The 65702-nt window shown below is 41.1% G+C and overlaps 8 protein-coding genes across 13 annotated transcripts in view; 2 read left to right on the top strand and 6 right to left on the bottom strand.

Moving 5' to 3' along the window:
• LOC139653757 (uncharacterized) overlaps positions 1–3515 on the bottom strand; it is a 4702-nt gene extending 1187 nt beyond the window's left edge. The window contains exons 1-12 of one of the 2 annotated variants that reach the window (XM_071530718.1): positions 3377–3515; positions 2624–2677; positions 2482–2511; positions 2067–2099; positions 1873–1902; positions 1737–1757; positions 1604–1636; positions 1461–1499; positions 1269–1307; positions 1150–1167; positions 713–751; positions 580–612 (exon numbers count right to left, since the gene is read on the bottom strand). In XM_071530718.1, the coding sequence (XP_071386819.1) occupies positions 580–612; positions 713–751; positions 1150–1167; positions 1269–1307; positions 1461–1499; positions 1604–1636; positions 1737–1757; positions 1873–1902; positions 2067–2099; positions 2482–2511; positions 2624–2677; positions 3377–3431 (424 nt within the window). In that variant the 5' untranslated portion in view covers positions 3432–3515. The remainder of the gene's footprint in view (positions 1–579; positions 613–712; positions 752–1149; positions 1168–1268; positions 1308–1460; positions 1500–1603; positions 1637–1736; positions 1758–1872; positions 1903–2066; positions 2100–2481; positions 2512–2623; positions 2678–3376) is intronic. The other variant, XM_071530719.1, reaches the window with a different exon arrangement.
• Positions 3516–5597: 2082 nt separating this feature from the next.
• pcyox1 (prenylcysteine oxidase 1) lies at positions 5598–11369 on the bottom strand. The gene is made up of 7 exons (XM_071530739.1): positions 11091–11369; positions 10704–10848; positions 8772–8978; positions 8460–8634; positions 8083–8294; positions 7825–7977; positions 5598–7711 (listed from the first exon to the last, which is right to left on the bottom strand). Exons 2-7 carry the CDS (start codon positions 10813–10815, stop codon positions 7041–7043), a joined length of 1530 nt encoding a protein of 509 aa, XP_071386840.1. The 5' UTR covers positions 10816–10848; positions 11091–11369; the 3' UTR covers positions 5598–7040.
• A 342-nt stretch (positions 11370–11711) lies between these two features.
• fam136a (family with sequence similarity 136 member A) lies at positions 11712–13908 on the top strand. Its single transcript, XM_071530742.1, has 3 exons — positions 11712–12013; positions 12154–12294; positions 12930–13908. The coding sequence occupies exons 1-3, from the start codon at positions 11927–11929 to the stop codon at positions 13116–13118; spliced, it is 417 nt and encodes a 138-aa protein (XP_071386843.1). The 5' UTR covers positions 11712–11926; the 3' UTR covers positions 13119–13908.
• A 2803-nt stretch (positions 13909–16711) lies between these two features.
• gmcl1 (germ cell-less, spermatogenesis associated) lies at positions 16712–25433 on the bottom strand. Its single transcript, XM_071530734.1, has 15 exons — positions 25113–25433; positions 24187–24369; positions 23931–24054; positions 23603–23699; positions 23394–23491; positions 22648–22760; positions 22468–22533; positions 22162–22246; positions 21964–22054; positions 21711–21851; positions 20889–20958; positions 20652–20727; positions 20392–20537; positions 18941–19028; positions 16712–18823 (listed from the first exon to the last, which is right to left on the bottom strand). The coding sequence occupies exons 2-15, from the start codon at positions 24360–24362 to the stop codon at positions 18683–18685; spliced, it is 1512 nt and encodes a 503-aa protein (XP_071386835.1). The 5' UTR covers positions 24363–24369; positions 25113–25433; the 3' UTR covers positions 16712–18682.
• Positions 25434–29329: 3896 nt separating this feature from the next.
• On the top strand, positions 29330–38726 carry ggcx (gamma-glutamyl carboxylase). 2 transcript variants are annotated; one of them, XM_071530721.1, is made up of 15 exons: positions 29330–29481; positions 29735–29930; positions 30068–30226; positions 31707–31872; positions 31992–32070; positions 32156–32262; positions 32369–32532; positions 32696–32997; positions 33798–33929; positions 34036–34187; positions 34322–34491; positions 34683–34813; positions 34899–35046; positions 35420–35624; positions 35822–38726. In XM_071530721.1, the coding sequence occupies exons 1-15, from the start codon at positions 29464–29466 to the stop codon at positions 35979–35981; spliced, it is 2289 nt and encodes a 762-aa protein (XP_071386822.1). In that variant the 5' UTR covers positions 29330–29463; the 3' UTR covers positions 35982–38726. The 2 variants fall into 2 exon arrangements, with proteins under 2 accessions (XP_071386822.1, XP_071386821.1); XM_071530720.1 differs by having other exon boundaries at positions 29330–29488; positions 29715–29930.
• A 1920-nt stretch (positions 38727–40646) lies between these two features.
• On the bottom strand, positions 40647–45454 carry snx24 (sorting nexin 24). Its single transcript, XM_071530748.1, has 7 exons — positions 45307–45454; positions 42792–42875; positions 42237–42341; positions 41726–41820; positions 41551–41580; positions 40978–41042; positions 40647–40776 (listed from the first exon to the last, which is right to left on the bottom strand). Exons 1-7 carry the CDS (start codon positions 45373–45375, stop codon positions 40706–40708), a joined length of 519 nt encoding a protein of 172 aa, XP_071386849.1. The 5' UTR covers positions 45376–45454; the 3' UTR covers positions 40647–40705.
• A 912-nt stretch (positions 45455–46366) lies between these two features.
• On the bottom strand, positions 46367–53191 carry loxa (lysyl oxidase a). Of its 3 annotated transcripts, none has more exons than XM_071530731.1 (7): positions 52387–53191; positions 51968–52076; positions 51400–51537; positions 48553–48709; positions 47303–47398; positions 46982–47097; positions 46367–46898 (listed from the first exon to the last, which is right to left on the bottom strand). In XM_071530731.1, the coding sequence occupies exons 1-7, from the start codon at positions 53045–53047 to the stop codon at positions 46892–46894; spliced, it is 1284 nt and encodes a 427-aa protein (XP_071386832.1). In that variant the 5' UTR covers positions 53048–53191; the 3' UTR covers positions 46367–46891. The 3 variants fall into 3 exon arrangements, with proteins under 3 accessions (XP_071386832.1, XP_071386834.1, XP_071386833.1); XM_071530733.1 differs by lacking the exon at positions 46367–46898 and having other exon boundaries at positions 46978–47097; positions 52387–52688; positions 52728–53191; XM_071530732.1 differs by lacking the exon at positions 46367–46898 and having other exon boundaries at positions 46978–47097.
• A 6040-nt stretch (positions 53192–59231) lies between these two features.
• The window catches only part of mpx (myeloid-specific peroxidase), an 8048-nt gene continuing 1577 nt past the window's right edge, over positions 59232–65702 (bottom strand). The window contains exons 6-16 of one of the 2 annotated variants that reach the window (XM_071530726.1): positions 64524–64653; positions 64236–64442; positions 63759–64122; positions 63398–63558; positions 63027–63285; positions 62769–62939; positions 62417–62654; positions 61677–61894; positions 61504–61541; positions 61134–61196; positions 60076–60229 (exon numbers count right to left, since the gene is read on the bottom strand). In XM_071530726.1, the coding sequence (XP_071386827.1) occupies positions 60215–60229; positions 61134–61196; positions 61504–61541; positions 61677–61894; positions 62417–62654; positions 62769–62939; positions 63027–63285; positions 63398–63558; positions 63759–64122; positions 64236–64442; positions 64524–64653 (1864 nt within the window). In that variant the 3' untranslated portion in view covers positions 60076–60214. Of the gene's footprint in view, positions 60230–61133; positions 61197–61503; positions 61542–61676; positions 61895–62416; positions 62655–62768; positions 62940–63026; positions 63286–63397; positions 63559–63758; positions 64123–64235; positions 64443–64523; positions 64654–65702 lie in introns of both variants that reach the window. The other variant, XM_071530725.1, reaches the window with a different exon arrangement.

Here is a 65702-nt window from a genome sequence, read left to right as displayed (position 1 = left end):
TAGATTCGCTCAAATTCAAGGAGGACCGTATTCAAATAAACAATCATAGTGCCTTATTTTTGAGGCCACGCTGTAAACTCAGACCTTGTTGTGTCTGCGGTGACTCCAATAGAAATTGCTCCAGAAAAACATTTTCTTTACTGTGAGCATAACAGAATCTGGAAAAATAATATCAGGAGCTCCTAGAATTTATTTTCACATGGTGCTAGATTGCCTTTGCCTATGATTGCCTCATTTCTTGCTCTTGAGGTTTTCATTTTTCCTCAATTTACCCTGAACTCAACCTGTAAAACCTGTTTGGCAACATTTACTTCTATATACAGAGACTGGCTATGACCAAAATGATGGTTTTCACAATGCGGTGCTTTATGCAACTAATTGTTCAACATTCACCGAGTCATTAAAACAGTTTACAAACCACTTGACTGTGAGTATGCCTTAAAAATGTTACTCATTCACTGAATTCGGCTCATCAACTATGTTTGTATACTACTGGAACTGAAGATGATCTATTCAACCTTAGGTGCGGCTCTTGATGGTAAATCATTACAACTGCTGATAGCATTTACAAGTTATCACCTTGTTGCTTGGTTGCATCCACGCTGACTTCCTCTGTGGTGGGAAAATGAAAAACAAAACAGGGGTTATGGCAGGCCAGATTAGTGTAGGATTCATAAATACAGTTATTAGTGGCCATTTTACACAATCTTACCAAAAATGCTCACGTTCTCTGTCACTGCTTCATGTTGCTCTGGAAAGACAGTAAAATTTATACTGGGTTTGTGCAGCAAGCAGTTTGTAGGCCTAGATTTTATGACCTTGGCATCACAAGTTTCTATCTGGGTGGATCACGGCTCTGAGATATTGAGCATAAAACTCTTAATAAACTGTTGTGCACTTTCTTTCTTTTTTAGGTATTTCACTCCAAAAGGTTCTTTAAAAAAACAAAGCAAAAAAACACCATACAAGCGTTATGTAACATTCAAAGATCATGAGTATGTGGATTACTCAATTTTGAGTAAAAGTCAGATAGAATCCAAGCTCACAATTTGGTAGGCCTATTTTATACAGTATTTTACTAATAATTGTCAGACTGCTTGTGGTTGTATTTCAGTGTAGGGTTACAACACTTCAGACGGTCACACTCACCCCGCTTGTGTCTCACGCCTGTCAGAAATGAGAATGGCAGAAGTCAGAATGAGCCGCACTGTAGAAGCTGAAATATCATGGAATAAACTGTCTGGATAAGAGCAGAGTAATGGACTCACCATCTGTGTCCTCAGTGGACGCAGACTCTGACTCTGACTCTGTGGAAGAATAAATCACACGATTGTGTAATTTTAATTGGCAGGGTCTTTTGAACAGCCTTATGCACAGACTACAGGCCTTTTTCTAGACAGAGCTTTGTTGCCATCTACAGGTCTGTGTTTTGAAACATTAAACAGTAACCTTTCTCTTACCATCATGGGCCGTGACAGCAGAGATCCCATCTCCCTCTGCTGGAGGGGAACATTAACAGAGTAATGTAATGTTGAATCTCATGTAAAGATCACGTGGTCTGTTTTAACAAGCCAACAGGATGTTTTTAGTTAGGTATACACACCTATGTTGTCATCTTCAGTTCCGATTTGCTCCTCTGTTGAAAACATTTTAATGGGTGATGCTGCTATTTAACTCAAAATCAAAATGTACTCAATTATTACAATTCAGTTATTATCAGACTAAATTTAACTCACCAGTTTCATCTTGAACAGCCTCTGTATTTGAAAGATTTGAAAGATTGCTGTAATAACTGAACCTATCAATCATTAACATTCAGGATCAACCATTCTTAATTTTGTGTGAACTAAGATGTTATTTGGGTTCCCTCACCTAGGTAACGGGTGTCCTCAGTCTGTTCCTCTGTAAATTAATGGAAAACGGTGAAAAAGTGTCATTGATAAAACAGAAAATAATTTTACAAAGTTAACACATAGAGGGTGAGGGCCATGTTTGCTCTTGAGGTCACTTCACTTCGGGCTCAGGCCGTTGCCCTGGACTTTCATCACTGCTGTATTTTAACTCACCGTTCTTCTGAGTGGCCTCAAACTCGATTTGATCTGAGGAGACAGTGTTACAATTATGCAAAACAAGAGCCAAACAATACAATGGACAGTTTGTGTAATATTGGAAGTGGAAAAACAAACAAACACAGGCCTAGTGATGTGAGATTAGTCAAATTAGTTTCAGCAGAATCAATGACGTTGTATTCTAAAACAACTAAAGGTGTCTGTGGGACAGAAGTGGTTTTGAGACACACAAGTGAGTCAATTTGGATTTTCTTTTATATATTGTATATTTTTCACTATTTTCATTAAGATTATTTGTATCATTATGCAACAATTAACAATACTATCACTCTAAATACATAAAGCTTAATTTCAGTTTGAAAGCCAGTTGGTTCTTGATTGGCGATCAATCAGTTAGACCAAAGCACTGTACCTCTTTTCTGCAGTTCACTTAGCTCAGCTCCTGGAAAGGAAACCAGGTATTTGAGTTGAATTGCATGGGGTTTTCGGGAATGCAACCATTATCATCCTTATCATAATCATCATTATTATTACTGATTAATGGCCTCCCTCACCTTCCTGAACAACTGTTTCATTTTTCTCTGCAGATTCCAGAGATGCGGTGAGACCTAGGAGAGTCAGGACATCAAGGACATCAGTCAGGCTTCAAATAGACAGATAACTAAAAATCAACTTCAATTGTTTTGTATGGTATTTTCTCTGGATACATTTAGCCATAGACATTTTTTATTTTTTTTATTTAACCTTTATTTAACCAGAAAAAGCCTCATTGAGATTAAAGAGTGTCCTGGCCAAGACAAGTAGCAGTACAATTAACATATTACAGACAACACGTAACAGATTACAGACAATAAAAGTTACAAATTGCATGAATGAATATAAGAAATCAGACTCTGAGACAATAACAATAGCTAATGATACGCAAGTCCGCATTGAGTCCAGGAGCACACAGGGGGAAACAGATTAGCTAATTAAAACATAGACAACCTGATGTTCTTGCCTCCAGGATTTGCAAGCAAACAAATGTCAAATTCATTGTAAAAATTCAATACAGAGATGCCGAAGACATCCCCGCAGCCGTTTTAGTAGGAACATTGGCACTCATGAAAAATACTTTGAAAGTTGTATATTTCCAATTTAAATACAGTCCTGCTGTCTGTCATTTCCCCCAAAATATTTTCCCTTCTCAGCCTCCATCACCAGGACACAACTTATTATTCCAAAGTCATACATGTCTGTATACTCAGGTTATATTTGTATTTCCAATTCCCTTGAAAATCATGAGCACAGTCATTTGTTTGCCTTACCAGTGTGGAATCCTGCCACAGCAAGGAAAAGAAACACAGGCGCTACAAATCTCATCTTGGCTCCGTGTGTGGTTATGGAGGGTGCTAGGTGTCAGTCCAAACTTGGTGTTGTTTTTGTCAATGCGCGGCCTCTTATATCTGCGCTCACATCACATGTTTTGCATGGACAGGCGGCTGTGGTACCATTGTCCCTCCCTACCTGGGAGGGCAGCTGGGTGGCACATCCCGGGTGCTCACCACACAGACGCATCATTATCCAGCCTGTCAATGGCACCCATTGTCGGCTCCTCGGTCACATGCCCCTTTATTTGGGATGTTACTGTGTGTCTGAAAAAATGGAAAAATAGGCAGTCCATGTAAACAATGTGCATTTCCTTTTAGGAACGAAAATGGTGATTTTAGTGCACATCCTTGGCACATGAATGGAGGGTCAGAGGAGCTCGGTTTGACAATTCCTCCATTGTGCAAACAGATCAAAAAGGTCCTGATGTCATTTTTGAATGCAAAGTGTTCAGGTCTAGAGCAATTATCAAATCTCACCCTCACTTGTTGAAGGAAAACATAAATTTGAGATTGTGTGAAATTAAGAGGAATTTATTACCGCCTAAGAACTGTGTACCAAGTAACTGTGTAATAAGCTGGAGGAGGTTCTTCCATATGAGCCTAGTAATATTATTAATAATAATAATAATAATAATATACCTTATTTATATTGCACTTTTCTAAAAAATTGTTTACAAAGTGCTTTACAGAGTGAGAGAAACAAAACACAGAACAAACAATAAAGGCAACAACACAAGATTAAAAACAAGAGAAACAATTACTTAAAAGCAAGTCTATAAAAGTGTCTTGAGAAGTGATTTAAAAGAAGACACTGACTTTGCCAGCTTCATTTCCTCAGGCAGGCCGTTCCACAGTGTAATGGGCTCTAATGGCAAACACCTGATCACCTTTAACTTAGTAATTTCTGTAATTTTACAGAAGCATTGAAGATGGCAAGTCAGAAAACAAGGTAATCAATTGACATGGCAATGCTGAATACAGCAGCCTTTTTTTTTTGTTTTTACTGTGCATCCTGTACAAGGCGACATAAATGCCGGACTGCCGGGATGAAATTCTACACTTGGATGCACGGATGCATAAGAACACAAGAGCATTTGATCAGTCACACATTAAACATAGTCACCTGATTCACTTGGAAATTCATATCTGGGGGTGATGTCACCAGGCCAGGTAATTACAACAGAGACACCTCAGCACTGGGAAAGGGGAGATTATTTTTTACACCCCTGCACACAAGGTGTTCAGATATCAAGTGTAACAGATGAAGAGGCTCAACAGAGACAAACTGAGCGTCGAGTTGACTGCTGATTATCATCCAGTCATCCCATCATGTGTGTGTTGGCATCTGATCCACAGAGTAGAGGATCATCCTGATATTTGATTGACACTTCACCCAGTTCCACCTCCATGCCGCTTACACTGTGCAGCTACATAAAACCTGCGTAATGACCACTGTAATTGTAGTAGTGGAAAGGTAGCAAAGACTGCCATTAAAGGATAAGGCTGGTGTTTTTTAATGCATTGCTTACCATCAACAAATCCTATGCAAATAACAAAATCAACAATGCGTCTGCTCTACTCCTGTTACTTTCTGACTTCCCACGTACCGTTTTTAGCCGTCAACCCAGAAGTCATTGGCTCCAATTGTAAGCTAAAAACCTTGAAATACAGCTCACAAAGACATAATTTTAAAAAGCACTAACTGTTACCACGAAAAGTCAGGCTGTTGTAGTTATTACCAAATCAAATTCAAATGGGAACAAATTCTTCATTATGCTGGGGACTATTTTCGGTGCTACGGAACTACTTTCCTGAGATCGCAAACATCTTTACAGCTGGCTTACTAAGTTGTTTGAGGAAAAAGTCGGCTGGCCCATTGCATCGCGATGATGAAATATGCTGCCAGAGCAGCAGCATGGCTCTTTGACGTGTTTTTAATAGTTAGTTTTTTAATACAATGGAGTTCTATGGCTGCATTGGGCACCGGCTACATGGATGAGATTTGTTGGCAAAACAAAATCATTGCTGATTTAGTTATTTTCATAGGATTTGTTGACGGTCAGCAATGCATTAAAAAACACCAGCCTTATCCTTTAAATGACAACTGATGGCTGTGGAGTAAAAAGTAAAATGACAAAACAATGCAGACAACCTCTCATCACTTTATTGTGATTGTAAACATTTTCAAAACAGACAGTACAGTTTGGGAGGCTTCAATATTGTTGGGAATCAAATAAAATCATCAAATCAAGTAGAGCTAAAGACAGTAAGCCTTTAGATTATTAATACCATTTTAACAAAAGGTCTCGTTTTATTTGTGCTGAAGCAGTTGGTCTCAAAATACCACTTCCTTTTCTTTTATTGATTTTCGGTATCTACAAGGGACTAAAACAACCCTATTCTATGGATTAAAGTGCACTATTGATTAGTTTTTGCTACAGTAGGTTTAGAAACATACTCACCCTGAAAACCCCTTAGAAAATCTAAAAAAAAAACAACAACTCTAAAAGTGCTTCAGAAAGAAGGAGTAAAGTAGTTAAAGAATATCAAAGTGGTCTAGGTAGGCATTTTTTAACAGACATCTGACAATCTCCAGAATGGTAACTGATAAATACAGAATATTTTAAAACAATGTCTCCCCTTTATGTTACAACAATATACAGAGATACATCATACTAAAACAAGTTTGGTCCTGGTGGTCTGACTCTGATGGCACAATTTTTATTTCATTGATAATTGAAAGATTCAATGGTCAAAGGATTTTATAAATTACAGGGAGACTTGACAGTTAGTTAGTTTGATTTAGTTTGATATCTTTAAGGCACCACAATAGTTTTGAAAAAGCTTAAGAATAACACCAAGGACATTAACTGGTCAGTGTGATTAGGTTCTCTCCAACGACTGTCTTTATATTATTAGTACATTTAAATAGTGAGAAAAGACATGGGTTTGTTAATTCTGTGTATTCAAATTTGCCAAGAAAACATCTTTTGGTGGCCCAACTTTCTTGATGACAGCTGCCTGTTGTCATGAACAAGATTTACAGTAGTCTGCTGAAGAGGTAGAGACTGAGAAATGATCGGAAGACACCTGAATCTATCAGCATGGGGACATAATTATTATTACTACATTATTATTATTTAGAGTTTAGCCACAGGGAGACGCCGGTTGGTTTGTGTGACGCCAACAAACTGATTTCTTAGACGTTAGCTGCACCACGTTCATAACAGCAGCAATGCACATAAAGCTCTATCTAAAAATAAACTTTGTACAAGACAAGGGGAACATTTTTAAGTCGACCCTGCAGTGCAGCATGGTTCACTATGCATAGTTCACAGTGATAACAAAAGGTGATGCCTTCGGTTTTAAATGTCAAGAAGGACGAACTGTGAATAAAGTTATGTTGGTTAAGTTTTACGAGGGCTGAGCACCCCACATACCTGATAAGAGTGTTGGGATTGCCGCGATAGGAGTTTTATTACAGTGTGGTGGGGTAGGTGTGTGTGTGTGAGCCTGTGTGTGTTTGTGTGATATATGCCTGATTGATATTATTGCGTTTTTGCTTCGCATCATAAGTAGTCACGTCCCTGCTTCTCGATCTTCAGAGCTCCCCTCGCAGACGGGTGTGCAGGTCCTCCTGGTCTATCTTGGCGCCCAGGCCGTGCCAGCGGTGGTGAGCCAGCAGCGCCAGGTTCCTGGCGGAGATGGCGCTCATCTCCATGGCGCTGGCTGCCCACTCCACAGCGCTGAGGTAGTACAGCCGGTCATGCAGGATGAAGGGAGGGGTCCTACGGTGGGGCGGGCGGTAGGTGGGGTAAGCCAGCCACTGCGTCTCTGACACCGAATCCCAGGAGAGGAACATGTGCCGCAGCTGCTCCTGGGTCAGCGGCTGGGGAGAGAACACCTTCCAGACTTTGGTCTGGCTGGCGGGCGGCCGTGCGTAACCCGGAGGGATGTGCACGGGGTCGATGGAGCTCAGGCTGTTGATGACAGAGTCCTTTGAGTCTGTGGTGAGGACGTCGGACACCGTGAACTTCGAGGCCCGCTCTGAGGTCCCGAGGTACGACACGTTGAGCAGGCCGTGCACCAGGGTGGAGACCGTCTGGTGGTAGCGCCCGGGGTAGTGAGAGGGGATGGGTGGGGAGAAGCCCGAGAAGCTGATGTCAGACTTACCCAGGTGAAGCGGCGTGGCTATAATCACTATGTCGTACAGGGAGTGCGCTGAGCCAGATTCCCCGACATAATTGAGCTCATAGAAACTGGCTGTGGTGCCTGAGAACGGGAGGCAGAAAGCAGTTAGGTTGAGAAGATCAAAAACTGAAAAACGTGCACAGGAGAAATCCATCATAAGACAAAATGACCAGATGAAGGAATTTAAACCATACCCGACTTGGACGGCCGAACCTTGACTGAAATGGAAGTCACTCTGGCTGGGATGAGCTCGGCTTTGCAGTTGTACAGCAGTCCTAAGCAAACTCTTTTATTACCTCCGTCCACTGCCCACAGGCCTGGATCTGCCCCCGCTAATGACACCGCTCCTACAGACAAGAAGAAACATTTAACACTCTTTTACACCCCCAAAACTTTGGGCTTTCAGCAAAAAAAACGAATCCAAATTCTGGTGTTTATACTGTGAAACGTACCCACAAAGCCATTGATGCGGATACTTTGGCCGTAGTTGACACGAGTGATGGGTGCCACGATGTCGTTGAGGAAGATCTGTGAGAATCCCTCGCCCAGCATCGCCTCCTCCAGGGTCTGATTGGCCAGGGTGAGAAAACCATCACCGCCCATCGCATGCAACAGCTTCTCCACATTGGAGAAGCTGTAACCAAACTGCTGGTACTGGTAGATCCTGTGAAGACAAGATCATTAAGATAACTAACAGAATAGTCCTTCAGTGAAAACATTCCTGAATTTCATGCTAAAAGGGTAAGATTTGGGTGCCATGACAACTGCGTTCAGAGTCAGACTGAGTTTTTATATTTATAGTACATCAGTAAATGAAGGCCGTTCTCACCTCATAAATTTGTCCAAAACACTCTCCACCCACATGTGCATTCGAAGGAAGTTGAACCCGTATCTCCAGAGCAAGCGCAGGATATTCACAATAAACCAGTCGCTCTCTTCAAAGGTGAGCTCCTTTCCATCAAAAATAGCCATTTTGGACGGGACATCCTTCCTCTGGGAAATACCTGGCCAACACAGGAGACACAGATACAGTGAGTTCTCCAACTAAAAGATAACGGTGGGACTCGTATCAAACTTATGTATTAGACTATATACAAATGATGGTTTTGATTATTCATGTATTAAGAGAGGTTGACGTTACCTAATCTATCAATAAAGTGCTTCATGTGTAGGTTCAGGGGGTGGATGACAGAGCCTCCCGTCTCAAACTCATAATCCCCGATCTTCACAGTCGCTAGTCGCCCGCCAACAGTGCCTGGTTCAAATACATCGATCTTCACTCCTGGTCCGAACTCCTGCCGCAGGAAGAATGCTGTCGCTGTGCCGCCGATGCCCGCTCCGACCACCGCTACGAAGACGCACACGAAGAAAAACAACTGTAAGACTGGCTCAGCTGAAATCATCCTCTTGAGGTCCGTTTCACGCACTTACATGCATTCACACATGCATCCTATCTAGAGCTGCAACGATTAATCGATTAGTTGTCAACTATTCAATTAATCGCCAACTATTCTGATAATCGATTAATCGGTTTGAGTAATTTTTTAAGAAAAATAAGTCAAAATTCTCTGGTTCCAGCTTCTTAAATGTGAATATTTTCTGGTTTCTTTACTCCTCTATGACAGTAAACTGAATATCTTTGGGTTGTGGACAAAACAAGACATTTGAGGATGTCATCTTGGGCTTTGGGAAACACTGATCCACATTTTTCACCATTTTCTGACATTTTATAGACCAAACAACTAATCGATTAATCGAGAAAATAATCGACAATGACAATAATCGTTAGTTGCAACCCTAATCCTATCCACGCCAGGCTCACACTGGGGGTGCGTGCCAAAGCTTTTTCACTCCTCCTTTCCTTCCCTTCCTAACTACCACTCCTTTTCTACCAGGAAAGAGCTTGGAGGAGACGAGGGGAAGGAATGGAGTGGAGGAGAGGAGGGAGCGAGGGGAAGTGGAGAGTGTATTCGCTACTCCATCATCAAAAATGGACGTCTGCTATTGATGAAGTGGCCAATCAAAGTTTTTATACACACTTAGCAGAATGTGCTGCCATCCTGCCGGTGTGCATTTGATAGCTAACAGACTATACAGTTGGTCTGTGTAGAGTTAACACACATTCAGGGATGAACCTTTTTCCTCAGGCTACATTGCTGATTTTCTTAGTGGGCCTAATTCCAATAAATTTGACTCTTGCAACTTTGCTCTTCTGAGATGTGGAAGCCATAACAGTTATTAAAACAAGCCCATCCTACATTTCATAATCCCTTACACTCTTATGTTTACCTTTTATTTTTTTTTTCAAGTTTTGTAAATGATGTCATATTCTGGGCATGGTCACAATGAAGTCATCCCCCTCCCCCACTAAATTTGAAAAGACTTCCCGGGGAGGATACGCTTGTTCATCCTACGCCAAAGCGGCTTCTCTCGTTTCCTCCACAGTTGGGCCAGCGAGCAACATGGCGGCACCAACATCAATTACAAACAGCACTTACTCTTGTTGTTCTCTCCTATCTAGAAACTTGCTTGTGTTGTATGCAAATCTCATGTGTAAGTCGCTTTGGATAAAAGCGTCTGCCAAATGTGAAATTGTAATTGTAAATTGTAATTACCAGGTCACAGAGGACAGGAGGAGGTAGGGCTGGGCGATATGGTTGAAATCAATATCATGATAATCATAAGGATTTTTCTTGATATCAATATATATATCACAATATGGTTCATGTATGCAAAATCACGTTAAATAATCAAATGAATGTTCATCTCATTGAACCGAATGGTAATGTTAGGTGTGGTGTCAAACAAAACTGAAATTTTCAAATAATATTCCTACCATACCTCATTTTATCAGTTTTTAAGTAAAATTTGCTTGTCATCATTAATTTAGACAGCAGAAATGTGTGTCACAATATCAAAATATCTCCATATCATCACGATATGATTCCACTGAAAGACGATAATCGATAATATTGAATTATCGCCCAGGCCTAGCAGGAGGTAGTGGAGGAAAGTAGGAAGTAGTGGAGGAGAGGAGGAGTGATTTGTGGAGGTTTGGGACTTTGGGACCCACCTATCCTCTTGGGCTGGTCTCGCAGCTCTGGAGCCGAGGCTAGACTTCTCCTCCCGGTCTGACAAAGCCCCAGGAACAGCAGCGCTCTCAGTGACAGGGTTTTTACACTCATCGTGGGCTTCTAGTACTTTGAAATAATGGGCATCTGCACAAGTGGAAAACAAAAAGCATTATTATCAGTTAAGTCAAGTTGTAGTCTCTATGAATACTGGTCAAAGGTCACATTCACAAGATTACAGACCAGCTCAAAGGACAGCAGGTGGATTTGTAAACAACTGACTGCATTGCCTAAGTCAGTACTGTCATAACTGTCTGTTAGCATCGTATTCAAAACTCTTTCTGAGGGGAAGTGTTAGAAGTAGAAGTGATAAACTGCAGTGTGCTCACCGCTTCAGAGTCACGGGAGGAGCGGCTTCAAACTGTCGTCTTCACCATCAAGCTTCAGGCTAACTGTCAAGCTAGCTACACCTGCCCGTATGTCTAGTTATACAGCAAACTGGTGGGTTAATACAAGTTACTATGAGACTAGTGTGGGGGAAAAAACTAACTTGTGTTAAAGCTGGAGTCACGTCGGAGCACCGCGAGCGTAGCCTAAAAAAATGAAGCACACTTCCTGTCACATTTTGAATTCGGACTTCACAATAAAAGTCTTTGAAAACGCGCCTATTTTTTAATTTTTGTCTTGATACCCAAACCACGGTATAGCTCCATATATGTTCTTTTTCGTGACAGTAAAATATATTATATCTATATATTTACTGGCTATATCATAAACCCACGTCACATTTAGCGAACATTTTCAAATTTGGTTTATGACCTTTTTATTTTAAGGGAAAATTAATCTCGGCGGCAAAACGAGGATTATAATCGCAGGAAAGAAGAAACATCAAGAGTGTCGATATTAATTTAGAAGCACTCGGGGGTTTTGTAGATATCTCGCTTGCCGTCATCTTGGATTGCGACCGAACAAAACGGAACAAGATATTTTTTTGCGGAAGAAAGGCGGAGGTGACGTAACTGCCGTTTACGAACCATGCTTGCACGGAGGTGACCTTAGTTATTTTCAAATTGTAATGTAAAGAAACTTGATTTGCCGAACCACAACTTGGCCGCGGACGTCGCCGATACACCGCCGAGACCTCGCGCAGTTAACGTTAGATGTTTGAGTTGGTCTCGAGTTTGAACCTGAGCACGAGACGGACCGAGGAGGACGGAGGAGCGAGATGGCAGAGGCGCATCAGGCACGCATGCAGACGGTGGTCGAAGACATGGTCCAGAGCCTAGAAAGGGACCATATCCGCAAAATGCAAGTAGGTGGCTGGGGAAATACATGGTGTACTGCACAACACTGTCTTTTGCACAAACATCCTCTGCATTACATAACGCCAGTCTCCTCAATAGCATTATGCTTTATTTATATCGGAATTAATGAAGTGAACTCTTGTCCTAGGGTCTTATGTTCAGGTGCAGCGCAGACTGCTGTGACCGGCCCACGGACTCAATGTCACAGGTGCACCAGTGTATCGAGCGGTGCCACACTCCTCTGGCCAAGGCTCAGGGACTGGTGACTTCAGAGCTGGAGAAATTTCAGGTGAGGGAACACAACCTATCTGCCAGTTTCATCTTTTAAATCCCCTCTACAGTACAGGAGAAAAACAAAACTGTCCCAACCTCGTCCTTAGACCAAGATGCATGAACAGGAAATAACTAGAAAAAATATAGACAGGCTTTTATATTTGAACTGTTCCTTTATAGCTGTATCGTTTTATTACTTGTTTACTTTTAATTAATTAGTTATTTATTGCAGTCTCTTTAGGGGACACCTTGTATTGTCTGGACATTCATGTGGTTTAGGCAAACCTTTTTGTAAAATTGTCTTTGTTTTTAGTTGTATCTCTGTTTTCTAGTTGTATTTTTGTATCTCTTGTATTACCTTTTATTCCTATTTTTTATGTATTTATTATTTTTATTCCACATTATTTACTTGTGGTACTTTAACATCACTGTCTCTTTGTGTTTCATGTAAAGCACTTTGTTAACATTGTGTTTAGAAAAGTGTTATACAAATAAAGCTACTATTATTATTATTTGGGGAAGAAAAAAAAACGTTAAATATGCACTGCCATCAACCAGTTCACACGATCACCCTGCTCACTGCATCTCCCTGAGGTCTGTGGTCCCTGTCATCAGTGGGTCTGACCTGTATCTGTCCTCCTGCTCCTACAGGACCGTCTGACCAGGTGCACCATGCACTGCAACGACAAGGCCAAGGACCTGTTTGACTCCGGGGCCAAGGAGCCGGCGGTGCGGGCGCTGATGGACCGCTGCGTGGGCAGCTGCGTGGACGACCACGTCAACCTGATCCCCAGCATGACCCGCAGGCTCAAAGAGAACTTGGACTCTATACCGCAGTGAGGAGCGGGAGCGGGACGGCTGCAGCAGTCCGCTCTGCAGGCCAGACGGCCGGGGCTCGCTCCGCTCCACACCGCAGCAGGCGGGGGTTAGTGAACTCGGTCAGTTTGACCTGTAACAACTGAGCGACACACGGCAAGAGGGGGGGGAAGTGGAAAGGGAACACGTGGCGTTTAGCTTAGAGTTTACTGAGGCTGAGGTTGAGGTTCCTCTGAATGCTGTTTCTGTTGGGGAGACTGGACTCGGCATGCACTTCACAGATCCCCTCAGACTGAATGAGCTTCTCACTGTGAGACCCGTTAACCGTACTTTGTGTGATCGATGTGACCGCCACCCTGACACTGGGAGCTGAAACCTCTTGGCATGCGTTCTCAGTGTATTTGTGCCATTGCAACAAGAAAGAAATGTAATGCGATGCATCTGGTGTCATGTGATTATCTGCTGAATCTGGCTAGGAAGAGACCTGTATACTAGAATGCGTTTTTAATGGTAAATTCAATCTGTGCAAATATGAGTTTTACATTTCAATTATTGGAAGTGTACATCATGTAAACATCTCATAAACTTGCATCTATTCATGGATAAAATCTTGAATGACATAGGCTATGGTTGTTTTTAGGATTTTATAAATGACTCGTCTCAGCTGGATTTAAACTCTGAAGCTCTTTGCCGTTATCAGTTCTCTCCTCCCTCGACTCTCTCATCCATCTTTGTTGTTCTGTTCTTTGATGTTCAGTGTGTGCTGTGCTCATCTTCCCCATTGGTGAAATTTGTTTATATTGAAATTAAACTACTGTAGATGTAACTGTTTGTGGATTGCTTTACTACTAAAATATCAAGGACATTAGAGTTCTGCTTAAAGAGTATTATTAGTAGGCAAAGACAAACATATCAATATACTGTAGCTGTTATTACATTAGTTTTAATGACTGAGGAGAAACATTCTCTATCATATACAAATAATGGGAGAAGAAAGACGATGTTGTAAAGTTGCTGCCTGAATGAGTGTGAAAATTGTACAAAAACAAATACTACAAGATCCAGGTAAACCCCACAACCTATTTAATTGGTCCAAAACAATATTCTATTCAAAATGTTTTGAATCTCGAACTTTGGTGAAACCAATTTAATTATGTAGGTCAGGGAATTAAGAACAAATCCATATTTGCAATAACAAAAGGCCCTTTGCAGGAAATGGGTTAGGCAGGGGGAGTCAATTAATAAAAACACAAGATATGAATTACGTAGACCAACAATAGACCATATTGCAGCAAGCTGGAGAATGATAGGATTCAGCAGACAAAGCCAAAATAATATAGCTTAATGACAAACATCAATAAGCAAACAAAGAATCATAGAGAAATATTTTCAATGATACCAGCAGTCAAAAAGAAAGGTCAAGTCATGAATGAAGTTGTTAAAAGGGATTACTGGGATGTAATACAACAAACATACAAATGCCTCAAATACGAGTTGTTGAATGCAGATATGGAGACTAAAACCTCATTTTAGGTCCTTTGCAACAGATACCAGTCATTGGATAAAAAGGACTGGACTGGACCTGATTTTGGGGACTTGGACGGAAATGTGGGGTAGTCAAACCAAGAAGGGTTTCTCCTGGCACCTTAACTTGCTGCAGTGTATATTACATGACCATAATCTAACACGGGTCAGATAGTCAACTGGACCAGAATTAGTTTAGAGAGCTGAGTAACAGATGCGTTAGAGAAAGCTTAAGACGAGGTGTGACTTGTGCCTGACATTTCTGAATGTGCTGGTTGAAGGATCAGGTACAGTCTCACCAAATACCCAGCTGGGTATTTGGTTAGGGTTAGCAACCTTAGTGGGGTTAGGGTTAGTAAGGGTTAGTAACCTTGAAGAAGTGACCGCCTCAAGCTGTGAACACAATTAGACAGAAAGCTCCGGGGGTCCAGACTGTTTTTCCAACCAAACCACATGGCCTTTGTCTTTGTATTCATCACCAAGTTTAGCAAGGAAACTTTGGACTGCTGAATCATATTAAAAATGCATTGAAGAGAGACCAAAACACACTCTGGAGAGAGGCCAGCTGAATAGAAAACTGTCACCTGCACACAAATGAACATAGGAAATACCTCCAACTCTGAGGCTGGCGTTCATTTATATTGGGGGGAAAAAGGCTAGGGCCCAGAACTGACCTTTGAGGCACTTTCTTAGTGACAGCAAATGTTCTGACTTGACACTGATACTGTCAGAAAGAAAACCAGACAAAAGGACGTGCAGTGACACCAATACTTCATAATCTATCAGTAAGAATGTGGTTTACTGTATTAAAGAGTACGTAAACACATTTTTCAGCCAGTCTCTCAAGTCACACAATTCTGAAAGATATGAAAAAGTGTTGGTGGGGAGCGAGAGTGAATTCAGGTGTGTGTCTGTGAAATGGATCACCCAGCTCTTCTCATTTTCATTTCCATGAAGGCATATTGAGCAAACAAAAATGATGAAACAAGGATCAGGTGTCGTCAACAGAGGAGATCAAGCTGAATCTATTTTGCAGAGGCTGTGTTGTGTAGGAATGCTTGTCTGCTGAAGTTTTTCAGTAATCGTTTATGATAAATAAAACCAGTTATTACAGCTACATGTATGCAATAAAGGAGTGATCACTTCAGTCATTACACCAAACTGATACTTATGAGTATTTGAAAGAACAGTATCAATCAGAGTCTTATCTGAGTGCTTGGGGTGATTTCTTGTGGGATTATGCATGATCGGTGACATTAATGGAGTCAAACTGCTGGACTACTTTGTTAACGCTTTAACAGTCACCCCTGAAAATAGCTACAGAAAAAAATATTTTCCTTTAAATTCCCATCACTAGCAACCCAAATACCAACCTCCCAACAATTTTTATTTTCATTTTGAGGTTTCTATATAAGTCTACTGTTGAGATGTCGGTTTTTATATAATTTCTTTAAACATTTTGCCTACAATCTTTTCAAAACCTTACATATTGTTTCATAACCTCTACTTTACATAATCATTATCTTCATCTTTACCCCCCTCTTCCTCTCAAACACCGTCCCATCATGCTAAGTCTGTCCTGGGTTCTGTCTTTTGCAGACAAATCACCCGCACAGTCATGCATGTTTTTGAGGCTCTGGCACTGAGAATTTGACTATTTTCATACGTTTTGTAATATTCTTATTATTTAAGGTATGTTCTACTGGGGAAACATCATAGTTTGTCCTTTGATTTCAAAATTCCTGTTTTATGCCCTAATCTCTGAGGGGTAATATTGGGATTTCTCCCCATCATGAAAGTGGCTGGATTGTGAGTCCTGCTCCTCTTCACAGGTGAAGGGAGATCTGACATCTCATGTTCAGAGCGACCACAAACCAATCAAGTTGATACTCTCAAAGTCCGCTCTACCAGCATTTGTCTTCTGTTCCAATTCAAAAAAAAAAACTTTGTCAGAAGACATGTTCAATATCAATCAGGAGTAACTCATGTTGCCTGTCATAACTACAGAGGCATCAAGAAAGCAATAACTGTACAGTGTAGTAAAGACGTATTTTGGAGAAGGAGATAGCACCACAGCCCACTTGGGTGGGCAGTTTTATTGGCAGTCGAAGGTTTTATACATATTTTCTTTTGCAAAAATAAATCATACAAATGAAGTACAAATAAATAATAGAAACCCCAAATGAAAAACAACTCACAATTACAATGGCAGCTACACAAGTGAGTCATATTATTAAGCAGAATGCGAGTTAGCAGTATGTGGCTGACAATCAGCACTTTTATGAGTTTTCAAAGCAACATGAGGTAACTAACTTCCAAAGACGCCAAAGTCGGTGCCCAAATTGCAGGTAAAAAAAAAACAAAATAAAAAGTAATTAATGTGGTAAGGGGAACAGTCTCAAAATCCTGACAACATACAGTATGCCAAACAGATAAACTGCATCGCAAAAGAGGAACAGAGGTCGCAAGTCGATAGACAGCGATAGACATTTATCAGTATAGCTGCTAAACACCACAAAACTAAAAACTAAAATTCAACACATGAGCAGGTTATGTGTAAAGTTTAAATTTTAGTGTTTTGTTTTTGTTAAGTTATTAAAATGTTAAACTTTTATTGCAAAAAAATCCATTTATAAAACCAGATATGAACAAAAACGAAAACACAGCATTCTGAGACATGTAATAGAAAGAACTGCACAGCGGGGATAGTATTGAATTAACAGAGCAAGAAGGCTGTTTGCAGGGCAACAGTGTTTGGAGTGTTTGAAACCCCTTTGCTTTTAACTGTAATCAAATAATGTAGCCTAAGCTACCAACTATTTGATAGAAGCCCTCTTTAAGGCAGCGTGGGCGAATGAAATACTACAAACATTATTATATCTCTGATGTAATAAATGAAAGTGGTTCTGCTGGTCTCTAAACACTGTTGCCCCGCAAACAGCCCTTCTGATTATCTGTTAATTCCCCTGCAGTTCTTTCTATTACGTGTTTCATTCATTTGAATGCAATGCTTTTGCTCATATCTGGTTTTATAATTGGAATTTCTCTAATTTGTTATTTTGATAAAGTCCATGAGATCCTCTGGAAGTGGTGATGACATTTTTCATAGAGTTGATTAGTAAGGAGGTAACATAACCTGCTCCGGAGCAGGTTAGGTGTACAGCCTCAGTTACTATGGTGATCAACCCCGCTGAAAAGTGAGCCATCGTCATAAAACTGAAAAGGGTTAAGCCCAAATTTAGAAGGGCCTGGAGCCCTGAGCAGTCTGATGGTGGACAATGGCAGACAAGATGGTCTGATGAGTCGTCTTTCTGCCTCTTTCCTACATCTGGACGGGTTTACAGTTTGGAGAAACACAAAGACTGCCTTCACCCCACAAGGTCTGTTGTCAACTGTGTCAACACCGTGGACCTGTAACGGTGTGGGCAGTCAATCTCATTGGGTCCGATGATGTTCCCTCACAATGTTCCCATATTTCAAGATGATAATGCCCCCATACGCACTACTAAACAAATTCAAGAGTGGTTTCATAAACACCAGGATGAAGTCCACACATGAAGTTCCTTCCACAGCCCAGTTGCCAGATCTAAACATCACTGGGCCTTTATGGAAAGCTCTGCAGTGCAGAGTCCAAAGTAAATTTCCACCTTCTTCTTCTTCCCTCAAAGAGCTGGAGTCTCTCCTTCTTGAAGAATGGTCCGATATCCCGGTACAAACAGTTCAGGACTTGTAGGACAGAAATCCAAGGAGGACTGAAGCTGCTCTGAAGGCAAAAGGTAGCCGGACTCCTCATTAGATGTGTGATGTGTGATTTCCATGATGTGTTTCCGTTATTTTGTATACCCCGTGTATAGCTGTGCCCAAACACTAAATATTTAGATACAAAACATTTCCCCTAAACACTACACTGAGCTACAAAGCATGCAGATGTCATGTCCGATGTCCAAGAGGTGTTTGATGTGCCGTGGGCCAGTTGGACTGAAGGTCAAGTTTGTGTCAGTAATGAGCGTATGAGTGAAGCATTACCCAGGGAATGGTAGCAGTTAATTGTGGTCCAACGGGTATCAAGACACACTGTGGGTGCTGCTCTCCTGCTCTGAGGCGTCTGGCCGGTGGTCCAGCTGGGGCGACGTATACAGGAAGTTGCAGCACACGTAGAGGGGGAATGACAACAAGCGGCTGTCCAGGTTCATCACAACATACTCCTGAGTGAGTGAAGGAGGAGGAATGTTAGTTAACTCTACAACAGCATTTCATGTGCACAACAACAGCAGGACAGTTGAGTCAGTGGAGTGTAGGTGTGGTTAGTATTCCTCACTGACCTGGTCTTTCTCGAGGGTGAGGAGCTGGTAACCCGTCGAGCGACTGCAAACCAGTTTTCCTCGGCTATCAAACGAAGCGAGACGTAACCTGGGCAAAGAGAGATGGACAAAGGAGTTGGATAAACACAATGTTTTATTAAACAAACACCTGTGGTTCACTTCATATTAATGATTTATGCCAACCAACTCAGCTCAGTTGCACTTACTGTGGTCTACAAGGAAGAATGAGGTTCCTATTACACTTTCAGTAGATAATGTTTCTGTAACTTTCAACACAAACTAAAACTCACCGAACTTGGGGGGTCCCAAAAATTGCATACTACCACTAACTTGAAAGTATATGCAAAACTTCCATGGCTCACTTCTTACTAGACCCATTCCTGACCACCTAGCCATTAGAGATAGCAATTGTTTTTTTCAAATCTTGCCTCACTTGGGTAGCCATTCAGTAATCACAGGTGGGCCCTCCTCTACCCAGTGCCTTAGTATTACTCCTTTACTAATAAATGAGAGGAATCTTATCAAAAGGGTAATTCTCAATATTTGAGGGTAAATTAGGCCCCAGAATTATGAATACAGGATTTCTAAGTTTCCAAGTTAACTGTTTCTTCACCAAAGTGTCTAAATGCATTTTCCAAAAACGTCAGATTTAAAACCGACTCATTCTTCCAGTTCAGCGTTGCCTGCTTGCAAGATTTGGCTGTCTTAAATGAAAAAGCTCAAGATGTTTTTATTTCTACGATGTCTCAACTTTCCTCAAGAAACATCAAATGTATTTTAATTTGAAATTTGAGTGTAGAATCAGACTGATGTTTGAGACAAGGGCTGGAGGTGGAGGCAAGAAAAGTAGACAGACATGGGTGTGACTGATGGACAAATAGTGAGAAGTTCTTGAGAAAAGTAAACATGCCTACAGAAACATTTCAGCCCTTACATTTTTTTCCCCTTAGCCTTGTCATTTTTCCCCACACACAACAGGCAATGCAAAATAAATTAACTTGTTTGTTCGTTACTTATCACCATTATTTATTTCTAGATGAAAACTGTACATAGGAATATAGGATCTAGAGCTGTAAAAACTCACTACTGGATTATAAAGGTCTCGATAGGTGCCTGAACATGAAGAAAAACAAGTCTTACATCTAAACCACAGATTCATAAAGACTTATTGAGGACAAAAATGGTTCAAAAGTACTTATCACTACTAACTGTGCTGCACACTGCAGCATGCAGTGTGGGAAAAAAACGAAATGCTTCAGCATAACAATATTCGATATAATATTCTACCTGTTGTACGTATTTCTTTACTATACTATACAGTTAGAATTTTTCTGATGCCAACTCATTCAACCTGGAAAACAGTATGACATCCTGGAATACTCAATATACCAACTTGGAGCTAAACACAGTTTGTAGATACAGTGAATGATCTGTCCGGGTAGAGGACTGACCTGTATGCCAGATGCCTCCGCGGCTGCAGACTCACAGCGCCCCCACATGGCTGACTCAATGTATTCCTTTTGAAGACTATGAAGCGGTTTGTGTAGGTCACCAGCAGGTCAAAACCAAAATTAAAGCCCGTCCACCGCCAGCAGTACTGAGGAGAGGAAGATATCACTCATTACTTTCTATAGAAAATATGATATTACACACAGTGCTTTTAATTACGAATGACAACAATGTTTATTAACAGGGAGACTGTCCAACTCACATCCCCATCTTTAGTCAGTTTCCTGCCACACCTCATGCTGCTCAGCTCAAACTCCTCCTTGTTAGCTTCCTGGGGACTGAAGACACACAGCTACCTTTACCATCAACACAGCGTTAAAATTGTATTTATTATATAGGATTTACACAGCTGCATCAAGATGACACAGCAGCTGACAGACACTGGTGAAATTAAATAGGTCATAGAATAATTTCAGTGGTTTGGGTCTCAGTGTCTTACCCATTGTCATTGTCAAATTCTGTGCGGAGCATGGCGAACCACTGGTTTTTGTACACCGACGTTAGCCAATCTGAAATATGGGGTATGAACAGAAAAACACACACAAGGTACATACACACGGGAAAGACCAGTTAGAACAATATAATGGAATTGCTTACTGCATTATGTGTTCAGGTTTCATTAAATCAAATTGAAGACTATGCCTACTTTTTAATACCAGTTGGAATTAAATATAAGACAACTTTAACAAGTGAACTAAACGTGAAAATGAAAACAATAAGAACGTCTCACCAGAACTTTGCACCAAGAAACCACAACATGTTTAAGACCTTGAAAACTGAATTTACTTAAATTGCCTAATTTTTTCACTGTATTCAAGATAGGGCTGGGCGATATGGTTGAAGTCAATATCACAATATTGATATGTATATCACAATATGTTAAACAATCAAATAAATATTCATCCTTTTGAACTGAATGGTAATGTTCGGTGTGATGTCAAACAAAACTGAAATTTTCAAATAATATTCCTTAAAATGTTTAACTTTTTAAATAAAATTTGCTTATCATGAATTTAGACAGCAGAATTGTGTGTCACAATATCCCAAAATCAGCATATCATGATGATATGATTTCACTGAAACACGAAAGACACGATAATATTGAATTATCGCCAAGCCTTAATTCAAGACCCCTTAAGGCCTTGAGTTTAGATAATGTAATTTAAGGATTTTTTTCCAGGACCTACAGACACCCAGATTATCTGCTATCGCCTTTTAGATGCACGTTCATGAAATTACTTCAGGTAGAACCACATCTTACCTGGGGGCAAAATATTGTCTCTCTCCAGGATGCGTGCAGACGCCAGGTCGTTAATGATATACTGGAGGCGGACATATTTGAAAATGGAAAGAAAAGGTACACCTTCCTCTGTGTTCAAGAAGGGCTCCTTCTCACACAGGTCTGTAGAAAAAGGTCAGATGGAGAGAAAGTCAAACGTCTATGCATCAAGCAACAAAACAGACTGGGTATAAAGATACGATTTCACAACACAAGAAGTGTCTTCACTCCTTACCTGTCCTGCGCTTGCAAAGCCAGGCATCAGCGTCAGCCAGAAGCTGCTTGATTGGGCCGTCCCAGGATGGATTGAGCTGCAGAAACATCCACTACAGACAGAGGGAATTATGAAGAGAGTTATTACAAACAGAGATAGATTTGATAATACAGTGAGTGTATCTGAGAGGGATAAAAGATATGACTGTTCTCCTTGTACCTTTTTCAGAGCCGTGTATACATCCATCTCCACCTGCATGACAAACAGGTCGGACGAGTGGATGAGCTGCTCCATCACCTCTACCCTGTAAATGAAGCACGGAGACATTCAGTGCACAGACTTTACACTGTGGTTTGAAACCTGGTTATTCTGCTAAACCATAATCAAGAGCTTTATAACAGTATACACTCTGATTTGATGCCTTCATTAAACAAGGAAATCACACTTTTAACACAAGTCTCATTTACAAGTGAGGGCAAAAGGTTAAAGAAGATGTAGAAGATGAAGAATGCTGAGGATGCATACCCAAGCTCTTTCATGAGGTCGACATTCTGGTGAGTCATGAGGTTGTTCAGAAGCCACTCAAGACACCTGCAACAACAGATGCACAAACATACATTATCTATGCAAGTATACACCATAAATGTCATATTTACATGTTAGTTATTGTGATTTGAAATAACTCAAAATTAATTAAAATCTGACTTTTTCATGACTGAATCCAAGCCGTAGATACTAGCACAAGAATAGTAACCGCACACCGTCTTCACACTGATGTTTTCCTTCATGGTCTCTCCGCACTGCTGGATCAGGCCATCCTGTCAACATCAACAAACCACGGGACCTCATGAGGTTTTAGATCATCTGATCACATTTATACAAAACAAATCCATCTGCCCAGAAATATCATTTTTAAGGTTATTGCCAGCAGCAGAACTGCAGTCTGAATTATTCACTAAGGTGTTGTGGCAGCTTACAACCAACAGCTAATTTACTCTGTTAGTTGTGAACCACATAACCATTTGGTAATGGCTGTTAATACTTAAACAGGCTGTATGTGTTACACTCCACTGTAGCTTATAGACTCCATCTGGCAGTCAACTTCAGCTGGTTTGCCAACTAAAACTGTGTAGGAGCTAAGATGATAGGGTGACACTCTCAATGTGTCAGTGATGTAAAATGATGCGGTATCATTTGAATTCAGCTAATCATTTTTCAGCTGTGAAAGTAGGTAAATTAAATCTCTTTTATGACTTCTTTGTGTGAACATGAAAGTGAGCGGTGAATGTTCCCACTCAGGGGCTCAGTGTAGGAAACAAATAAAAAATGCTTTGAAATAAATACTCTTTGAACGGTGCTAAAATGCATGTGTTGGTAACACCTGTCCATGTACAATATCTCATTTCAGTCCATATGGAAACTTCACAGATTCTGACAGTTGATCTACTGACCAGCTGTAGCATACAAGCAGCGGCGAGGATACTGACGACCCTGCTGGGCTTGATCAGAACATCGTCCCGGTATAAGGATCCAAATACCACCTGTAGAGCTTTACACACACACACACAAAACAGTTCAGTGCAATCACCAAAAGGACTCAACCAACTCAAAAAAATCAACCCATCAATCCATTGCAATTTTCTGTGACTGAGGTGCTCACCTTCTGTGTCAATGTTCTGGTCTGGGATCTCCAACTTGATTACCATCATGTTGGACTCCTTCCAAGAGCCACTGAACATGCTGGAGAAATATCCCGACTGCAAAATGAGAAAGAGGGAGGGAGGGAGGGGGAGAGAGAGAGAGAGAGAGAGAGAGAGAGAGAGAGAGAGAGAGAGAGAGAGAGAGAGAGAGAGAGAGAGAGAGAGAGAGAGAGAGAGAGAGATTATATTAAATGACAGACAGCAGGCTTAACCTACATGAAAGAGTGTATGACTGGTTGTCTTCGTTGTGTGTGTGTGTGTGTGTGTGTATGTCTCTTCGTGTTTTACCTGGCACAAGTACACTTTATGGAGATTCCACTCCTGTCCCAGGGCACAGATGCGAATGTCACTGTTTTCCCCATTCAGGAACAAAGTCTGATAGATGTATCTCGATGTGCTTTTCAATTTCTTCCTGTTCCATGTTTGAAAACATGCCAGCAGAGGAGAGGCAAAGGCAAGGGTAAGACAAAAGACTACCAACTAAATGAGATCTGACACTGAACGGGCTGTTATATAGGACCATTCGGTGGGATTCATCTCTTGCCTGCGAGGTGTATCTAGTACAGCGTCCTCCTCCTCCTGTTCACTGTCACAGTCACAGTGGGCACTGCGTTTCCTCTTCTTACACTCACAGCCATGTTTGCGGCTGGTGCATGCACCCTCCGCAACCTCCTCTGGTCCCTGAGAGGACGACTGGAACCTGCTGCCCAGGTTGCCCATCTTAACCCTTTCAACAGACACAAACAAAAACACAAAAACAATGGATCAGCTCAATCTTGACATTGTATTAACATGACAAGACATGCCAATCGTATGTGTGCAGGTCTCTGTCAAAAAGGGTATCAGCTTAAATACCCAAGAAAAAAGCAGATGAAATGGGATCGCAGGTGTTATTTGATAAGGGACTCTTGTCTGGAGGCATGTCAGCTGCAGCTACACATACTTCTGGCTGAATGTCTATCTACAAAAGGTAGCAGGAACGGCCTCAAGATGGCGCTGCGAATTATTTGCATTTAATTGCATCTTGAGTCTGAGCGCGACGCATGCAAAACCATGCAGATTCCGGAGCGATGGCTTCCTCCTTCAGTACATGCAACACCGATATATGTGGGAAAAATAGACAGTTAAAGCTCGATCTCGGTGTTAATATCCACTTTGAATGTCTCAGAAACGAATTGAAGGCGTCCTCTGTGGGCGTTGTAGCTAGCCAGGCAGATGGCATGCCTCCAGGTAACAGTCCCTTGTCAACAAACGGTCACATCCCGGTTTAAGCCAGCCGCTTCTTGCCCAGGCGATATGTGGTCGAGGTGTAACAAGTTTTACATGGGCTGCACTCGGACTCACGGTGCAAGTTGTTCACGCAAATTAACGTTACTCGCAGCGACATCTTGAGGCCGTCCGGGCTACTCCAGAGGTAACTAAACCAATATCAACTAAACGGTACATCTTACTGAAATGATAGCGGGTTACCTGGTGATCAGCACCGGACAATCTGAGGGAGAAGTGTGTTTTAGAGGGCGGACGGCTGTTTATCTCAGGTCACACAGTTCATCAGACGTTGACAAGCCAGTCTTCCCTGTCTGGTTCGCTAGACAAGCCGTGGAGCTAACGCTAGCTTAGCTGCTACATTCAAAACAAAAAGAAGTCAGAAAAAAATAGCAGCGTTGCTTCTGACACTCGGTTCTTCCATACAAGACGAATCATGTGTTATCACGAAAAGCGCTATTCAGATCCAGTTACATTTTTCAAAAAACAGAAGAATGTAAATCCCGGAGGCAGGAGATGATGTGAACTAACCTACAAATTTGTGGTTGCTTTTTGTCTTCTTCGCTTGGTTGCTAGTAGCAATTCTACGTCACAAGATGCTACTTTGCGCAACGGCGCCATCTACCGTGCGACAGGCTGAGTGAAGTCTGGAAAACATGGCAGCAAACAAGCCGTGCTGTCTTTCTTTTTTATTTAATGGACATGGAGGGATGATATTCCTATTTACATAGCGTTTGTTAATGCAGTTGTCTGCCAGATGATTGTCTGACGATGGATTCAGTTTATGTGACACGTCGTCTGTTTTTGTCACTGTGATACACATTGTTTGTGTTTTGATCTTGTTGTCTTGTGTGGTCTTTACTGTTTTTCTTTTTCTTCATTACCACCCTCTCATTGTACCTTTGGGGCCTAGTTGAGATGTGCAATAAAAAAAGATAGATGCAGATCACCAAAAAATATCAAAACAAAAGCCATAAAACTCGACAATGACAAATTATATACAGCATTGATGTAAAGTTATTAATTATACAGTTGTGGATCCCAATGGGGCTAGGCCTTCCATGCGGACTAGTAAGACTGCAAACCCTTAATACACTAATAATAAACTAACTAATGAACTCCTTGCTGCAAACAAGGCAAGGGGGAATTGCCCATAATTCATAGCGTCAGTGACGCCAATAAAAACGCGCCCGAAAAAAATGCTGGCAAAACATGTATCTGTAAATGTAAACATAATCGCTATCTTAGTGGTTTATTGCGCTTGTATATACGGTTGTTTTTGTCTTCAGACTTAACATGGGGTTTCCAGCCACCTTGGGATGGTCACGTTGGCTACGTGGGTTTTCCGCACGGGACAGCTGCGTCTGTATCCAAGGCAACGGGTGCTTTCTTGTTTCTATTAGGCTAGGTTTCTCTGTTTTGGACAATTTGAAACCTCGCACACCAACCTCTCCCCCAGATAGATAACCGACACATGTGAGGCTGATGTAACGCCGAAGAGTGCGATAAAGCCTCACAGTGTTTATCTACAGGTCTACAGTGGTCCTCTTCTTCTTCACACCCTTCAAGAAACCGTGTTAGATGGAAAAGGGTTGGTTCTTTGTTTAAAAAATTGATATCATCACCATGGAACAATGGTCAGGTTAATGTCCCACAGTCCAGACTGATGCATCCACAGTTTATTTGAATGTATGATTGTATGTATGGTTCTGTAATACAAACTAAGAAAAGGGAATACAATAAATAATAAACCTCAATCAAATTCAATACTCAAGTAAAATATTCACAAATATTTTCCAAGTTTACATTACTACAGGTACCTGAGAAATTAATATAGAAGTAAGTTAAACTGTCACTTGCCTCACTGAGCCCCAGACTAATAGACTACAGAGTTTAGACCGATAGACTATGAACAAAAATAATACCAACTATAAGTATTAACTGCCAAAGCTGAATGATTAAGCTGATTGACAGGTCTAATCACCGGTAAAGAGCATCCAACAGAAATCAGATTCATGTTAAAGAAATCTACATGAAAATCAAATATCTTTCACTATTAACAATGAACAGAATTTCAAACAGTAAATAATCACTTTTGTCATAAACTTACGGTCTTAGAGGCAGCAGGTAAGTTGGAGGAAGACAGCTGGAAAACAGTTCTTCAGACAAAGGGAGAAACTGAGTACATCAGTCCTAATCATACACAGTTGGGGCAGTGAGGTGAAGTGACAAGTTCAAGTGGGAGGGAGAAGAGGATTATGGCAAAGTCAGTTCTGGACTACAAATAGCCTCAAACATACACTTCCTACTACTATGAAATAGTAAATATCGATGAATACAAATATGGATAATTATTCTTATACCTAAACCTGAAAAGGACCCTAAACTATTATGTAATTGGCATAACTCTCGTCAATAACAACTACAAACTTACCATTTTATATAGGCCTACCACCCAAGGTAAGACAGGAATTACCCAAATCATACAGATGTACACAATCTGGTCTCATCAAAGGCCGACCCATACACAACAATATAGCTTACAACTGATTCTATATTTTACTTGATTATAGAGATTTTATGAAGGATGATGGATTTATCCTATTCACAGACTCCTATTAGGCATTCAACATGGTGGAGCATGGCCTCCCATGCTCTCTTGAGTCAGGCTATATGGTTTTGGAGAGAAGTTTAGGAAAATAGTTGAATCAAGATGAGTCAAGATAGCAGCAGGTCAGTTGCTTTACAAGATGGTACCTCAAATATAGGTTTAACATCAAACAACACATAACCAAGGTTGCTCCATATCTCCCTTCCCCTTTTTAATAGCTGCAGATCAGCATGTTACATGAAGTAGCCAGTTAGTTATCATATGTATCATCAGTTATCATATAGTTAGTCATCTTCCTAAAACCCAGAGAGGATACCCGCCCCCCCCCCAAAAGTACTAGGCTGCAACATATTAATCACCTTTCCAAAGCATCTGGGTTGAACGTCAATCTGAACAAATGTGAATTAATGGAAATACATGACTGCCCTCTGGTGGCCTCCAACGGTATCCCAATAAAGACAGCTGTGAAGTGGCTTTGTTGGGATTGGAACACACACAGAGGATGAAAAAGAAAGACCAAGATGGAAAGTCTTGACACATCACATGCATTCACCCTGTGTCTGTTTTCAAAAAAGCCATCAAACTGATTAACTAAATTAGCTTTGGCTACATCTGGGAAAAGAAAGTAGATAAAGAAAGACACCTTGATCACCCACTTCCTTGGAATAGCCAATATGAAGCAACTGCAAAGAGACTTTTACAATTAGCCAAGCTTATGGACTCTGGCATACACAATCTACATCCTTTATTCTCTCTCTCTCTCTCTGTCTCTGTCTCTCTCTCTCTCTCTGTTTCTCTCTCTGTTTTCTGTCAAACAAGGTGAAAGTAAATATTTTACACATTCATTCATAGAGTTTAAAGTGGCCATTGAAGATAAATGTTCTTTTTGTGTCTGTTACCTTCAGACTACTCATTTGTTGGGGGAAAGAATTCTCTCGTGCATTGGAGGACTTCGGAATTAAACTATTAAGAAAAAGAAAAAAAGGCATAGCCTATTCTTTTAGGCTATTCAAAACCAATCAACATGGACAATAACTATTTCTTTGTTGTTATTTAGGCTACTTATTTTACTTGGAAGATATTTTATTCCTAAAATGAAATGGAATAGAATTTGTTTAAAATCGATGGAAAATACCTACTGTAAAAACCAACAAACAAAAAAACTGTGGTCTACACACTGTTAATATGTTTGATAAATATGGCTTTTCTTTTGACAGGTAAGAAATACATCTAGTATACGTATGTTTATGTGCTCTTTATCTTGTATGTCTGCTGTTTCTTTAGGTTGTGTGTTCGGCTATAGCTATATTTAAAAAAACAAAAACAAAAAAACAACCACTCCCTTTTTTCAACTTTATTAAAGTTGACAGTTCTCAAACAGCCTACGGTCGCCTACACGCCAGGGGCGTGCTTCGCCTTCGTAATAAATTGTAAATCCAAGAATATCATGTTCAAATTTCAAGAGAAATTCGAGTGTATAAGGGATAAGTAGCCTATAATTACAATGCCAATCAAATGAAAAACATATTCTGTGTATTAAAAGATTAAAAAGTAGTAACTCAAATATCATTCTTGAATCTGCCGAGAAACTAGGCTATTTGGTGGGGTAACACCTGTGAATACATTTGAATGCATCGGCAAGTTTCATTGATGGAAGTGTATTATTATTTCACTCCACCGGCGGCAGGAGATGACGTCTCTTTTAGGGGGCGTGACCACCGGAGGGAACAACCAACCAGCGGCGAGCACTTCTTTTCCAACATTCCAATCCCTCCCAGTCCCATCCTCCCCTCGCCTAGCCCGAGTGGACTGTGACACGTAGTGTCGTCTGTTTACGTGACCGGACACCTCTACCTGGGGCAGGGGAAGCGGAGAGGACTTTTCTGATTCCCTGTCCCTAAAAAATCGCCATACTATCCCGATCAAGCTGAAAGATCTGGCAGCATGGAGGCGAGTGACGCCGCTGCAGGTAGGCTAAAGCTAGGAATGACAGCCAGTGTGGCGTTGTTGTGTAACCAGTCAGACCAGCAGTTGGTCCCGCGATAAGCGCTTTCTGAACCAAATCGCGTTGGTTTTCTGTATAAATACAAACTAAATGTGTTGCCATCACGCAGGGTTCCTCATATATGTGCTACCTACATAAAGTTTGTCCACGTCTTGTTTACATAACGTCCTGCTCTAACCTTTCATTACAGGAGCTCCTTTCATTGAGCAGTCCTCTGGAGCTGTGAGCAGCGATGGGGGTGAACAAGCTACCAAGGAAGATACCACTCCTATTAAAGCAGAGAAAAGCAGGATGGAGCGCCTCTTTGGGTTTAAGAGGGAGGACCTCTCCTCCTGGCATCGCCTGGTGTCCCTCCTGAACCGTCCCACTGACCCTGCATCCCTGGGCATCTTCCGCTTCTTGTTTGGTGAGCTGCTCTTTGTTCAGTCTACTGGGTCTGGTTGAATGTGACAGTTTTGGGTTTGGGCTCAGGAACTGATCAAAGGGTAAGTGAGTTAACTGTGTTAACTGTTAGTTAACTGAGTCCATGTCTCTTCACCACAGGCATGCTGATGGCTATTGACATCACCCAGGAGCGTGGCCTCAGTCACCTGGACTACAAGTACCTGGATGGGGCCCCAGTGTGCCGCTTTCCCCTCTTCAATTTCTTACAGCCACTGCCAATGGATTGGATGTACCTGGTCTATGTGGTCATGTTCTTTGGTGGGTCGCACTCTGTGCTGTCTTGTATTTCTGCATGTTTGAAGCTCACTTCCAGAGGGTGATCAGTTGAAAGGTTGGGGTCACTAGTCAAATCTAGGTGTGTTTACTGAGACTTGGTGAAGAAAGGGGCGTCCCCACTGATGCAATCAGTTTCTGGGAGATAGAGCCTCAGAGGGGCGGCTGTCTAAAGTTGAAGGCATATCTACCAGTCCTCTCAATATTCCATTATGGTTTTCCACATTTTTTCATCAAGCCAACTGCACAAAGACTTTAACAATAATCGTAATCAATCATCGTAACTAAAGTAACTAAGTGAACAGACAGCAGAACATAATTGATTTAGTTTTTACCCTTTGCCTAAAAGTAAATGCTTTGTGCATTTAGGAAATCTTGTATCTGATCACAGGCGTATTGTTTTTTATGTTTCTTTTAAAGTTGATATTTTACAGCATAGACATATGGAGTTATTTTAGTGCCAGCACAAATTGAATCTGAATTTAATAGTTTTGAATTTGAAATGTTCAAACTGAATATTGTATGCTAAAATTGAAATTGTATTTCACAGATTGAAATTGAATCTAATGGTTTGAAATTGAATTTAACTTGTATTGCTTTCAACTTGTGAGTATTATTTCAATTTCGGTGGAGTTCCAAATTCAGTTTGGAATTCAGTTTCAACTCAGAGGCACTCATCCAGGGACTCTAGACTAGAATAGAAGAGCTCCGATTCAATCCACTGCAAGCAGGTCTTTTGTCAGCCATGACAAAATGGGAGAGACTACACAGCTACCCTCATGGCCTACATACCCAGAAAGCCTTGCGGTCCAAAGAAGTCCTTTGAAAGGAGTTGGATTGAATCAGAGCTCTTCTATTCTAGAGTCCCCGGATGAGTGCCTCTGAGTTGAAACTGAATTTGAAAACTGAATTTGAAAACTGAATTTGAAAACTGAATTTGAAAACTGAATTCCGAACTGAATTTGGAACTCCATCGAAATTGATACAATACTCACAAGTTGAAAGCAATACGAGTTAAATTCAATTTCAAACCATTAGATTCAATTTCAATCTGTGAAATACAATTTCAAATTTATCATACAATATTCAATTTGAACATTTCAAATTCAAAACTATTAAATTCAGATTCAATTTGTGCTGGCACTAAAATAACTCCATGTAGACAGACCATCTGCTCCCGCATCCTTACTGGTCAGCTATTACATCAGTCTTTGCCGAACTGAGTAAAAGCAAACCTATGGCTCATTCTACATACACAAATGACCATGTTAGCTGCTTTCATCAGCCTTGCTACTGGGCCCCTAAAAACCAGATCAGTTCACATAGTTGAGGCAACACATGTCCCTTAATAAAACAGTGCAGAAAAGCCGAATGCAATCGGAATCAAGCTACAAAGCTACAAATATTATGAAAGAACAAATGTTCAGATCTAACCATTAAATTGCGTGTGTGTTTTTCATTGAAGGCGCGGTGGGCATCATGCTTGGGTGTTTCTACCGCCTCTCCTGCCTCATGTTCATATCAACATACTGGTACATCTTCTTTCTGGACAAAACGGCGTGGAACAATCACTCTTACCTCTACGGCCTCATTGGGTTTCAGCTCACACTCATGGATGGCAACAGATACTGGTGAGATGATACTTGGAAATCTGTGTGCCTGTGTGTGTGTGTGTGTGTATCCCTGTCCATTCCTGTCTAGATGTGTTAGCTCAGCAGATGGATACATTTATGCACATGTCTATTTGTAGGTCAATTGATGGATTGCGGAAACCTGCTAAAAGAAACGCCCATGTGCCACTATGGAATTACACCATCCTGAGGACACAGGTTTGTAGCCGCACCAAGAGTTTGTTTATCTATTTATCTATTGGATAGTTATTCTAACGATGTCTGTATTCACTGTTCCCTAAAGATATTCATTGTATACTTCATCGCTGGAATCAAGAAACTGGATGCCGACTGGGTGGAGGGATACTCAATGTCATATTTGGCACATCATTGGCTTTTTGATCCTTTCAAGTGAGTACAAGCTCAGTTTTAAGAGATTTAAGTTGCTTTCTAGCATCGATTTATGTCATATCAAAATATTCTCCATCTGATCTTGCTGTACCCCACATTGTTTCAGAGCGATTCTGCCCGTGGAGTTAGTGAGTCTGCTGGTGGTGCACGGAGGCGGTCTTTTTCTTGATCTGACTGCCGGCTACCTGCTGTTTTTTGACGCCACACGACCTTTTGGGATTTTCTTTGTTTCCTACTTCCACTGTATGAACTCCCAGCTCTTCAGCATTGGTGAGAGCCTGTTGCCTTGCTTCATAAAAGTTGTTTCATTGTGTTTTTTTTGTTGAACTGCAGTATCTTTTAAGAGTATTTTTGTTCATGATGCATTTTATTTGTAGCATCTTACTTTCTGTTAATCTCAGTGGGAATGCTGCCTTGTCCAAATGCTCCACAGGGATGTTTTCCTACACCATGTTGGCCACCAGTCCTATCTTCTGCTACCCCGACTGGCCAAGGAGATTCTTTGCCCGCTTCCCAGCGTCCCTCAGGGTCGTCCTGCCGCTCACCGCTCCAGACCCTCAGCCCAGCACTTCCTGTGTTTACCCAGAGACCCAGAGCACAAGCACAGAGCAACAGGAGACCCCGTCTGTCGCCAAGGCCTCCAAACCGAGGTTTAAACACAAGCTGCGAGCAGTTTTCACCATTCTGTACTTGATGGAACAGTTCTTCCTGCCGTACTCCCACTTCATCACACAGGTAGATCTTCTTATTCTGTTCTGTTCACCATTTCATTGGTTTATATGACTTTGAAAATGCCACTGTTGTGTTTTGTAAGGGCTGTATAACTCTTTTTCTTTACTTTTGCTTGTTAAGCGCTTCGGGATTTGCCCCTGCAAATGAGAGGCACTATAAAAATGTAATTTATTATCATTATTATTATTATTATTATTAGAACTGACTTGATTTGAACATTGTAACATAAATTTCTTCCGGTACTTTTCCACACGTGGATGTTTTGTTCAGAAAGTATGCACACTGCTGTCAGCAAAAGCCTTTTAAACCGCGTGAGTCACCAGATGGATAATTGCTCAATCAGTGTCAACATAGTCATCGGCCCACAGCAAACAGTAGCTCAGATTGGCTTTGTCAGCAGCAGGGTGAGGGCCGCAGTATGGTGGCGAACGTGCCTTTACAGAAGTAGATACTCTTCATTCTGTTTCTGATATGAATGGTTGGCATTGTCCTGTAAATTGTGAAGTGTTGTTTAATACACAAATTAAATGACTGTTAAATTTGTAAAATTTACCTAAAAACCTTTAACAATATGATTTAAGCGTGGGTTGCAGGAAAAAAAAATCAGTATTTCAATTAAAACTGAAAAAATAAAGTATTCTGGTGCTGTGCAGAATTCCCCGCCTGCATATTAAGTTGTATGTCATAAGTAGCTTTGTATTGCCATACTTATTGCACAGGTATTCTGAAAAAATGTAATATGATGTTTGTTAGTTTTTTGGTCCGTGTTATGCAATCCTGATTGAGGGTGTGTTTTTATCCAGGGTTACAACAACTGGACCAATGGCTTGTATGGGTATTCCTGGGACATGATGGTTCACTCCCGCAGCCATCAGCACGTCAAGATCACCTACAAAGATGGAAGAACTGGAGAAATTGGATATCTGAACCCAGGGGTGAGTTACAGAGTTACAGAGGAAATGCTGGCAGCCACAGTTGATATCAGTGTCAGCTATATTCAGCTCTTGAACTACTATGAACTGCTGTATGTTGTCTGTGTAGGTGTTCACGCACAGCCGTCGCTGGAAAGACCATGGAGACATGCTGAAGCAGTACGCCACCTGCCTCAGTCACTACCTGCCTCGCTATAATATCTCTGAACCTGAGATTTACTTCGACATCTGGGTGTCCATCAATGAACGCTTCCAGCAAAGGTACTTGTATAAGCCTTTTCACTTGACAAGAAATATTTAAAAACTGATACCAGTATATTAGATGTATCAAATAATAATAACTGAAATAATCGTCACATTGTGGTTTTGATATTGTCTCTGGACTCCTCTGTAAGGATCTTTGATCCGCGTGTGGACATTGTGAAGGCTGATTGGTCACCTTTCCGTCCAAACCCCTGGCTGATGCCCCTACTGGTCGACCTCTCGCCTTGGAGGACCAAGTTCCAGGAGATTGAGGGAAGTCTGGACAATCAGACCGAGATCGTCTTTATCGCTGACTTCCCAGGTTACAAATCTCTCCTTGTCCTTTCTTTCATTTAGGGGGAACACAGTCATTATGTGTTTAGCTTGATATTCTGTCTGTCAACATTTGAACCTTTACTTTTGTTCCTGACAAACAGGACAGATACTGTTAATTTGTTGGTGCTACTGCTTATTAGCTTCATTTGTGCTAACTGAAAGCATGTTACTGTTTAGGTCTCCACTTGGAAAACTTTGTGAGTGAAGACCTTGGCAACACCAGCGTTCAGGTGCTGCAGGGCCAGGTGAACATTGAGATAGTGGAGGAGAAGAAGAACTTCACTCTGCAGCCTGGTGAGCAGATGAAGGTACGGCAGCACAATATTATCATCGATAATAATCTATGGCTTAACTTGGAATCACAGGCATTCACCATAGTGTGTGTGTGTCTAGCTACCTGCTGGGGCCTACCATAAGGTGTACACAGTATCTGAAGGACCCTCTTGCTACATGTACATCTATGTGAACACCACAGAGGCAGCGCTACAGGAGAACTTCACCAAGCTGTTTGAGCTGCAAGAGCGTGTTCGCAATGGAACAGGTGAAGCTTGATCATGTCAAAATACAATAACACACACCATGAGGGTAGTAGATTAGAGTAGAAAACAGAATCAATAAAAAAAAATCAATAAGGCCCAAGGCCAACAAAGTAAAGTCTGCACTGAAAGGGGCTCGCATCAAGGCAACTGATGTGAATTGAGCATTCTTTGTTAAAACAGTGGATTTTTTTGTTAAACAATACCTCATTAAAGAGCACCTTGTTAAAAAGCTTTTATAGCTCAATAACAGTAATAGGATTAGTGTATCAGCTTCCTCCTTTTTTTCCAAGTGCAACTAAAGTATTGTTCAAGGGCTAGAAACAAATGCATCAAAGCAAAGTGTTTGAGGACCCTGACTGGAGTCTCACCCCGCAGAGACGGAGCCCCTCCCACCTGAGCTGCAGCCTCTTATGGCTGCAGACGATGACGAAGGGTCAGAGATCAACGCCACCGACCCGATCGTCCGGCTGTTCCTGAAGAGGCAGCGCCGCATTAAGGAGGTGAAGAAACGCAGGGAGGCCAACGTGTTGGAGCGGCTGAATCGCTTCGCTGTGAAGAAGTACTACATGTTGCGGAGAGCGTGAGTGTTGCCATTTCTTCTAATTAAACAAAAATGATGGAATATAATGATATAATAATTATATATTGATAACATGCAAGATTTCATATTGTATATACTACCTAAAAACAGAAAAAGCACGATCAAGTCTAAATGTGAAGAATGACATTTATCCATGACTACTGTTATTCAGACTGCTTTCTCCTCTCATCTTTAAGGTTCTTGATGACAGCCATTGCTATGCGAAACCTGGCAGTGGGTCTTCCTCCGCTTGAACAGCTGACCAGGGAAGTTGCCTTCGCCAATATGAAAGAGGCTCAGGCAGAAGGCAACCAAGATGAACCCCTCAAAGATGAAGCCGGTCACGGAGAACTTTAATGCTATTTTTGGGAACAAAGATGCTCCATGGAAGTGCCTGTGAGTGTTGGATCGCACATCTAAAACAAACGTGCGGGTAATTACTACTGGACTGTTACTACACCGGGTACTCAGCTGCCCAGAGATTTTTTAATTTCTATGCTTCTGAAACATTTTGAATTTCAGATAAATGTCTTAAGTCAGTATTTTGTTACATTGTTTGTTTATGAATTTCAAGTCATGCAGAGGAGATTTTTGTTTGTTATGGCTGTAGCAAAACCAGAATATATTAATTGATGTACATTGCTTTATTGTGAAAGATCACATTCCTTGTTTGTTCATTGGTGTTTTATATTTTCAGTAATTCTAGCCAAATCATACAAGCACATTTCTGAATATATTTGCAATTCCTGAGAGGCGATGTCAGTTTTCAAAGAGTTTACTCCTCTGGTGAGGTTCATGTGAACTTGTATGTTAAATCCTATAATGTGAGAGCAATTGACTGATACAAAATCATGAAATATTATTTGGTAGCCTGTCAATTGACTGCCTTTTCTAGTCCCATTTTATAATAAAGAGCTTATGTGGTGATAAACTAGATGTGTCTTCAATGAAAAATCAACCTTATACATAGAGTCTGATGATAATAGGTGATCTACATATTCATTTCAGTTTGACAGAGGAGCTTAACACATTTGTGTAAATAATGAACTTTATTGGTGTCTTAGTATTTTACATATTGCCCATCCTAAAGTGCTACAGGAGAACTCCAGTGTTGTTCATCGTAGGCTGACATTATGGCACATAATTGACAGTTTTCATACAGTCGGAGCACAAACAGTACAAGGTTACACAGTATAAATAAATATAAATCTACAAGATGGATCTCTATGAAATGACGTAATATGTTAAAACACAAAAATCATTATCTGTTTTTACTGAGGTGAACTGCTCAGGATTCATTTTACCCGGTACATACTATTCAAATAGGTAATCTTCACTGTGCTGTAGTGACAAGAAAGTCAAGTGATCGTGAGTCAATAGGCGGGTCAGAAAAACTGTTAAGTCCTCTGGAGTTTCTACAGAAGTCAGCAACTACTGTCCAAATGGTAAGTGCAAAGAAATGTTTCACAAAACCAAGCTACAAGTGTTTAAAAGTGTTCACAATAGGTGATGCTTCTCAGTTTCACAGGCAGGATTCATTTACAGGGAACAATACACAAGACAATTTCTATTTTGTTTTATTACATATTGCACTGTATTTTAATAGTTGTAATTCCTTTAAAATAACACTAAAACCCACCCGTTTTACAAATGCTCTGTGAAAGAATATGCACTTTGCATCACCCTACATGTGATTTGTGTCTCTTACCACCATAGTGGCAAAACTGCTCTATATAGTGTGTAAATCCAACATTAAATGTAACATCACTGACACTAGTGTTAAATACTGGCCATTAGCAAATGTAGTTCATACAGTAGCCTTTTCCCTCTCCCTTACATGTGTGAAAATAAACATGATCCTCATTTTTAAAGCTTGCAAATGCCAAAAATACACCCTGAAAATCACACACAACAATTTCCATGCACAAGCTGAAAAGAACTTGATATGAAAATAGCTCGATATGAAAAACTACCCAGATCTACTCCAACTAGCGATCATTTGTCTGCTGTTTGAAGTCAGTCTTGTGGATAAGGGACAATACTGACTAGATAAAAAGGACTAGCTGTTTGTGTAATGCCTGTTTTAGCCCTAGTCAGTAATAAGGAGATCCTTCCCCTTTTTCAAACTTAAACACACTGTCTAGATGGGGCTGACAGGCTGACAGCAATCTTTTTGAGCAGTTGTTGAGTTAACTTTTTCTGCTCAGTGTAACTATATTAAAACTTGGCTAGTGTACTTGACCCATTTGATTTTTTAATCTTCCAAGTAGGTAAGAGGTCCTGCATGCACTGTGGGAAGGCGGCAGACTGTTAACACCTTGTCATTAGTTTCAACAGTCTTTTTTTAAGGCTTGCTTTACATCTCATCTGTTAAGGGAAGGTCATCATCCACTGCCATGCAATAATCGAATTATCTGAACAGTTAATTTTCTCATTAGCAGTAGTATTTCTTGGACTTGGGGTCCTGTAGTGTGGCAGCCTCATCTGCTTCAGCCTTGCTGCACGATGACAGAGGAGCCGATCTGTGAGAGCCGATTGAGGAGTGGACCCAGGACGGCCTCAGCATCCTGCCCATGTGTTAACCAGTTTATACTCTCTTGTTCTTCTTTCCTAGCACTTTCACCTCTGTACCACATGTTTTTTTCCCCATCCCTGGACACTTATCTTCTCTTTGCTTCCACCTCATCAACACATTGCATCTAACATCATCCATCCTCCTGCCTTGCATTCATAGACAGAGGGTTGTGGAGCTTTCGGTCGTCACTCCTGAGAGTTTGACTTCATCTGAGCCTATGTTTGCTTCTGTCTCTGCATTTCCATTGCCGCTGCCTTTTTAGTAGCATACAGGTTCAAGGGGGCAACCTTAACCCTCCTAGGCAACTTTCAACACAAGTTTTATTCTGATATTTCTGTTATATCTCAATCTCTGCATCTCCATCTACTCACAAAGTTGGCAATCAGGCTTGACTTTGTCCTCTCTGGATCCTGCTCCACTTTCAACTCCAATCCAGTTACTTTATGTCTCATATCATCCCACTGTATCCTTCTCCATTCCCCTCTTTTCTAACCCTTGTATCCCTGTCTCAACTCAGACTATCATCAAATTTTCCAATCTTTCTACCCCCACCCCTCTGTTTTCTCCCCCCCCCCCCCCCTTAGTCCTTCACCTCTCTTTCAACAGACTGTCCACGTTTCAATCTGCCCTTTCCTTTGATGTTCTGTTGACTTTCCTCTAAACCCGACCCTCCATTCCCACCTGCCCATTAGCTGTCTGAAACCTTGCAAATCAAACAAACAATTTTTTTTGGGCAGGTGAGACAGTGGCTCAAATCTGGTTTGTTAAATTACCACTCTCATTTCAATACACATTCCACTTTTCCACATCATCTAAGCTGCTACATCATCCCTCTACCATTTTAAAAATCCAACCCACTGCCTTTTGAAAAGATTGACAATATCCAAGGCTCTTTCTCCCAACTATCCCTGAGCTCTCCAGTTCCCTCTCCACCGCTCTCCCTCTCTCTCTCTCTCTTTTTCCTCACCACATACATTCTCCACTGGGTCTCTCCTGGACTCCTTGTCTCTTCCAACACTACATCTCTTTGCTCTGTCATCACATCAAACTATTTTCTACCACTGCAATGCCTACAACACTCAACTCACATTTCTTTTCCTTCCTCACACAGACTGAGGCACATTTCTGTTTGTCATGGTGACAGTGATAGTTGGATGTCACCAAGACAAGCATATTGAAATACTGTCTCGACCCCAAAACCCTCGTCAACCCCTACAACTCCACCAGAATGCCACTCTCCCTGAATTCTCCCAACTCTTCCTCCTGCACTCCCTCAGCTGGCTCCTTTTGGCTGCTGGTAACAAATTCAAAAACCTGCTGGTGTACAAGACTGCTAAGGGAACTGCACCTTCCTACCTCCAGGCCGCGGTCCAGCCCTGCGCTCCGGCCTGTCCCTTGTGTTTTGACACTACTGGCCACATGGCTTTCCTGTCCCTGGCAAACCGGCCATCATTCCTCCCGACCTCAACATATCCCAGTGGCGGCTTGCCCCTCCAGCTCAGTTACTCCCGGTCTTCTGACACGTATTGAAAGCTCCTCTCTTCAAGAAACACCTCTCGTCTCCTCTCTGCTACCTCCCAAAGGAATTCAAGCTTATTCTAACATTGTTCTGATTTTAAGTCACCCAGGACAACAGCGTTAGTTTTATGCCTTAAAATGTAAAAGGATTACAGTTATATAGCAACATGAAAAAGGGGATTATGTGCAAAAAGGCTTCTAATTACACTGAGGCTAGCTGCTGCTGTTGTAGCAATTCTTCAGAATCATTGCAACTCACCAAATCTCTATCTTCGTTTCATACATTTTCATTATACCAAGCCTGGAAAGTTGGACATTGTTGTAGCCCAATCTTCATATCCCCGTTATGTTTTTTCTTCTTAGATCAAAACTTGATCCACCAAGATAAAGATGAACAAGAGAGTAACCGATTACATGTCACAAAAGCTTTAAGTGTGTTGGGCGTCACTGAATGCTGTAATTCCAAAGGTCCTTTATTTCCATTTCCATTTTAGCTTTTATGTCTGATTCATTCTTTTTTTTTTTTTTTTTTTTACTTTAGTCAACCTGACCAACAGCGACCAATTTTATAGCCTATAAAGTTGTTTAAGCTATTTTTTGTCAGAACAAATGACTTAACTAGGAAATGTATTTCAATATGGGTGAATATGGGCATTTTAGTAACCATTTATGATTATTTGTGGAAGTTAATGAAATGAGAGCAAAAGGCTGTCCAGATGAGGACAAAGGATGATTATAATCTATAACAAACGTGGTGTCAATGATTTATAGAAGGATTATGCATCTGAATTTTTGTAAGCATATGCAGTTATTTTTTTCCTTTAATGCTTAAATGCAATTATTTACTGTTGCATTTAGGGAAGGTTTTATAAATGAGGCTCCATGTATCTTGACACGTTACATCCATCCGGGTGCACACCTGAAAACGGGTGAAAATCTGAAGCATCCGTTTGCAGTAACGAGCCCTCGGAGGCGGCTTGGCTGAACTCTACCTGGGCTGCAGGTCTGGGTAGAAAACTCCATGTATCACGCCTTCGATCACAACATTGGAAAATGTATCTTGAAGTGGGGAAGGAAAGGATATTTGTAAAATGAGGATAAAAAGTGCATGGAAAACTGCATATGTTTCTGGAAATTATTTGTACAGTAGTAGAGAAAAACACCATAAATGCTTCATCTTTCCAACAGTACAACTAAAGTGATTGTGTTTTTAAAAGATAGGACAAATTGGTGTATTTTGGATAAGAAGTTTGCCGTTACCGTGGGTAAGTGGGAGCAGGTAGGGGTCTCTCAGAAACAGCATGACTGGTTGGTGTGAAAGTTTGCTGAAAATAATCCACACAGGAGAGGTCAGTAAATTCAGCCTGGCAGCCTGGTGGGTGGCTAACAATACTGCACACACATCAGCAATGACTGCTGACTGAGGAAGAGCACTGAGCTCGAAACGCATTGCATATTCTGCATGTTTATAGCCTATACATGTTCCCCTGCTCATTATGCGCTTTTGAAGCTTTAGTAAATATCTTGACGTTGCACAAGTAAGGTGCTTCCAATCCCTTTATTTGGATTATATCCTGTGCCACTGTGGGAGCCCTTTTTCCCCTCGCTGTTTGTTGACGTGGACACACATTAGCAATACCATGAAGAAGAAAAGTAGGTGGCACTGAAGGCAGCGTCAGCTACATGGTGGGTGAAGTTCAAGTGGAACAGAGCAAATAATGACTGAAACTTTAACTGGTCAAAAGGGCAGAATGGGAGGATGAACTACTCTGAGCTGCAGTGTGATACAACAGCATTTAAATATTCACAGAAACAAAAACAAAAAATGCTCACCTTGATTCCTCTGATTCTGTATCAAAGGACCTTAGAGAAGGAAAACAGAAAGTTAAGACACGTAACGATCTAGCTTGAGAAAAATCAATCTCACACAGTATCTGGGGATCTCTGGGGGGAAAAACGCCACAAGTGGCACTTTCATTTTTATAGAAAACCCACAGTTCAAACTCACCCACAGCTTTCTGTTTTTGGCACTGAAGGAAAATGGCGGATATTCAGGAAATCCAGGAATATCTTTGGAAGAACCTCATTTTCCATAATTATAGTCTGTAAAGGACAGACAAAACAAAAGCAAATTGCAATGTGCATGAGGCAGAGATGCAGCACAGAGCCACTCAGCTTGGCCTTTTTAGGACAAACTGAATAGGCTGAATTTGCTATTATAAATCCTTTAACCTGTCTATACCTGTACAGATACAGTGTGTAAAGATTTACTGTAAATTTCATACATAACATATTCAATAAAATAAAATAAAAAAGTGCTCCTACAGTGCATCTAATAGTATTTAAACCATATCAACAGAAAGGCTATGTGCCTGACATTGACCTCATACACAGATAAAGATGGTTCTCTTCTTCTTTTGAAGCTAAAGGGAACGTAAAGGTAAAGCTCAGTTATTCAAACAGTTGGAGCGGGTGGAGGCCGGGTGCGTCAGAGCTGATGTGGCTGCTGGACTCTGTACCTGCAGATACAGCTCCAGACCATGCCGCCGCTGCTCCAGGACTTTGGGAACCCAGTTTCTAACATGTTTAGAGGGGATCTCAGGTGGCTTTATGCTCTTCTTTAGCTGCAGGGATTTGGAGACATGAATACCACGTATATCATATATTGTATGCATGTATTGTATGTATAAAAGTAAATCAGGGGAAAAACAATAATAACATAAGGAAAGCAGTCAAGACACCCGTGCACAGCCACTTATAATCAGGTGCTGGTTGGTTGTAGGAATACAAAATAGTTCATATAAAGAAATTATCCAACCGCACACTGTTAGACTTTGCTGACAGTATACTCACATCTTTATTTTTCTTATAACATTTGCAAAATAGGCTTATAAAAGGAGCTCCTTTTATAGCAGAGTCTAACAGTGTGCGGTTGGATAATTTCTTTATGTGCAATAACAACATATGTTGACCATGGTGCCTTTAGCGTTTAACTTGGTGTCTTGAAAAACTGACTTTGCTAACACTCAATACCTAGAAATAACCATAAAACTGTGTAATGCGCAAAAACTCACCATTTTATGCAGAGCATGAAATTCGCTGTAGCGTTTCTCAACAGTATGCTGTCTGCCATTCATCAGCACCTCAATTTTAAAAACCTGGAAACAAGATAAGAGAAAACACTCTTAATAAATACCAAAATATTTTTTTTTGTAAATTCCTGTTGTCGAGTGTCAGTTCAGTGAACCAGTTTTTTCTTCAATCAAGGGTCATGGGATGCTATACTTGAGTTCATCAGCCAATAATTTCCCTTCACAGTGCATATAGTCAGTGCACACATTGCACTGGGCAAGGCTGTCAGTCAGTGTCTTTGTCAGCTAGTTATCAAGAGGAAACATCTGGCTGCTCTGGTAGAAAGAAGTGATCTGTCAGAGTTATTGTAAACACTCTGAACAGACACTCTGCTACTTCCCTCACCCAGCTGGGCTCTTCCCTAAAAAGGGCAGATTTATTGCATGTATTTCGCTGTTCCTGCCAGCATGATGTTAAAGGGAAAGTCCATCCAATAACAATGTTATTTGTGCAATTTTGAGTTGTGAACATAAACACATATCTCCCGAGCTAAAGAAATGTCAGCAAATCCTGGAGCTGCTCCCAGCGCCCTAAACAGTAAGAAATATTCTCTGCACTCTGATGAAAAAAGTCCAAAAGAGGCCAACTGATAAAAACTAAAATGTATTTACAATGCAGCTCCCAAAAAAATAAAAAAAACAAGTGCAAAACAAGTGTACAAAAGCGAAATGTTAGTCATTCTTAGTTTCTAAAGGGTGGTGTAGCACAAGTGGTCTATCAGTTATGCAAATGAGCCAAGATATGCAATGAAGCATGCATACGGAGCATGCACATGTTATCATTTCGAGCACACTGACTAACATTCTCTAACACTGTCTCTTTTATTCATTAATTTGGCTTATTTTCATCAGAGTACAATTTTCAATGGTTTAGGGTCCACTGGAAACCAGGGAAACCTCATTGTAATTAATGGAATTCCTATTATTATTTTTCTCCAATGTATTGTTCCACAACTCAAGTATAGATTGGCAAGTTTGTCTGCTTTAGTACACAGACACAAAGGGCACAACCTGGCCAATAGGGATTGCTACAACATCTCAAAGTTAGAAAAGTAAAAACTTGACACCCAGCTTAACAGTGAGATCTGTAACTTGGTACATTGTCTTTTCTCCTAATGCTGTACAAGAATGACAGTAGCACCCACAAGGTCCACCAATTTGATCAGAAAAGCACCCAAAACATGTCTTCTCATTAACTGTTAGTCTGAATGATACCAATTTTATCTAGGCGCCTGACAGAATCCTAAACATTTTTTTCTACCCTTCAAAAGTTTGTCCATCATTTAGAAAAACAAACTAACAAATCTAACAAACTTTAAATGACAGTGAATGACAGCAAAATTGATGATTATTTATTGGACAGTTTGCAAAAAGCTTTGAGATTGGGCAACACATGACTAACAGATGACTTGCGCAATATGTAATGCTTACTAAATCAGTGTCACTCAGAGTCAGTTTACACTTGTCACTGTGTCATGTCACTGTGAAAGCAGTGTACAGATCCCTTCTGCACAATCTGTTACTGATCCACATACTGTATACCTGACTACCCATTAAGATGGGTAGTCAGGTACACAAGATGGGTAGTCAGGTATTACTTTACTTTCCACTATTGTTGTCCTGTTGCCATGCAGTAGACCCTGTCATTGATTTTAGAAATGTTGCAATGAATGCAGCTATATTTGTCATTATCTGTGGTCATGGATCCTGTGTACCTGGGACTAAAGTACAGGTAAATCACTGCTTGACTAACTGGGAGGCCAACTTGATTGAACAGTGACATGCGCAGTGATGTAGTGGTGAATAAAATTGTGAGTAAACCATGACCTCCAGTCAGTGATCATCATAAGGCAACCAACATAAACAAAACTTAAGTCTATTGTCAGAGAAGCATTCGTTTATGTTTTTTTGGCCTTACAAGATCACATCCTCATATAACTTCGATCAGTTTGATACCACTTACTATAATGAACATTATGAATGTATGTCAAATATTTATGTCAGCTTGAGTCGGTTTTCACGCCCCACTACATCCCTGGATACGAGCCCACGCTCTGTTTATACCCACCGGGCACTAACATTACATACGACGCCATTAAGTCAACAGAACAGAACTGAACTCCACAGTTAACATTTCATTTATGACGTCAAAACGCGGAGTCTCTGAAGTTATTAGCTTTGAGAGAATGACTCAAACACTGAATTGTCTACAGTATTTAATTAAAAAAAAAAACGTGAATTGAGGATTGATTTCTGGCAGAATCGGATACTCGGTAACCTAACAGATAACAGATAACTTAGTGGACAACTTCAACGCGCTTGCATTGACAATTACTCAGTGTATCCCGCACTGTTTGGTTCGTTATTTTAAGGGAGCACACAGCAGCTAAGTTAACCTAAAATTAGATGACAGCAGCAACGCAGACGAGACAGAGAGAGACATTTGAGAGCAGCTTACCGTGTATCCTTTCTCAATCGAGTTGTTCTCTGAGCGGAACGACGGGATGGAGACTCTGACTGGGTGCATTTTCACTCAGGGAGCATAAAATAGTAAGATATAATATTTCAGATCCACAGCTTTAAAGCTGCCACACACTGCTGGTGGTTACTCTCGCTCGCTGATAAAAATCTCTTGGCTCAAACAAGCTGACCAAAGCCTCACTGCTGCCACCTGGTGACGCGGAAGACATCTAGGGGCATTTATAGCAGTGGACAGGGGGCAGGCCTAATGTGCATGCAAAAAAAAAAAGCCTCCAAAAAGACTGGATGTTTTAATATGTGAATCCAAATCTATTCAGGGAACTGTTGCGCCTGCGGATAGTCCTTTAGTGTGATTTGCAGCAGGTGCATAGGTTCCAATTAGACCTCATTAGAAAAAGCAAGGAATCCGCACACTACTTAAAATCAAAAAGACTAAGAAGGAGGCTGCAAAAGTCTTTTACCTATAATAAGGGGTTCTCATATTGGAACTGGTAAGACACTGGTGAAGATGAAGTATCGAAACGTTTGCTAGTATTTGCACTTTTTTGCACATTTTGGTGAGCAGAGCATGGCTTAATAAATGCCTTGACTTTTAAAAGACTATTTCAGCCTTCTTCTTAGTCTTTTTGATTTTAAGTAATGTGCGGATTCCTTGCCTTTTCTTATGATGTCTGTTTTACTATGTGACCAGGAGGACATCAGGAGGCTGCACATCGTTTCAGTTTATGGGAATTATTTGTAAGTCCTTGCTTGTCCCATGATTGTTGAATTTAGTAGGCTATGCTGAAGTATGTCATATGAACTGATAGGATTCCTGTTGGTGGTGGTGATGGTGGTGGTGGTGAGAGAGAGAGAGAGAGAGAGAGAGAGAGAGAGAGAGAGAGAGAGAGAGAGAGAGAGAGAGAGAGAGTTCACTTAAAACTGATAATAAAATAATGATACCATATCACAAAGTTTTATTCAAGTAGATTTCATCAGATGATCTGGAGTAAAGAGTTTTCTTCATTGCATATAAATATAACAAATACATTTTCCTTTAAACAATTGGTTCAGTTTAAAATTGCCCTATGTGGGCAAGCTGATTTGCATTTTTTTTATTTTTTTTTTATTTTGCTGGTCTAAACTTACTTTCAACTCTTTTTTTTCTTTTCACTATCAGAGAAGTGGTAGGAAACGCAAACATACAGTTCAATGCAATAGAAGTAAGAAAAGAGAAGCAAAAGAAAGAATATGCTGAATAGTAGGCCTAAGGGAAAAATTACTTTCACACTCAAAATAACCAGGTACTAATGCAGAAATATTTAGTACACATCACATGCTATCATGTCAAATGATTCATACTTTAATATTTTATTTTAGAGATTGGATTTAGAATTCATATCTACATAGGTACCTGGAATTATTACAATTTTTAATGTGTAGCTGAATACAGAAAACAACATTTTGTAAAGAGCTAACATTCAAATTGATTTCATGTTGATTTTATATGGTTTTATATGCAGTCCTCTTCACTGTCATTTACACAACTGCTTCACAGAGTTGCTGTAAATGATTGTCTTCTCTTAATACCTGAAAAAAAACCCACACTGTGAGTATTTATGTTGTATTTATAACCTAGCAGTGGCTGAAGAGAACTGAGAGGTATTACTTACGGTGACATGTGACAACCTGACAGATAGGCATAGTTGCCAGTGTAGCGAACTTCACAGCGCACCACGTTGTTGCTGTAGTCCGATTCTGGGACCTGATAGCTGGGGTTTACACTGATCTATGGAGTGTAAAACAAAGTAAAATGATATCAGAATAAATGCTCTTACTGAAGAATGCAGCAATAAAGATAGATTCCTATTCTGCATGAACAGTATGAGCTCTATAAGATGTTTGTGTGTGCAATATTAGGAGCTGAAATTCTTTTAAAGGGGTTCATTACCAAAGGAGAGAGCCAACTATGTCATCTGGTATTTCTAACAAACCTTGAGGACGTAGTTTCCAGGTTTCACATCTGTGATGTCAATCCACTGGCAGTCAATGTCTGCGTTATAGGTATCATAACATCCTGGGCTCAGCCCCTGTAATTTTGACAGCACCAATATATAACATCTGACTTATAAATCACATTCACTGGAATAAATACTTGTTACATGTGACTTAAGGCCATTCACATCTAGAACAACTATAACGATAATTGTAACTATAATAAGATTTCAATTTTTCTAGGTAAATGTCTGTGTTCCCACTACAACGATAAAACATCCAAAACAATAACTGCAACTATATTTTTGATTCGATCTCACAGCGATTTTTTGGATGCAGAGGTAACGATAAAACATTTTCAACCAATCAAATTAAAGTTCTAAGAAACAAGGTGGCGGGACGATTCAGTAGCTGAGAAACTGATCACAGAAGTCCAGGCAGGTGGCAGGTGACGTCTTACAGCAGAGAAAGGAGAACATCAAGTTGCCATCGGGTCATGTGGAAATACTCTTAAAACTTGTCTTCAAAGGAAGACACCTCCTGTAAAAAGGCATTTGATTCTCCCAGCTCCTCTCTCTTTTGCAGCAATTCATGAACCCAAATGCCACGACTGTCCTTTAGTTACTTTAGAGAGCAAGTAAAGTAAAAGAGTCAGTAAAGTAATCATCCTCCATTTTAGTCTGAAAACTCTGTGCTGAAATAAAACAATATGGTTGTAGTGTGAATGTTTGAGCAGCAAGGTATCTTTATAGTTTATAGTTATCTTTATACTAGGGATGGGACGATATGCTAATCTCACAATACGTTTCGATACGCGATATGGGGTTCATGATTTGATACAACCATGATACGATGTAATTAATAAAAGTTCAATGACAACAAAGTGCGACTGTGCAGAATTATGTCAATTTCTGAGCCACAGATCTTTGGCATTGGCTTGCTAGAATGTAAACAATTTAAAAATGTCATTATAAAGTGCAAATAATATAATTTGGATGGAGAGCTTGTGAAATGTGATTACTACAGCAGCATAAAATGTAGCTAATACTTTATAGTTATCGTTCTAGATGTGAATGGGCCTTTATTCTGACAACCAACCCTTATAATGCATACAGGTTTGTGATATATGCAACACCACAGGAACTCTAGCCCGGGGTGATTAAATGCAATTTGCTGTAAAGACAGTAATCATCTAATGTGCCAATACTGTCACAGTTTGTAAGCATGCAGTAGCAGTTGTCTTGGTCACCTGGGTATGTGCGGTGCAGGCAAACCGCCTGTAGTAGCCGTAGTCACAGGACGTGTCTTCCAGGCAGAAGCTGGCCTTGTGGCCCTCTGCCACTGACCTCTGAGAGCTCGAGTCCAGCAGGTCGTAGTGGCTGAACTCGTCCATGCTGTGGTAATGCCTGTGGATCAGCAGCACACTGTTCAGCACCTCTTGACATGTTTTGAGCCTGGGACCCAAACTGAGTGAATTCAGTGTCGGTCTGCGACCCGGGGCTTTTAAAACAAACAAGCATAGGGACCCACAGACAGACTCAGGACTCATTTTGGTTCCCAAGCTGCACTTTTAGAAATACTGATTCATATTTAAAAACATTTTGTGAGCTATGTCCTGGTCTTCATCCAAATAGACTGTGACTGAAAAAATGACAAGTATTTATTTTATTAATCATATTAATACACAAAATACAGACTTGACATAGTGCGGCCAATAGGCAGCTCATTGTGAAAATGAAAATTAATCTGAATCGTGTGAGCAATCTGTTTCCAGTCCAGCATCTTTAAGATGTATTTATTTAATGAGACGAAAAGAGTTTGGATTTTAACATGAGTTGACTTTCAAAACACTGCAAAAAAAAAAACCTATAGGATCTACGTCAACAGTTGCTTGGAGCTCTGCCAGATGTGCTCCATCACAGGATTAGCACAGTGGATTGCTTGTTTCGGAGCATAACTATGGGCTGAGGTCGTTCTGCACAGATTCTGTGAAGTCAAGAGAACTCGGCACTTTCCCATTTGCTCGACAAAGGAAAACACCAGTGTTTTACACTTTTTGGCTAATTTTCTTCATTATATCTTTATTACACACTGAATGACTTTGTGGTTGTAATCTGTGTGATTACTCAATGTGAAGCTCAGTCACATCATCTTGTGAAAACCCAAGTGGTGCTAGCTGAACTGGTTTTCAGTATATACACAATTTGTCCTGAACAGGAGTTTATACCTTTAACGGGTAAAAGAAGATGCGTGTAAAACTGACTCTATATCAAAATGTCTGAAAATGTCTTCAGTCCAATGAAACACTATGAAGCACAGGCAACAGCAGGACAACACTGGTTCAACAGGGGGTGCCATACCACAGCTACAGACTGGGCCTTGAAAGACAAATACTCAGTAGTTGATTTGAGGAGGGATGCGAGGGGATGCCATCCCCCTTGAAATAAAAATTGTCAAAAACCATCCCCTTTGTAACACTGCCATCCCCCTTTCATCCCTCTTTATGGCACAAAGATATCATTTAATCAAGAAATGTGTGAGCCACTAATTATTGCATGTTTTTTTATTGGTTGATGGCACAGCAAAACCTGCAACGCGGCTATGACACCTTGAGGATATTAGTTTAGCTATGGGCTGGTGGGCAGGTAGATCTGCGGGACTTCTTCAAAAAGAAGAAAACTACAGGTGTGGGAAATGTCTGTTTGAAGCAGGGCAAGAGAGACAGAGAGATTAAACAGAGATTAGATAGCTAGTTGACATTTTAACACCAAAATTATATAAAATGATATAATAAAAAAAAAACATTAGGCCATACATCAGGCTACATCATCCTCAACGGGATGTTGCCAGGCAACAAAATAAATGGTGAAGATTAACCTAGTTTGAATTTTGTTGTTGAAGGAGCAGGTAATAACCATCAAAGAGAGGAAGCCCTTTGTGTGTTGTTCTCACATAAACCCAAATAAAATTTGACTAAGGACTTAGAGCACAAAGGCGTTTACTTAAGTATGTGCTGAATTTTGTGCAGTGGCTTCACTGCTTTGGGTGGTCATGGTGGTCAAGGAAACGGATAACTGCTAAGGCTGAAACAAATGTAAACACACACACACATACACACAAACACACACACACACACACACACACACACACACCAGGTTCAGGTTGATGTTTTAGACGAAGCAGCAGAGGCAAAGAGAGGATAGGAAAGGATAGGATGACAAAGCGAGCATGAGTAGAGGTTTGATAACTATAAATTTAAAGTTTGGATAAGATAAAAGTGCCATGAGTATAAGTTATGTTAAGTTACACTTGATTGTATTATCTGTATTTGACCCATCCTAACTACTTAAAAGCAGTGGGCAGCCACAGTGCAGCGCCCGCAGAACAGTGCCTTTATTAAGGGCATTGGCAGGAGTATCTGATACCCAACATCCCTAACTTGCATGTCTTTTGAATATAGAATTACCTTTGTGTTGTTACAATATAAACAAAAGGGTAAACAGCTGGTCCCCCACCCTCCACGCTGTCTTCGCCCCACTATCAAAATGTTTGTCTTCATAAGACCGCACCATCCCTCTTGAAATTTGTGTACAAATCAACTACTGCAAATACTGACGGTATTGAGAATTTGATAATCTCTTGGTATTGATTGGCTGTTTACATTTGTTATGTTTGTACACAGTAGAAAAAAACTGATCTACAGTTTGAGTTATGATGTGTTGAGAAAGTTCCGAAAAATCTTTTTCTATCTCCAAGTCAACCTTTTCAAAAGCATTATGTGAATTTAGACAAAATTTAAATGGTCAGATGAACTCCAAATTGTATCTGCTCTCTATGAAACGTCTCACTGCAAATCCAGAATCACATTTCTCATGAGCAGCACAAGTGGTGAGTACTGGTTTACACAGTCTTGCATGAATGTTTCATGTTTCAAACAAATAAGTCTAATCAGGCCAGCATGTTGGACAGTGAGAGCAGAGCAGAGCAGAGCAGAGCAGGAGAACGGCCAAAAGTCACAGAGGCTCTTTCTCTCAGTGACAGAAAGCTGAGGAGCCACAATGAGGCGGAGAGCATCGGCATGAAGTGGTATACTCACTGGTGACAGCTGTGCCATTCCCACGAGTATCGTGGCCTACTGGGCAAGAAGTCGGCCGTCCCCTGGTTCTTCACCCTCTGAGGGAACCTCAGCAGCATGCGGGTGTCATAGTCTCTGACACTTGATCTATAGGCTGAACTGCAGGCACAAGCAAAACAAAAAGCATAAGGTTGACAAAAAAACACTGGTCATATGGACACAATAAGATCATTTTTCATGCTAAATACCTTATTCTCTGTAGAGATTTTCAGTCTCTATGCTAAGGCAGTGTGCGTGCAAATGGTGGGTGGAAAATATTTTCGAAGCACATGGTTGTTTGGGTTAGTTTTCGATAATGTGTTTGCCAGTGGTATTTTTTTCCCCTTAGGCAAACTACGGTGATTAAACTGCAGAGTTCCTCCACCCTTTGACTGTTGGCGGCAGGATTCGGTTTATTTTGCCGCATCTCATGGTTCCATTGGGCAACTCTTCACCACAAACACTTTAGGTGGTTGTTAGCTTTCTGAATCACACTCAGACTTGACTTCAGCCCTGTTTTTTTCCCTCCCATGTCTTGACAACAGCCTACCTGGACAAACAGTTTTCTTCAGCCGCACATCTCAGGTTGTACATTGGGACCCTCTGGACATAGGCAGAGGCTTGGATGTAGTATGGGTCTGGTACAAGATCAGGTAGACCTAAACAATAAAAAAATGACAACAACAACAACAAACATAATATTATGAGCTAAATTAATCAATAAAAAGTGATAAATAAATAAATAAATAAATAAATATGCAGACAAATAAACAAATAGGCCTATATATATATATATATATATATATATATAAAATAGATAGATAGATAGATAGATAGATAGATAGATAGATAGATAGATAGCACTTCGTCAACATAAACCCCACTTTGGGCATATAGCTCTCATATCCATATCAAATTTCTTCTTTTTTGGATTTAGTTTCAGTGTAAAAACACTTGGCCCGTTCTTACCGTACTGATGATAACTTGTGCCATATCCAGGTCTCGGTCTGGGCCTTGGTCGCTCGTAAACATCATAGTAATTGTAGTAAGGATTATCTCTGTCAGTGGACTTGTATGGGTCATAAGGATCATCACCGACCATCATGTCTTCCCTCCTCGGCAGAGGAGGACTCAAGGTGGCCTTGTCATCCCGGGTCTCATTCTTGGTGCCGTTGCGTGTTTCTGTGCGGTCACTCGGATGGACGTGCTGATGCTGGCGGCGCTCCTGTCCTCTCTGACGCCTCTGAGCTTGAGGTGGGAGCCAGCGGGGACTGTCTGCGTTGGGCACCGCCTGGGGAGGGTTTTGAGACGGCGACTGGCTGGGGGTGTCCAGCTGTTTCCTCGCCGCCCCGGTCACGTCTCCATCGCGAATGATGGTGACAGGTCCTGCTTGCACTTGCTCCTTAGGTGCGCCCCTTTGCCTCGGTGGCTGATACTCCGAGCCATGACTTAAAATGCTAAAAATCTTGCCATTGTGTGCCCACTGTAGTGTCTGCCGAAGAGCCGCTCTTTGGCTATTCCCTTGCCGTGTCCCTAGATCCCTCTGAGATTGGGCAGCTTGCAGTATGAAAACAAATAAATAGGCGCACGCATACGCGTAAAGTGGCGTGCCAAATATGCGTAATCCCATAATGACTTCAATTAAACGAGATTGATATGAGCGGGGATATCACTTGTCTTTAAATTAAATACCTGTCATCTCTATTTAAAGTATATCCAATGAACAGAGAGGAAAATCCAAGTTTATACGTATCTGTGTAAACTCATAGCCTATCGTCTGGTCCTGCGCGTGCAGATGCGCCTAGTGAGATGAGGAGGAGGAGTTCAGCATTTGAAGTTTCTGAATCTGTTACACAAGTCCGAAATGGTCCTGCTGCTCACATAACGACTGGATACGTGAGGACTGATCATCTCTTGATTCGTCTTCGACAGACAGACAGACACACATACACACGCACGCACGCGCGCGCACACACACACAAATAACATGCAAACTCTTTCTTGTTAAATTAATCTAGTAATATGATAGCATAAATGACACCACCTAATTCCTAGAGCCTATGTTGGCTCTTTTTTTTGCCAGATCAACAATCATGTCATGATAAATGGCTCTTACCCTGACTGTTGGATGAACTCCTGCCCAAATTGCAACACACAGTGCCAGAACGCAACTTTCTCAGAGGAGGATCACAAAAACCTAAACATGATTCCATAAAGACCCTGCAACATGTCTTTTTTTTTCTGGGAAATCATCTCCCATAAATCACTCCCCTCCCCCATCCCTTAACCCCCCCCCCCCCCCCCTCCTCCTTTGGTGCTTTTCTGAAAACGTGAAAGAGTCATCACATGCATCTCACGTCTGCAAAGTGGTCCTGTGTAAGGTAATAATTAGCCTATTCTGAGCAATAAACAAATTGAGGTTGCCCTGATACTTGAGAGCTTCATTATTGAGTCTGGTGGCAGGCTGGCCACATTGACCCCGAGTCCCTGATAGATCTGAAGCCTGTACTGCAGTCCAATGAAAACACTGCCCTGTTGTTAACACCAGAGGCATAATGCGTAGCTTGGGAAACTTAATCAAAGGTTTTCATTTTCCTCTGTCTAGCAAACTGGGAAAAGCTTTCTAGAATCTACATAGTTGACCACACTATGGCTGCTGCTAAACCACACAAAGTCGTCAGCATGCACAAGGATTTTAAATTTCCTAAATCACAAGTACACCAGAGGCATTGGCTTATATGAACAGAATCCTGATTACATATGATAGGGCTTCAAAAAGATTAACAAAGATTAATTAATTCTTTATAAAATGAATACTATAAGTCTAGCCCACAAGCAGCAAATACTTCACTGGTTGGAATTACACCTTGATTCTGATAAAAACAGAGGTCAACACTTCACATGCAACACAGTAAATGAAGCAGGCAGCCTAGTCCTTCACTAGCGCCAAAGACCTGAACTTCATGAACCAGAGGAAGGCTAAGAGAGATGTAGGACAAAAGGGAGTGTGGGTTTCTGTGATCTTCTGTGAATGTTCAATTACAGTGTCCCGTATCTTGGCACTAGGGGGCAGATGACTGCAAATAATAGGGAGTACTGCATGCCATTATTATCAATTCTTGAGCAATGTTGCCTGAGACATTCTACATATTTTCTCAAAGGACGTTTCTTTGGATATTATTTTTTTTGTTTTGTGACTTGAGTAGTGCATTACTGATTAAGAACCATGTGCTATAAAAGCCCAAATAGTGCTACCAGCTAGTGATTATGTAGCCCAGAGAACCAAATGGCTAAATTGAGTTTCTAGAGTTACTGTCATTCACCAGTAACTCTAGAAACATAAAGCACTTTAATAGTAACATTTAGGACTGTTATTGGGTCTGCATACGCCATTTTTTTTCTCCATGAGCGATTTAATAACACTGATGGCGATCCAAGAATGACGTTGGCTACTTATGGTCTTCGGTCAAACCCTATACTGTCCAAACAGTAGCTGAGAAATAAGAGTAAAAAGACATTTGGCTTTCAGATAAAGTACGTTATGAGGGCGTTTCTATACAGATTATATATTTAATGGCACAGTAAAAATGTTTAAATGGTACTGTAAATTACAGTTACGCAATCATATTATCTTTGTATAACGGAGGCTGTGCAGTATTAAAGAACAGTCAAGGGTTCACGTTTCAGACAGTCACGTGACATTTCTGCTTGTATAAGCTGCGAGGGCGAATCAGAGCCAAGAAGCATTATATGAGCCCCGAAAAATGTGTCCTCCCTCCAAAGCGTCTTAGATGTGTCAAATTCCCAGAGATAAATTGGACACATTTGATACAGATAGTGGTCGAAGCTGCCAGTGACTCAAGGACTCAGTAATCCAGACAAATGCTCAGATGCATCTGTGTAAAAAGCAAGACTCGGTTTCACAATCGAGATTTTAAATGAAAATGACTGTGCTACAAAAAAAAAAGACAAAAAGAAAGCCTGTTACAAATTTGTTTTCAAATAGAATCATACCAGCTTCAACAAAGAATGTAATTTTCTGTTTTCCATGATGTCCTCATTTTTCATTGAACTGTGAGAGAATTTACTGCAGAAATGTCCTACTTCTACACAGGTTTTTCACATGAGCCATAGCCTATATAACTCATGCACCTTCACAGCCTATATAATCAACAGGGAACAGGGATATGCTCACTCTAAACCAGCTATGGATGCACTTAACTCTTGGCCAAGACTAGACTTGGCCAAGAGATAAGTGGACTAGACTGTATGTATGTGTGTGTGTGTGTGTGTGTGTGTGTTTGCTTTGAGGATGCCTGGGTTATACTCATGTGATTCTGCATACCACCGGTTCCTCCAGAGAGTGAAAGTATGTGCACGTGTTCCCGCTGCCTCCGCTCACTTCCACGGAACTCACAGGCAGACAGAACCGGCTGTACTGGGTCACTATTGTTTTTTCGCTCGTAATTCATTGAACCCGCTACGTGCAGACTCCGGTTCTCTCCAGCGAGGGCGCAGTAACAGTGTTTCCCCTTCAGACAGCGCGCGAGCCACATCTGCAAGGAATTAGCCCAGTTCTTTTGTCCACGTTGCTGGAATTCTCCCCCGCTTCTGATTTTGGGCACTCGCTGCTCGGCTAGAAGAGAATTTAAATCAGTCCACATCTGAATTGGAGGATGAGAGGGGGAAAAAAAAAAGTGACAAACGCCTTCCTGAAAAAGAAACTTCATTCAGCCCAAAAAAAAAACAAAAAAAACAAAAAAGAAAGAAAAAGAACGACCTAGCTGTGCCTCTCCTCATCTCCATCCTTTCATGATGCTAAATTTACCATAAAATCAACCCCGTTTTTCAGTGCCGTCACTGACTCAACATCTGGCAGAGGTTTGCCAGTAACCTAAAGCCTACCCTTAAGCATGAACAGCAGCCAACACTGCAGCTTATGCAGATAGACATTACTATTAGATATTATAGCTATAGTATATTGTATGACATATTTTTATAAGCGTAAAGTCTATCACTGAGAAGCCACATTACTGCAAATTTGGTGGTTTTCTTTTTCTTAATTGAATTGAAAGTTTTCATATTTATGGTGAGTGAGTTCCATGACACTTTAAACCTGAAATGGTCCTTGAAACCTGTTGGAAACCCATAATACGGTTTCAAAAATATATATGTGGGCATCTGTTTGAAAGTAAGCATGCTCAAGTCTTGCTATTTGCAGACGGTGGTTTTCATCCACCAGCACCACATTTTCAGGAGCATGACCTCACTACAGTGAAGCAGGAACACACACACACATCCTCCAATACATCAATGGCACGGCCTGCTTCCGTTTAGCGACTCGGTTAACTCGGTCACACTTGTCCCCACAAAAACTATCCCATAACATCTCTACCTTCTCCTAATCCCCCTTTTTACAATTTGCACGTTCTGAGATGCTCTTAGATTTCCTTCTAGTAATTCCTAATAGTTTCCCCACCCACACACTCAACTCAGCCTTCTCAAATAAGGTCAGGTTCAGCTCAGCTCGAAAAACTACGACAGAAACAGACAGTTCAAATATTTTTTCCTCTTTCATAAATAGTAGGTTTCCATTACTCTAGAAGCAAAGCTTGAGCTACACACACACACACACACACACACACACACACACAGAGTCTGGTGGACTACGTGGCACTCTGCACATGTAGACTCAGCAACCAGGAGGAGGAGCGCTTCACTAAGACACAACCCAGCAGACTTTACATTGCTCAGTGAGTCAGACTTACTTCTCCCACTCCCAGTATCACTCCTCAGCTCGCAGTCACAGGGATGGAAGGGCAGATTCCGCACAAAAAAAACAAGAGGTTTATTGAGTCTGCTGTGGCTTGCACCATTGTGTATTATTAATCATTTTCAGTATAGTGATTTATTTATTTATTTATTTCTCTCTCTTTGGCAGGACAATAACGGAATACAGGTGTGGGACACTGTTGTTAGGTGAAAGCCTTGAATCTGAAATTATAATTGATTTTGAGGTTTTGACATGAATTGAGCAGCAAAGAGACTTTGATACTGTGTCTGTGGTGGTAGTTGAAATTCAGAATGGTTTGATTTTCATTCAGCCAGTGTAAAGGCCTAATCAGCAGTGACAGCGGACTAACTGGTTGCACCTTTGTGTCCTAACAGCAAATTTCCTGGAGTATGTTCTTGTCAACAACATTGAGAAGAGTCTAGTCATGCCTGAATAAAAGACAGATTTTTGCATTACGCTCAGACTGATTCATGGAGGCTTTTTGGAACCGCTGTACATGGCGTGCAGTTTGCTCCATACCTAGATTTGAACTGAAGCATTACATGCTCTTCTAAAACAGAAATTTCGTGAACCATAGGCTTATAAAACCCCTACAAAACCTTAAGACATGCTCATCAATATGCTCAGTGAGTGCTGTTGCCTCACAGCAGGAAGGTCCTGGGTTTGAATCTCATCTCATCTCCTGGTCCTTTCTGTGTGGAGTTTGCATGTTCTCCTCATGTTCGCCTGAATTTCCTCTCACTGTCCAAAGACATGTAGGTCAGATGGATTAGAGACTCTAAATTGCCCATAGGTGTGAATGAAAGAGTGAGTGTGTTTGTCCGTCTGTTTGTGTTCGCCCTGTGATGGACTGACAACCCGTTTCCCTGCCTTCTGCCCAGTGCATGATGGGATTGGCTCTAGCCCCCTGTATCCCTGAATAAGAATAGACAGGTAAAGAAAATGAATTAATGTTCATCAATAAGTACACTAGGCTGTTAATTCTTATATCCTCAAAAGCTGACATGTTTTCCACCAAACAGCGGCTCTACAACTCTACAACTGTACATTTGATGGAAATATTGTCTTTTCAAATACAGTGTATTCAAGGCCTAGTTGTCATAAAATCTTTTATAAACACCTGTTGATGTCATTACAGTAGTTCAGTCTCATAAATGTCATTTGTTTAAAACAGAACAATGGCTCCATCTACAGGAGGTATACTTTCAAATTGTTTTTACAGGAGATTACACGTTGGCTAATGTTGCTCCATTTGGATTACTGAGAGCCGTGTCAAAGCAAAGCCAATTGACCAGGTTCACCCTCTAGTTTGAGTCAAAATGTTTCCACAAATCAAAGCATCTAGGCTTGATCCACTTCAGTTCAAACCCTCAGACTGACAGGAAGGGGGAAGTACTGAGTGAGCAGTTCACTATGAATGAGCCAGGAGGATTTAACAAAAGGAACTCACTTAGCTAAAAGCATCAGAAGTAAGACCAGGGGAATTAACTGAAGCAAACTGTGTTCATATGTCAGGCTCACATAACAGATCATGTGAGTTCTCATATAAAAAAAACTGATGATGGTCAAACCACCAGTGTTGCAGATGCAGCTTAAAGCTTGAGAAAATCAAGAAGTCATTTTCTTCTGGAAAGTAGATCACAAACATCTCTGCAGCAGATGATGATCTTAACATATGACATGCAGTAGTTTTGTATATATTTAAAATGATTTCCCAATTTTTGCAATGTCAATGTATTTTTTTGCATGGATGGAACTTAAGGCCATAATGCGCTCTATCTTTGTTCTGATGTACTTTGATGCTGCCTTGAGACGCTCTTGTTTTTGGTGTTTCTGGTCTGCATATAAAGCCAAATTTTACATTATATTAATGTTTGCATCTGCTTCCTTGTTCTGTTAAATTTTGTTGGCAATTTTCCGCTCTCTCTTTTTTGTATTTCAGGGTGGATATGATGTCAACCAGGCAATTCATAATGCCTCGTGAATAAAATAAATAAAACAAAAAACAATTTTCTTGTTGCTTAGTTTCTTTTTTAATTACTGAGTGCAAAATAAAACAGATTTAGAAAGTTACAGTAAAATAAGCCACGCAGACACAGCACAAGGCACAAAATATTCAAGGCATGCCTAAAAATTTCATCAATGCATAAAACGTTTGTTCAAAACAATCAAGTCGAATAAACTACTTCATATAATACTGGTAAACGCCGTCATCAAAGTAGGCCATTACTGCTGAATAACTTGATGAAGTTTCGGTGCAGTAGACTGCGTGATGTAACAGTGTTCAGTAATTAATATTACAGCTTTGCTACAATGACATTTCATGTTCATTATGTGCTCCAAGTGTGACGATTCGTTCATATTCCAGGAAAATGTAAAACATATAAAACGTGTGTACAGTTTTGTGGTTGCCCTAGACTGGTCTACTGACTGAAAAAATTATAGCAAATGAATACAAATTAATATCTGATATGACCTGATTCACTGAAAATTAACTCGTTTACAGATCCTAAAGCAGACAGGCCACTACTGCGTTGCTGGAGGGAGGCGGTCCGGAGAGGTAGAGTTTGTGCACACAGAGTCACACAGAGTAGAGCAGGTGTCCAGAGAAGGAGCTGCTGGTGCTCAGGCCGTTGGTCCCACCGCTGGCCTCCACCCACACCCTGTCCCCCTGCTCCAGCTGCAGCACTGTGTCTCCCGTTGACGTTTGGCGACCGCCCTGGAAAAACTTGTAGCTGTGCAGCACCAGCTCGCCGTTGCGCCACAGGTCCACGCTTCCCACGCGGATGAAGGACGTGCAGACGAAGCTGAACTGATAGACGCCGGGGATGGCGCAGGTGAACTGCCCCGACCTTGTGCTGTAGTGGTTCTGTCCGTTGTAGATGATCTGACGGAAATGTATGATTTTATTTGAAGAGGGATTGTAATCGCCCAGTCGGACAGAAAAGGCAGAGTGTAGCTGCGTTGCATTGACGCTGGCGGCTGCTGGTCCAGGGGGGCCTCTTATTCCTGGGGCACCTGGGGAGAAACACACAGGCAACGTCACATTCAGACTGAAGGATGGATTATGATTTTGTCGTAGACTGTTGAATTTGAATCTTTTGGGTTTTTTTGGGGGGGGCTTTTGCGTCTGGTGTATTTTTGAAAAATAGAAAATAAAAATAAAAAAAATGATACAAAAAAAATTGATATAAAAAAAAAAAAATGATGACACAAAGTATAAAAAAAGAAAGATAGATTACGAAAGACTGTTAGAAGTAAGATGCGTAAGCTGATGTCATCCCGCCTTTATGCCCTGTTCTCCTGTCCCAATCAGAGAGCCATAGTACTGACCCAGATTCTACAGTACTCAGATGAAAACTAAAATATAAATCTCTGGACCATATTGCCCCAATTTGTTAGTTTTAGAATTGACTTCACCCCTCGGTCTGGATCCGAGCTATAGCTACTGCAGGTCTTTTAACCCCCTCTGAGCTGGAGTGAGCTGATCAGGCCTTTGCTCTCCAGCCCCATCGGTTTTGGAATAACCTCTTTAGCAAAGTGTCATATTTTCACAAATCACCTCTTTTACAGACAGGCTTTTATAGTTTATTTTGAATCATTTTTCAACTTAGATTTTTTTTGTTGTTTTATTTTTCTTCAACCCTGTGTTTAATTAACATCTGGCAAATTTCACGTTTCTAAACTTTTGTTTATTATTGTTGTGTTAATAATAAATAAAGTTTATTATTACTATTATTATTATTATTGTTCAGTATCATCATTCATTCATGTTCAATCTCTGTGACTTCATATCGTTTGTATTATTTGGAAGTTTGGAGCCATTTAAAAGACATTCAGTATATGTACAGTGCATATACATCTTTTAAATAGATAAATAAATACTAACATAAATAAAACATAACATATGTGAATTGACTACCTCGTTCTCCTGGGGGTCCGGGTGGTCCAGAGGGTCCTGCCGGTCCAGGAATAAGTTCACAATCTGCATAGCAAGAGGATGCAGAAGTTTAGGTTATTTAACGTCATACTTTAGGGAATTATATTTAAAATAAATAAATAAAATGTGCTGGAATGAATGAACCAGTTCTTATTTGGAGCTAAGACACCTTCCACCAAGATGACAGAATTAGAGGAAAACAGAGACTGTATGATTTGAGTGTGTAAATTTGGTCCATTACATGACAATTACCAGTAGGTGTGATTTCATTATTAAATTATTATTAAAAGTTGATCATAGCATTGTACCAATTAGGACCATATAACGCAGAAAAAGCAGCACTGAATCTGACCTCATTTGCACCGACTTCATCACAGTTAGAACCTGGGCCTGCAAGACCAAACACCACATATGAAATATGATTTTCATACAAGTGATTGGTAAAGAAACCAATTGAACAATTTGGTGAAACATATAGTGCGTGAAAATGTCAAATAAAAATAGTTTCATGCAGTGCTTTTTCACCTGAGTTCTCTGTGCAGGGTCTCTCTCTCCAGGCCGACAGGTCCAGGCGCCGAATGCTGGTGCAGCGGACGGGCCTGTTCCTGCGTGACAAGGTAAGGAAGGGGTCTTGGGGGACGTTGTTGATGCCAGTGTTGTCACAGATGATCTTGGACAGGCTGGCGGTGGACAGTGCGGACCTCTGTCTGGGGGTGAAGATGCCTTGGTTCTCATACCACATCCTGCAAAGTGCAAAGAAGAGTAGAGTGGAAAGAGATTAGTGCCAACAGAGATTGCATGAATGAATTACATAAATTTAATTTAGTGATATTGTCACAATTAGAAATTGAATGCGACTTTTTGTGAATTTAACTTTCTAAACTGAATTAAAATTAATTTCAAATTCAGATTGCCAACAGCACACACTGCTCACTTAGCCAACCACAAGCCATGTGGCACTGTGGCTTGTTCATCTCCTCAGCCAATGAGTGAGTCTTATTCTCCTCACTTGGTGAAAAACGCTTTTCAAGACAAATTGTGTCCTAGTTACTGTACTGGGCTGCAGAGAAGAGTGAGTCAAAACCCAAGTAATAAAGTCCCATATGTCCGGATGTGTGTCTAACGAGACACAAAAATGAATATTATTCCATAGAGTAGGACTGATAAAATGCATATATTATACCTGCATGTATGTATTCTCTTTCCCTCTCACACATACAAACACACACACACACACACACACACACACACACAGGTTTAATCACCTGTCACCCTGGCGGATCTTCTGGAACTGGTTTCCGATGAGGCAGGCGAACAGAGGCCCGACGCGGCCACCGCGGACGAAAGGCTCCGCTACACCTCCCAGCCAGACGTCGATGTTGGCAGGCGTGCCATAGAGCTGCAGCAGCCTACGGGCCAGGACTGTGTTGTTCAGGACCCGGGCCAGTTCCGCCTCATTCCTAGGCTGAGACAGATTGCAGAACTTGCGCCATGCATTGTAGCCTAGTGGAGTAAACAACAAACATTACAAAAATATACAACGAAGAAAAGAGATGAAACATCTGGCAGGATTAACAGATGTTTATGCGCTGGTAAAAGTCTGAGTGAGGCATGTACCAGGCAGGCCATGGTCACGTCCCCTCTGCATGTTGAGAGAGCCCAGGTCCAAAGCCAGCTCCTGGACGAACTGGAAGAGCCGCTCCCTCAGAGCATCGACCATCATGTGATCCTGAGTGTTCAGTTTAGCTCGACGTCCAATCAAACCACGGAGCAGAGGGTCAATGCCACCTACACATGAAGAGCCAGAAGAGCATGTTAGCTGACTTTTTTATACTGAGTAATAGAAAGATGTGCAGTTATCACTTTACCACTCACCCTCAAAGATAATTCTCCAGGGAGCGAAGAAGGCCTTGAACAAGGGGACACTGGGAAACCGAGGATCCTCTCTGTAGTTTGCATCCAGACGGAACAACATAGGCTGGATGGCCAAGTGGGCAAAGCGGTATGCCGCTGTTGCAAACACATTGGAAATGCTGGGGTCAACGTTGGGATTATAGCCGGGGTAGCGGCCGAGCTGTGTGCGCATCACTTCGTCACCCACAATATGCGGCAGATAGTCCCGGAACACAAACACCTAGGGGAAGAGATGTTTTTGGTGTAAGTCATTAAGGTGCAGTAGTGAAGCATCAGACACACATTGGAGATTTAGATGTAAATATGAGTACTGACAGAGCTGGTTCTGTTACCTGTGTGTAAGCACCCATGATCTTGCGAGCCTCCTGGTAGAGTGTCTCACTGTCCCAATGTGGGTTGAGTCTCCGCAGTTCACGGGCCAAACGGTTATGCTCACGCATAAACAGTGTGTGAATAGACGTCAGGGCGATGTTCTCATCCACGCGGACATCACCTGAAAGACGGAAACACACATAAAGCAAACGATGGCATACAGCTGTTTTCACAAGAAAGCTGCCATAAATCATTACAACCCATTTGCATCCTGCCAACAATAGTAGTCAACAATAGTATACTTTATTTGTGGTGTTCATTTCTTCTTCAGATTCAAAGGTTTTATTTTCAATCTCAGGCACAAGCAGAGCTCACACTAACCTGCAATGAAACAGGGCACTTCTTGCGCATTTGTGTTGTTGGTGACTCTTCCGCGTGTGGCGCACATCTTCACCTGGAGAGTGTTGAAGGGCAGCAGCTCTCGCCCAGAGTCTCTGAACTTCTCGTTGACACGCAGCAGGCCTTCATCGCTGGTGAGATTGCGAAGGTTAAGCGCTAGCTGTTCCTCGGAGCCATACACCTGGCCAAGATCCAGGAAGGCTGTCAGAGCGTTGATCTGCTCCCTCTTGTTGGCCTCTCCACCAAAATTATAGGCTGAGAATCCGGTTCCACAAACGGGTGCCGATCTGAATGTGGGGATGCAGCTGTCTGGGCCAGTGGGAAAGCGGGGATCGCGGGGAGGAATCTGTTTGTATAAAAAACAAAAGCCAGAGGTTAGGGACAGGATCTTTTACTGAAAACACAGCGGGGTAACGTAATGGAAAGTGTCTGAGTTTGGCTGTGAGCCGTGTCACCAACCGGAATGGGGAAGCAAGGCTCAGTGCGCTCGCAGCTTTCCTCACAGTTCACACCGTTGCTGAAGGAGCGGATGCTGGGTGAGAAGGGTGTGAAGGTGAGATCGTGGTCGTTCCACTGGCCGAACAGGGTCACCATGTGAGTGAACTCATTGTCGCTGACCACGCCCGTATCCGTTGTGTTTAGGATGTTGTTGGAGACCTGTCTGACCTGGAGGAGAGTTGGTTGGTTATATTCTCGATAGTCAAAATGTATTTTATTCAAGGCGATAGTCAGGTATTTCAAGCATACCAGGGGGAGCATGAAGTTGTTGAACTTCCGTTTCATGTCCCACCCCATTGGTTCGGAGATTCCATCAACATACTGGGCAGGCAGCCAGCGGGTGAAAGGGGTGTTGGAGGCTCCGAGACGAGGTTTCTTCCTAAAAGCAAACATGAAAGATCGACATTTGGAAACTTCACTTGAGAAACCCGAGGGAAATGTACACATCTTCTGCGGTGTGTGGCCCAAGATGTTTAGACATATTGCACAAACATTTCCTCAACTGTAAGCACCACTCAGCCTCCCTGACTCTCAGTCATGAACAGTGTTGGAGGCAGTGGGTTACATTTCATATAGTACTCAGATTACATTTTTGTGGTAACAGGTAACTTGATGAGTTCATTTTTCAATTTATGCAATCAGTCATGAGTGACCTTCTAAACTTGCATTTCATTACTTTTATTTTCCGTTAAAATGGTTAAATTTTCAGTTAGAACTAAAAAGAAAAAAAAATAAAGTATTGCACTACATGACCAGCAACACAATAAACTTCATAACTTGGAAATATTTGCATTACTTTGAACTGATCGAAGAAAAGGAACATTAGGAACATTATTGTTAACTGTAAGCTGTGCATTGGAGAATTGAAAGGACTTGCCAGCGTGTTGTGAGCGCTATCTGCTGTTTAGTTTGAGACCAGGCAAGATCAAGGCTCTGCTTCACTAGTTTATCGTATATCAGTGGTGCCCAAATAAAAGAAAGCTCCCTTGCCTTTCAGAGGTTGATGTTTTCTTTAGATAACAATAGATTGTGTACTCAGTTCTGCACAATAAGAGTGAGGTCATCAGCAGAAGGTATTTTAAAGTCACGTTTTTAAGTGAGTAACTTGAAACTACTACAGTATAAATAATAATAATAAAGACTAACTTAGTAAAGTAACTAGTTAGTTAGTTTCAAAAGTAACTTTCCCCACCACTGGTCATGAAATAAACAGATTCAAGCCAAGTTTCCATTAATCCAACATGAATTATAATGAAAACACTGCATGCATTTTTAAAAATATGCTTTTGTGCTTTTTTTTTTTTTAAATGTGCGCTTGCTTTTTTTCCAAAAATGAAAGTGATAAAAAGATATTAAAGAAATATGTCAGTAAATTCAAAGTAAATTACCAAATGTAATATACCTCCCAAGAAAGTTAAAATAATGTGC

Source organism: Centroberyx affinis, unplaced genomic scaffold (genome assembly GCF_046629955.1).
Source record: "Centroberyx affinis isolate AG114_WGS23_722 - 3 ecotype Tasmania unplaced genomic scaffold, CSIRO-AGI_Caff_v1 ptg001966l_1, whole genome shotgun sequence".
Classification (NCBI taxonomy): domain Eukaryota; kingdom Metazoa; phylum Chordata; class Actinopteri; order Beryciformes; family Berycidae; genus Centroberyx; species Centroberyx affinis.
Note: the sequence above shows the minus strand (reverse complement) of the source record. Positions and strands in the feature narration are given on the sequence as shown.

Bases quoted from the DNA above. Each gene is read 5' to 3' on its own strand.
- pcyox1 (XM_071530739.1), bottom strand. From the start codon at position 10,815: ATGAGTGTAAAAACCCTGTCACTGAGAGCGCTGCTGTTCCTGGGGCTT. The intron at 8,635-8,771 runs GTAACGTCAACC...TGTGTTGGCCAG, and splicing joins GCACTTTATTGATAGATTAG to GTATTTCCCAGAGGAAGGAT. The intron at 7,712-7,824 runs GTATGGTTTAAA...TCCCGTTCTCAG, and splicing joins GGTTCGGCCGTCCAAGTCGG to GCACCACAGCCAGTTTCTAT.
- fam136a (XM_071530742.1), top strand. From the start codon at position 11,927: ATGGCAGAGGCGCATCAGGCACGCATGCAGACGGTGGTCGAAGACATG. The intron at 12,014-12,153 runs GTAGGTGGCTGG...CTCTTGTCCTAG, and splicing joins ACCATATCCGCAAAATGCAA to GGTCTTATGTTCAGGTGCAG. The intron at 12,295-12,929 runs GTGAGGGAACAC...CTGCTCCTACAG, and splicing joins CAGAGCTGGAGAAATTTCAG to GACCGTCTGACCAGGTGCAC.
- gmcl1 (XM_071530734.1), bottom strand. From the start codon at position 24,362: ATGGGCAACCTGGGCAGCAGGTTCCAGTCGTCCTCTCAGGGACCAGAG. The intron at 22,247-22,467 runs GTATGCATCCTC...CTTCATTTACAG, and splicing joins GACCTCATGAAAGAGCTTGG to GGTAGAGGTGATGGAGCAGC. The intron at 22,055-22,161 runs GTACAAGGAGAA...CTCTGTCTGTAG, and splicing joins TATACACGGCTCTGAAAAAG to TGGATGTTTCTGCAGCTCAA.
- ggcx (XM_071530720.1), top strand. From the start codon at position 29,464: ATGGAGGCGAGTGACGCCGCTGCAG. The intron at 30,227-31,706 runs GTGGGTCGCACT...TTTTCATTGAAG, and splicing joins CTATGTGGTCATGTTCTTTG to GCGCGGTGGGCATCATGCTT. The intron at 31,873-31,991 runs GTGAGATGATAC...GTCTATTTGTAG, and splicing joins ATGGATGGCAACAGATACTG to GTCAATTGATGGATTGCGGA.
- snx24 (XM_071530748.1), bottom strand. From the start codon at position 45,375: ATGCACCCAGTCAGAGTCTCCATCCCGTCGTTCCGCTCAGAGAACAAC. The intron at 42,342-42,791 runs GTGAGTTTTTGC...AAATCCCTGCAG, and splicing joins TTCATGCTCTGCATAAAATG to CTAAAGAAGAGCATAAAGCC. The intron at 41,043-41,550 runs GTGAGCATTTTT...GATTATTTTCAG, and splicing joins ACAGAATCAGAGGAATCAAG to CAAACTTTCACACCAACCAG.
- loxa (XM_071530731.1), bottom strand. From the start codon at position 53,047: ATGGGATTACGCATATTTGGCACGCCACTTTACGCGTATGCGTGCGCC. The intron at 52,077-52,386 runs GTAAGAACGGGC...TTTATTGTTTAG, and splicing joins CACAAGTTATCATCAGTACG to GTCTACCTGATCTTGTACCA. The intron at 51,538-51,967 runs GTAGGCTGTTGT...TTGTGCCTGCAG, and splicing joins GAAGAAAACTGTTTGTCCAG to TTCAGCCTATAGATCAAGTG.